Source organism: Hesperophylax consimilis, chromosome 25 (genome assembly GCF_061612785.1).
Source record: "Hesperophylax consimilis isolate HC1 chromosome 25, BYU_Hcon_1.0, whole genome shotgun sequence".
Lineage (NCBI taxonomy): Eukaryota > Metazoa > Arthropoda > Insecta > Trichoptera > Limnephilidae > Hesperophylax > Hesperophylax consimilis.
In genome coordinates, this window is record NC_142860.1 from 4778940 (window position 1) to 4839887 (window position 60948).

Here is a 60948-nt window from a genome sequence, read left to right on the forward strand (position 1 = left end):
AAAAAAAATGAAATTTTGGTCGTGGGTGAAATTTTTCGTGTTTTTTACAACTAATTTTAAAAAATGTAGGTATTGGACAGTTAGGTATGGGGTGTGGGGTTGGATGGTTACTCGGTTTTGTGACCAGTGATGAAAAATACATCAAAAAAGTCACCGGTTAGTAAAGTTCGTTCCTGAATACACTGTATATGATAGATTAGTATCTATACACTAGTGAAGAGTACAAAACAAACGATAACTTAACTAGAACAAGAACCAAATCACATTGAATATTACGGTACGAAATCAAAAGCATCAATATTCTTTATATTTAAAGGGAAACACAAAGATGACCAAAAGTCGCCTGTATTGGTGCAGGGACAAGGACTTAACCGCCCCCTTTAAGGGGTGACACAAAAAAAAACAGTTTTTTCAAGTGAACTGTCAAAATCCTAATAGATGAAAAACTTATATTGTTAACTAATTGAGTTAATAAAACAGAGTACAATATGAGGTATGCTTTTAAATGCAATAATTGTTGACGATATAAAGTACAAACCAATTACACGAACAACTCTTCGCGTCTTTTGAACCCGCGACCTCTGGGCACGGAGCCAAGAATTTTACTTATCCGCCAGGAAGGTCGTCAGAGATATAAATCTGTAATGCATTTTCGATTGGGATCAATATGGTCCGCTTGGCAGATAAAAGATAAATGCAATTAAATGGTAGTTAGTACTTTGAGCAGACAACAACAGTGTAGGTATTTATCGTCTATTTAATCGATCCCCATTTTACTGGTCAATACTTACAAAATCACGGGATGTTATTTGAGATGAAGATACTTGAGGTAGGTAATAACAGAGCAGCGCCAGGGCAAGGCTGACCTTGGTTAATTTCCTAGTTTTGACCGTATCTGATTTTTCTGTTTCAAAATTTAGTTTGAGAATCGCTAATATGTCTTCAATGGTCAAATAATAACAGTTATATTTTCCTAAACCAAAATACACACACATTCTATACATACACAAATGCTATCCAGACAATTCAACACACCTTTGAAAATTGATATAAAGTCATGAAAAGTTATTAAACAAAAACTCGGTTAAATAGGTTACTTAACCTATTTAATCACTTTTCATAACTACGAGTATATCACTTTTTAAAGATGAATTGAATAATCATTGTGTTGAGTCATCATTGGACCCATTTTAAGTCATTCAATGTATATTCTCATAGCTATTTATCTATATATAAACAGTGTCCGGAAACTCGGAGTACCTACAAAAGCAAAAATGGTGAATCGACATCTCATACATACACTAAAAAGTTGTTTGTATATATGTGTATTTAGATTATTTTTTTTATTTTTCCATTTTTAAGGCTAGTAAAGGATTCTCTTTAACTTTTGGAGCCGGGTATACCTACGCTTCGACACTAAACAGCTGGTATTAACCCCATAGCAACCGATTATTTAAATTGTACTTAAAATTGCGACTTCAATCGAAAAAAATTATACCACTCCAAATGTCATATAGATTCACGGAGTTCATTCAGTTTCCGGAGACCGTGTATAATCTATTAGCTGAAGCTCCGGCGTAGCCCGGGTTTTAAGTTATTTGCGTGTTTTTCGAAATCAAACGTAAATAATGACCTTCGTATTGTTTTGAAGGTCTCGTGTGCAAAATTTTATCAGTTTCGGAATAAAACTGTAGATTTGTGTACAAATCAAATCCACGCCGCCCGATGTCCGCCTGCCACAGACCCTATTCTATATAAATAGATAAAGAAGAGTATTCCGCGATGTGTTTCTTTATTTTTTATACAAATCTTCGATTTTACCATCGAGGTTGATGAAATTTCGCACACATGACCTTGAAACAAGAGGAACCATCACCAGGTCATTGTGTATATGAGCTTCCGAAAAACCACCACCATCTACTTTTCCCATCACTAAACCAGAATTTTGTTATTTCATGATGAAATTTTCAAAAAAAATTATGGTCACAGTTGGTTAAATTTGTTGTCAAGATATAAGTCAAACAATTATGTTTCTCCGCCAGAAAACAATGAAAATAATGTTGATTTTTATATTATGAAAGCTAATACCTGCTTAGAGATTGCCCTTGAATATGCTGATAACTAAAATATGAAAGAAAAACTTTTGGGTATTATTAAAAATAACTATAAATCTCGTACTTTGTCGAAAAGATTATTTTTACTTAAAATTTTCACAGCACGCATCACATACATCAACGCCAATTTTGGAAATGCAGTAACGTCTTGAATGGTGAGCTCTGGTATTATGAAAATTGCGCATCTTTTCCTGTCTGGAATTTCTACATATTATATGAATATCTCATAACGGAAGCTGAAGTTTCATTGATTATTGATATTCTAAATGGAAAAAAACGGTGCTAATTTTGCAATCATTCAGTCTTTTGCCGATTTACTGATGTCATTAATGTAGTAAGTTCAGAGATAATAAGCTTCAAAGCTTTATGGTATAATTCTTAAATCTACACTTGTTGAAAATAAATTGCTTTTATTTAACGAAGTAAATACTTTGTTAAATGTTTGAACTGGTTTTAAGTATTTAACGCGTTCAAATTTATTGACAACTATTAATTATACCACTAACTGCTAAACCACTAGCCCAGGGGTTGTTGGCTTGACCGGTTGGTAAGCTTAGATCGTGAACAGCGAAACGATGCCCGTAGACAGCGGTAGACAGTGTTAAAATACAAGTGGTCTAATTCCAGATTCTTGTGGAACACCATTTTATTCTGACAGACTGTTGTGAATACCAAACGCATTTCAGAATTCTGAGTTAGGAGTTGGGTTGATAGGTAAATTAATTAGAAGGTTAACTTTGCCTAAATATTTTGATTGTATTGTATTGTAACACGAACAATTATATTATATTATCTTTCTTGTAAATTTATCTATTATTTTAACATATTCTTAAATACCTTTGTTGAAGGTTTTACCAACTACTTAAACAATATATTATTTTATGCATTAATATGCACTTTGTTTGTAAATGATTAACTCGACCGTTTGGCATTTCACCTGTCTGCAAATTTGTACGTTCCATTTCCGGTTTCGAAAATATGTTGTGTTCACTTTATTATTCGAGCAAGCCTTACTTTATGGGATAATTTTGTTTATGGTTCAGTAAATATTATTTTTTTATATGTTGAATTTTAGTGTTTATTTTTTTACTTTCTTATACGCGTTTTCTGAGTACGTATTATGGCCTGCTGAAGAAAGTTTATTATTACCTGCCTGAAGAAAGTTTGAAAAAATAATAGTAATTGAGATAGTGTCGTATCTTTGAACAAATTCTAAAATTCCTTATATTATTTCATATGTTTGTAAATTTGTGTGTGTGTTCCTTAGCCTCAGCCCAAAGCCTTACTTTGGGTGACTGTGGTTCAGTAAAGGTTCTTTTTTCAAATGTAAAATTGTTATGTTTATTTTTTATTATATTTATTTATTTATTTATTTAATATCAACGGTATAAATATACCATAAACAATGATAACATGTCACAGTTAAAATCGTAAAAATATTTTTAAAAAAGAATTACAAATATATGTGGCATTTGATTGTAAAATGACATTAGAGAGTAAGTAAGTAAGTAAACAAGAGATACAAGTACATAAGTTTCTATAGTGCAAATAAGGTAGAATTAGATTAAATTAATATTGATTGAAAAGATTTGATAGCATAGCCCTCTTGTACCTACCTTGCGTGCAGTTAAATAGATCTGCCACATCTGCGTATCTATTACTAACTTCATGCAACCTAGGTACAAGCGAGTGTTTGGAATACTCAGTCCTGATATTGTTGCATTTAAACAAAATTTTAGATCGAGTAGCTCTCGTGGGTATATGAAATTCAATGAGGTTAATTAAATCTGGACTGTCTATACTACCATTTACAATTTTGAACATAAATATTAAGTCGGATATAATTCTTCGATCTGAGAGTTTTAATAAATTTAGATTTTTCATCAAGTAATTATAATTTATATTTTCAATGGGAATACCGAGTTTAAAATTAATGTGTCTTAGGAATTTATGTTGAATTTTTTCGATTGAATCTGAATGTAATTTGTAGTGGGGGGACCAGATCGAGGAGTTATATTCGACTTGACTACGAACCAGGGATGTATACAAAAATTTTAATGTTGAAATATTCTTGAAACCTCTGGAATTTCGAAGAATGAAGCCTAGCATTTTCATTCCTTTATTATTAATATTATTTATATGCGATATAAAGTTTAATTTAGAGTCGAAAGTTATCCCCAGGTCATTAATTTCTCCGACAGAGGTAAGGATTGAGTTATTGAGTTTATATGAATGAATAATTGGTTGATTTATTCTGTAAAATTTAATTGAATAACACTTATTTATGTTCAGATGAAGTTTGTTAAGAGAACACCAATTAATTAACATGTTCAAATTATTTTGTAGACAGATACAATCTTCAGCGCTTTTGATTATTTTAAATATTTTTAAATCATCTGCGAAAAGTAACGTATTAATATCTTCATCAAATATATTTACAATATCATTTATGAACAGTAAAAATAATATTGGGCCTAAATGAGACCCCTGTGGTACACCACTGGTAGCTATAAATTGATTGGAAATGAACAAATTGATTTTTACAAGTAAAACTCTATTAGTTAGATAGCTAGCAAACCATTCTAAAAGTTTTCCGTCAATACCGAGCTTACGTAGTTTGATCAGGAGAATTTTATGGCATACTTTGTCAAAGGCCTTGATAAAGTCCGTATATATGGAATCGACTTGAGTTCTGTTAGCTAATGCGTTTGATATATAGTTTTCATATAACGAGAGATTTGTCAGAGTTGATCTACCTGACAAAAATCCGTGTTGATTCGGAACAATGAGATGGTTAATACATGGTGAAATTTTATCAAGTAATAGTTTTTCAAAAAGTTTAGGAATTACAGATAGCTTACATATTGGTCTATAGTTAGTAACATCACTTTTATTACCCTTTTTAAATATAGGAGTTAGATAACAACGTTTCCAAATATCAGGGAAGCACCCTGTGTCAAGGGATTGATTAAACAATAGAAAAATCGGCTCAGCCAGTGAAGTAATGCAATTTATCAGGATATTGGGATGTACATTATCAGGTCCAGCCTTTTTGTTTTTGTCTAAGGATTTGATTTTACTTATAACGTCGTTTAAGTTGATGTGTATGGCAGGGATATGTATGCTCTCGTTAAGCGACGAAGGTGGTATATAATTGTCTGGGATATCTTCGTCATAGACTTTACTTTACTTTATTTACTTTATTCACGTTTTCTCAACACATATTATGGTACTTACCTGCCCGAAGAAAGTTTGAAAAAAGAATTATCATTGAGATAGTGACTCTTCTTTGAACACATTGTATAATTCCTTATTTGAAATGAAAAAAAATGTAACTTCAAATTTTCTATGGTTAATATTTTAATAGGTGGGAATTTAAGTACCTACTTACAAATCTTATGTTATTCGAGAAAATTTTGGTTTTGATTTGTCAAATAAGAAAAAATAGAAACATACTTTTTTAGACGTGAAGTCTATTGGTAACAGAACTACTAATAGATGGAACAACATTATGTATTTTCTGATTTGAGATATAGAAGTCAACTTTTTCATTTGTTCACATAATAAATTGGATGATGTTTTTGTATATGAACACAGTACAAGAGTTCCAACTGCTCCCGGCTGAGCCAGTGACACTATGTCATCGCTGATTGTGGACGGGGAAAAATAAGTACGGATTTTTTATCAATATACTGTTAAAAATGTGACTGCATGACCATTTCATAATAAAATAATAGAATATATCTGAGCACGTGCTCACGCAGGTGGCCTTGTTCGAACAAATATAATAAACGAGATGCGAAAATATAATTATTTTTAAGAATACGTGTTCCGACTTCCTCATAACATATGTTATGAAATATTATTTCATAAACTCAAGTAGGCTCAGGTAGGCTAATTTCGAAAGGGTAATAAATTAATTATGATTCTTGACAGGCAACACAGAGATGAGCGGTCAGGAGAAAGGGGGGGGGCCGTTTGCTGACTCTTGTTAGAGAGCCGGCGGGACCCCGGTTCGGTAACGACAGTCGCAGAGATTATGAATTTAAAAACCGGATTACGGAATGTAATACAGTCAATCGTGAATCGATAGATTTTTAGCCTGATGGGTTTGTTATTTTAAATATCCAACATGATATTGGAGTTATCGAGAAAGTGCGTGATTCACATTTTAAAACCATAGCGGCGACATTTTGATCAGCATGTCGGTAGATGGTAATCGACAATTAATCGGAGCCATCTCTGGGTTGACCGTGGTCGCGGATATAAATTCATCATCCTGGGCCTTGTGCAGGCAAGTTATTAATATTCTGGGCCGAGCCTTAATTAATCTCGCCGAGCAAATCTGTGGGCGAATGTCGATTGGTGCCTAACACACGAGAGGGCCAGCGCGCAGCAGCAGAATATTCCGGAGGAGGGATGAGAGGCATCCGACTTGCCTCGGATCGTACCGATGCATTCCTCACCGTCATGGATTTCCCATCATCAAGAATACCTAGCCAAGTTTAGATAGTCAGAGTAGCTCATAACACGGTCGATCTCGGGTGAGTGTCTTAATTTAAATATTGATATGATCAGACAGTTAAATATATAATCAGTGTGCAATTTAAACAATTAAACTGTTTTATTTAATCATCACATCACCCTGTGACATAATAGCATGACAGCAGTGCCCACCGCCCGAGAGGTAAGTCTTTCATGATCCGAAGGGAGCTGGCGACGCGTCGGACAGACATAGCATGATAGAAATATCATGCTTTGGCGCTCTATTCATTAGAAAAGTTTGTCCGACGTGTCTTTAACTTTAAACCCGCTTAATACATATTCGTGCTTTACTGATAGTTTGTTATGAAATTTGTCAATTCGTTCGTTATACACCTCCAGTCCCGTTTTTAACAGGAAAACGATTAATAAATATTTGTTTTCTCCGTTATGGTGTCTTGGGTTGAAGGGATTGGTAAGGGGATTATATGGAGAAGACGAAATTTGGAAGTAGGTACCTAAGTTTATTTTTCTGATTCTGATTATCAAGCTCAAAATATATAATTATAATATTTTCATTCATAATTATTGAAATGGGTAAACACAGGTAACTCCATTAATGGAGGACTGAACGCAATTGGCGCTAACAAAAAAAATTCCAAAGAAGCGAAGCTAGCAGTCCACTGAATGGTACCTACCCTGATGTATGGAAGTGACGCATGGAACTGGCAGAGAAAGGATGAAAGTAGACTGAATGCTGTAGAAATGCGATCCCTGAGGCGTATGTGTGGTAAAACCATGTATGATCGTGTGAGAAATGTGGAGATCCGCAAAGAGTGCAAGGCTGATTTAAGCGTAATGAGTAAGATTAAGAAAGGGACGCTTAGAAGGTTTGGGCATGTAGAGCTAATGAGAGAAGAAATTAGTGTAATAATAGAATATATGATGCAAATGTGAATGGTAGCAAAAGTCGGGGACGCCCGAGGAAGACATGGCACGACGGAAGTGTCTCAGATACTTGAGTCGGGCCATTTCAAAAGTCAGAATAATAGAAGAGTATATATGATACGAATTATGAATGTGAATGAGGCAATAAGTGTGAGCCAAGACCGAGTTGTTTGGCGGTCCATCCTCTCTGCCTACTCGATGGTTAGTTAGTTATTTATTTCAATAACAATCTAAAACTGCACATTCCGAAACGGTTCCAATTGGCTACAACGTCATTATGACATAGAAACCGTTAATGTTTGGTAAGACGGCTGTCACCAACGTCGCCGAATTAACGATCAAATCGAAAATGGGACATTTTAAATCGTTAAAAAATTTATCGTCAACTTTAAAAAAAATACCTTCATTATGTTTCGTTTTTTTTTTTCCTCTTCGAGAGTAAAAAAAAACAGTGAAAATACCCTATTCCATGAGGAGAAGTATGGCTGATTTATTAAAACACTGTTAAAACGCGATGGCAATTCATTACCTATTAAAATATAAGTTCCTTCAGAATATATCAGAACACGTGTTCATGCAGCTAGGCTTTTCCTGCAATGAATCCGCCGTCCTCATAACACATTCATGTTTTACTGATGCTTTGCTAGGAAAACTGTCAATTCATTCGTTAAAGGCCTGCAGTCCTGTTTTTAACAGGAATACTAATAAGTATCAGTATGATTTCTCCGTGCACCAAATTAACCCATTATTCATTGTTAATTAATGTTTTGCAAACATAATCACAATTCTATTACGTTGGAAAAATGGATTCATTGTTTCTTCGTTATTATGACAACATTTCGATAACGCCTTTCTGCCGGGAATTAAGTTTTTTCGTAGTTAATCCCATGATTGATCGTGTAGCCATTTCGCCCGTTCCCCTCCCTCCCCAATGTCACCCAGCCCGCCGCGGGAGGAAAATCCATTACGTTTTTTTTCAAATAACTCCATACAGCACCGACCGGAATAAATATACTTATAGTATATCCACACCAACAGGTGTTGAATACAGAGTGTGGTTTTTTAACGAGAAAATGAAATAAACTATATACTAACTAACCCTACTAACCATCACATCGTTTCCACGCAGCAGTAGACATAAAGGACGGACAGCCAAACAACTTGGTCTTGGCACACACTCCTTGCCTCATTCACATTCATACAGTCTCTTAAATTATTCTGACTCTTGACATGGTCCGACTCAAGGATCTGATTCAATCTTTTCATGTCTTCCTCAAGCGTCCCCAAGTTCTTTTACCAATCACATTTATGTCATATATTTTCGTTACGTTTCTTTCTTCGTTCATTCGCTATCTATGCTCGAACCATCACCATTTGAGACCAATGAGGGGGGACTTCAGAGTCCAGGTGGAGTTGGGAAACTCTTATCCATTTGGGGGCTCCCAGGGCTATGCGTATGGCTTTATTTTGAAATATTTGGAACTTTTTTAAATGAGACTCCGAAGCGTGGGCCCAGATGGGGCTAATGCCCATTGTCCACGTAACCGCACGTCATACGCACGCTTTCGTCAATTGACGATTGCAAGAAATGCTTGCATCTTGCGTAGAAACAATGAAATCTGTGTCCACAAAGCGGCAACGTCACGTCAGTCGCTCGTCATACGTTCGTAATGCGGTGCGCGCGGCAACATGTCACTACTCGACCGACCGCATTGCAGTATTTTGTCTTTGTATCAGTGGTCCAACAGTAGAGACTAAATTTTGGTACGTATGTTTAGTCATTCGGTTAAATGATTGAAATACAGAATCATCTTCTGATAACTCTCTGGCAGCAACAAACAATCTACAATTTATATTTATTTCGATGTATGGATGAATCCAGTATTTTCTTCGCCTGTTTCGTCGTCTTCTAATAAAATTGTATGCTATAATCACTTCATCGTCATCACTTGATATTTTCACAACAAAAGACGTGCTTTCTCGATGCTAGTTGAAAGAAAACTGAGCCTTTTTGTGACATAACAAATATGCAAAATACGCCTATCTTCATTTGTAGGTTACATGCATCCTACAAAAGACGACTGTGTGGACAATGGGCCTAACTCATCGCTAGCATAAAATACAAGTTAACTATCCCGCAGCCAAGTGGAGTAGGTAGTACCCAAAATTACTATCCTCCTTATATTAATAGCTTATATACTTTACATATCATGTTAGTATTTTACGTATTCTAAGTACGTTCCAAATAAGTTACCATTAATAATTGACTGAATAATTGCGATTTCTATAGTTTAAAATCCCATAAGACAGAAAAATGCACGGGGTCGTCGAAAGACCCACTTGGTTGCAGACGTTTTGTTTGGCATGAGTTAATTTGATTTAAAATGGGACGCACGAGGAGGGCTCATAGGATGTGGTTTGTGCGTCACTGTTTTAGATTTTAGTGATTAATAAGAAAAAATTGGAATTTTAACTGTTTATTTATAATTTTTTCAAGATGCGTACCTGAATCTTTTAGATTTTAGTAATGTGTGTGGTTCTTTAAATTGAAACAAATAGTAACTACTCGTACCAGGAAATAAATAATTTTAAATTTTCACAAAGTTTTTTTTAATCAACACACTGTACTATAAATCCAGCTAGGCTGATTTTTATCCGCCTGATGTATTCTCGCTGTAAATCATATTTTGCATGAAATAATACGAACAACACATTAATCACGGCATAGTTCATGGACGCAATGTGTCACGTGTTACGATAACTATATTAGGTTACGAAAACACGTTTTTTGTATTACAGGAAATAGTCATTTCTGATTTTGATGGAATTACTTTCTAAAGATCATTTTTCTCAGATTATTTAAAAAAAATTGCACTAACGTAAACCTAAACCAACTGCTTAAACTGAACCACAACACATTCCGAATTCCTACCGATTTATAATATATTTCCCTTGAACACTTTGAGTTATAAGCCAAAAATGTGTATATTCTTGGTATACCTTATAATGTAGGTAATAAGCATTAAAATCGCTTGACAAACGGAGTCTAGAAACGTTCTATTTCAAGCACAAAAATGGTTTTCATTTATTTTGTAAATAATTTTATAAGAAAGAAAAAAAGTTAATCAAGTGAAACTGTCACAGATAATCTTTGCTATAATATGGTATTTTTTAAAGTTTTTTTCTTTACGCATTCATAAAAATGTTTTTTTTTAGTAGTTTACATTTATATTTTTTATTGAATAATTTATTTTTTAATTTGTATTCTACTCAAGCGAAACGATAGGAAAAGCTTCAATTTATCTGAAGCATATTTTTTGGTATTCATAATGCACACCAATTCGTTAAAATATTAATCAAAATAGTGATTTAGCATTGAGCTTCGCCTAAAAAATATATATGTTATTTCTGAAGATAATATTTATATGTTTGCCGAGCCGAAACGGTAATTATATGAAATTCGTAAAAATATGAAAAAAATATGTTCCGAAAATTATTAAAAACACATTTCGTTATCTGATTTAACATGTTATATAGGTTTGACAAAACCACAGAGTATCTTTAAATGCTGCTATAGACATTTGTCGAGAGATATTTGCTCTATTTTAAACGAGTCTACTTTCATTAAATATTTTCATTATTTTCGCTTAACTACAATTTTTTTTTTTAAATATTAGTGCGCTCCCTCTAACATTCGTATTTACATATCTCCCTTTCAAAACTTCTTCTTTTTTAACGCTTACTACGGTCGAGATAATTGTTTTCTTTATGTGTCTCTGTGCCCAAAGTAAGCAAAATCTTTCATTACTTCTGCTGAAATTAATCAAATGTTTTCATTTATTGAAGTTCTTTAATTTAACCCATCAACGAAAATATTGGAAAAGAAGATATTGTCAACATTTAGAAAATAACGTCCTATATTTCAGAGATAAGAAAGTCTACGAAAATTGATAACCCTACGAAAGGGAAATACTCTTAACACTATGAGCACCGGCCGAATACACATACGCGTAAAACTTACCCTGTGCTGGCCCATTTTTGTGAAATTTCATGTTTTGTGAAAGGTTTCTTAAAAGTGTTATAATTATGAAAATACTGGGTAAAATCAATTGAAACTTCTCGTATATATTTAAATCACTTTAATATATCATTTTTGTATGGTAGTTTTGCCAACATTGGCCTTTATGCAGAGCCACATTGCAATGTTTGCACATATACCGGGTGTCACTCCTTTTCTTGTGCTTTGCACACACCTTGCAGGTTCGACAGGGTAACGTACATCAGATGACAGCTTTGGAATGGTTCGAGTAGTTGTTATTATAGAACTACGAAAAAGTTATAATAGAAGTCACTAGATGCCACTAAAATGCACATTTTTAGACGGCTGGTCAATCACGTGAAAACACAGGACCGGGTTACAATGTGTTAACTTTCAGAGATGTACTTTATTTCAAATAAATCCATTTCAAATGGAAATGCAAAATGCAAAATGGGTATTTTCCATTTTGCTTTTTAAATGCTTTTCTAAAAACCATTTTGCATTTTAAATGCTTTTCTCAATGCATTTCCATTTTAAATGCTTTTTTGCAACATTCTTCCTACTATCTCCACTCATCTTTTTTTCATAAGCCCCAAATATCAGTCGGTCGTCAACCTCGCTATGAGAGATAATTTACATTTGTCAAGTTGCTCCCTGGTAGAAGCCCTGGCAATTGAGTGATACCATTACAATGAAGCTGTAATATTAAATGTTAGATAGCAGTTTCTATGTTTTCACGGTGGCAACATTTGTCCCGCGCAAATTTTTTATGGTTCATAATCCGTAGTCGTGGCATTTTTTGATTTACCATCATGTTATATGTTTGTTCTACATTGAAGTCCATTATTGAATGACAAAACTGTTTGATTGACCTGAGAAACCATTTTGCATTTTCAATGCATTTTGAAAATAGGTATTTTGCATTTGAAATGCTTTTCTAAAAACCATTTTGCATTTTGCATTTTCAAATGGAAAAGTTTTGACCCATTTCCATTTTGCATTTCAAATGGTTTTGGGTACCCATTTTGCACATCTCTGTTAACTTTGCAGACGGCCAAAAGAGGAACCAACGAGGGTCTTACTGCATTTGCTTTATGTCGATTGCTTACCAACCCGTAGGACGACGGGCTTAGTTTTGTGTAGGACACGACTTCAGAATGAGTTTGTAAGAGGTACTCAAATACTGAAATGAGTTGTTGATTAATTTGGTATCCCACCTCAAATGAGGTGAGTTGTGAGGAGTGGAAAAGCCAAAAAAGATCTAAAATCTTGTACAGTCAAAGTATATTTTCCCAAGAATATTTTCATTTTCGTTTCCTGGGGTGGGTGGTACTTAAAACATTTACAACGACACAAAGATAAAGAGTTGGGACAAATATATTTTGTTAGATAACGGAATATTTTCCGTCTTTACCCGAATACCCTACTGAATATTTGAAATCCGCCTACTACCATCGTTATAGGCGTTTAATTAGTATATTATATCATGTGCCTATTTTGAAATTCATTTTCTTTAATATTTCAAATTAATAATCTAAACTTCTAAATATTTGTTTATACAGCGAGAAAAATAACAAAATGTCCAAAAAAGTTTAAAGTAATTTATCTCAAAACTTGCTTTGTGGAGATACAGCATAATGACATGTAATGTGACACACACATGGCACGGTTACCTGCCGATATGTGAGGCCAATATGCTGTAACTCAAACATCTTGTTACCGGCACGGCAACAGCGTTGTAATGGTAAAATAGCCTATTTGCAGGATTGTCCTGGCTGAATGTTATATTTTACATCACAGAAGTGTTCTTTTTTGTAGTTACACCATCGTGCCATCGTAAATTCCTTGGGAAGTAACCACAAGAAACAAATAAAAGTAATTATGGCGATTTGTTTTTGGGGAATTATGATGTGTTGGGCTACCTCCTTCTATAGCCAACATTTTGGACAACATTATAGTGTTCATCATCAGGGCAGATGTGTGATGATGGACACTGTCTTGCTGTCCGAAACGTTGGCTAAAGAAGGAGGTAGCCCAACACGGCATAATACCCCTAAAATTAATCACTATAATACTTTTTGGAATGAAAATCTCAAATCATATCCAAATAAAAGTGAGTTCATAAGATGTAACTCAACAAATGGAATTGATAGAGCGCTGTAAAGCCAAAATACTGTATCTATAGATATGGCATATTGCCATAATATGGGCGATAAGTGGATAAATAAGAATATAATTTCAGTGAACACATTCAGACATCAGTGATGAAAACAGTAAAACAAAAATTAAAATAATAATAAATTAATATCTGAAAGAATGGAAAAGATGGGGGGGGGAATGAAAGGAAAGAAATGTAGGTGGATGGAAATGAAACAATAAATTACAAGAGAATTTTTTTATGGTATACCTGGTAATTTGATCCTCATTTTTTCCACAATAATCGACAAAAAAGTGAATAATAAAATAATAAATATATCAATGGATAGTGTGTGGTTAATTTAAATTAAAAACAGTTGTACAAAACAATTTAAGTTTGTAGGTAAAACAAATAAAAGTATTAGAACAATTATTCCATCCAAATACTAAAAAACAAAAAATTAAGTAAGTCTATCGCAGAAATCAGAAGAAAAGCCAATATTTTTTTTATGGTTTAATTTTAAATTAAGAATTCGAAGCTGCATAGCTCATGATAGAAGATGTTGAGAACTGAATACAGTAGTGTTGACCAAGATTCTAGACACGAAATGCTGTTGATACAAATGAAAATTTCACCATTGATGTAGTTTGAAGGTAAGATATAATTTTTCTGCTAATGCAAATTTATTTTTCACAAAAAATAGAGATATTCGAGCGATTTTTGGAATATTATGGCAAGTTTGCAAAAACATTTGAGCGATCGCTGTGCCAATTTTATAGAACCTAAAAATATGGATAAATGATGAAATCTAGGTGGATTAAGCAGTTTTTTATGTTTCCATATTAATATTTTGAGGAATGGTATTATTTAAATAATATGGTAAATGTTCATATATATATTATACAAACACTCACTCAAGTGTATGAATTACACCTTTTAGCTAATTGTATTATATAATATCACCAAAAAAATCTTATCAAGTTAAAAAACATGAAAAGGTTGAAAAGCCAAATAAAAAATTATTAAGTTATTTTGAATGATAAAAGAGACAAGGTTTTTTATGCATAGCAAAAAATAATAAACAATAATTGTTGAATGAAAAATATCAGTACATATTGAATAATTTGGCGGGTTTTGAATAAGCCGATGTAGCGCAATTGACAGAGCACCTGACCAATAATCAGAAGGTTGCGGGTTCAATTCCCGTCAGCGGCATGTATTTTTTCACGAAAGATTTTTTCAATTTATATAGATGTGTCATGCTAATAATTATTGCTTAAAAATAATAAATTAATAAGTCATGAAAACATATGTATCAAATAATATTTTAACAAAACATTAAAACAAAAATGTATGTATTTGCCAATTGAACAAGAAGTGTAAAAATATTCTAGTTTTGACATCTTGGTGAGTATGAACAAATTGGACAAAAGTCTTCACTATTTTGATTAATCTTTATAACGAATTGGTGTACATTACGAATACCAAAAAATATGATTTAGATAAATTTAAGGTTTTACTATCGTTTTGCTTGACTAATAAAAATACAATGATTAATAGATTAAATGTGACAGTTTCACTTGATTAACTTTTTTGCTTTCTTATAAAATTATTTACAAAATGAATTAAAACCAGTTTTTTCATTGAATTCGAACGTTTCTAGACTCCGTTTGTCAAGCAATTTTAATGCCTATTACCTACAATATAAGGTATACCAAGAATATACACATTTTTGGCTTGTAGCTTCCTCTTAAGGAATAAAAGTCAAACGATAAGGTTCATTATCAACCTTTAGTCAATCGATTTTACATTTACAACATAAAATTTTACATGCAAATAATAAAAACATGTAAATAATACTGCAAACGTAATAAAAATTACAATAACATGGTTTTATGTAACTGCATAAAAATTAGTAGAATAAATAAAAAATCTCCGTGTGCAGTTTTTAACTCTTCTCGAAGTTTAAGGTCAAATTTTTTCAGATTTGTTAAAAATATTTCTTTCGTTTTAAAACTATATTTTCACTCACTTTAGTTTTTACTTCTTCGTCAACTGTTTTCAAATCTATTTTTAAATCCACTTTAACCGTTTTAGGTATTTCTTTTGAAGCAATTTTTTCTATAACAACCTTCTCCAGATGACACAGTTCTTTGTACAGATCAAAAGGTGTTATCTCGGCTATGGAGGCGCATTCTCTGAGCAACCAGCTGAAACAAGCCGGGAAATTAACATCCAATTCACTCTCAAAACTAGTTGACGTAAATTTATTCTTTATAAACGGATAATGGCGAATCCAGTATTTTTCAAAACATGTGTGTAGTTCTACTGCCATCTCTTCCAGTTTAATTTTCTTGGATTTCATCGCAACTTGGCCGTCAAATCGTTTCATATGGCTTACTGTAATGATACGAGACGACAAATCGTCGCTTTTAAATTCAGCCGTGTGCACAAAATTTGTGATTTTTTCCCCCCATATTTCTCGGTTCCACTGCGAAATATCGCAGTCGATTATTAGCGCCGTTTTATGTAGTTGGTTTGTCAACATTTTGGCTTTGTGTCGATTAAACTTTAAATAATCTCTCAAACCCAGGTCAACTTTCAAATTGCAATTTGCAGAATGCTTGTAAATGTAAAGTTGACATTTGTAAGAGCGTAACGTTTTTTTAAGTTTCTCGGGGTTTATAAGATACGATAAGTTGTACCGTGAAAAGCATTCTTCTAATATTTCTCGGTTTATTTGTATATCGGAGTAAGATGTATCTATATACTGCCAATTTAATAGTTCTTCAACGTACGAAGCCGACGGAGTTAAAGAAAATTGGAAATTTGGAAACTGTTTCTCAATGTTGCTGGTATTATCTTCAACCGTTTGTAAAAGTGATTTTATAATGGAGTTGGTATTATTTTTAACTAAGCCGTCGAGAGGAGTTTTCCTCGTCTTGGCTTTGTGGTGTAAAAATAACTCGGGATAGTCATCGTCCTTGGGATCTAACCGAATGCGTGTCGGATAATGACACTGCTTCAAACAAACCTTACGATATTCAATATACTTCGTCCAATCTTTCCATACAAACAACCGTTTAACTTTTACATCTTCTTTACTGTCGGCAGACTGCTTAAAATCCTTACTAACATTTAGAATCTCATTAATTTTTACTGCACTTGCTGATATACGGTTTTCCGATACACCGTCCAACCCAAAAAGCATTTTAAGAGCTATAATAATGTACGAAAGAGCGATAGCTTCGTAGTTAGGAAACTGTTTTTCTTCTAAACGATAATCTTGAGCGTTTTTACTTTGCGTAGCGTAAATAACAATCCGTAAAATCAAATCGTATAACTCGTTCGGCAATTCCAACTCTTCCGTATATCGTTTGATCAAGTTCGACAAGTTTGGGCTTTTGATGCCGTCTAAATGAAAAGTCTTAGCGAAGCTACGCGCCGTGTTCAAAATGGAACTATGAGAAAAGAAAGCCGCGGAGCTTAGTTTGAATCTGTCCTGTTTATTGAAGTGCATATCTTCGGGGAAGAGATGTTTGTATGTTCCGAATGTAAGATGGCCTTCTCGACACCAACGTAAGATATCACCGAGTTGGATGTCATCGTTGTTGATTCTTAGACCAAGGAACAGTAAAACATACAAATTAAAGATTGACGTTATACTTTTTCGATTAAAAAATTCGCCTTTGACTTTTCGCAGGCATTTGCAGGACGGTCCGCAGAATCCTTCCTTGATGTGTAGGTCCATAGCTTCCTTGTTCAAATTCTTTTTGTAGTGTTTCATTGTGAATGTGTTGAAGTCGATGGTTTTAAGTTCCTTTTCTTGTAGTTTCACTTGGTCCAGTGTCTGAGAGGCCAGGTGGGTTGTCTGCGTATTTTGCGTAAGAAATTCTTCGTGTTCTAACCTCACCAAAGCAGCCTAAGAAAATAAAAATAAATTATAGATTTTAAATATGAACTAGTAAGTTCAGTAATTAATTTTTGTTTTAAAAACATAGTAGAAATTTAGTGAAAGTAGCTGTACATTAACAAAAAAGTTATAAAGGGCCGCAAAAACTATTTGTTTATCAAATTGTACACATCACAGAAATATCAATCATATCGTATATTAACCACTGCGGGAATCCTGAACATGGCTTAAGATCAGAGATGTGCAAAATGGGTACCCAAAACCATTTGAAATGAAAAATGGAAATGGGTCAAAACTTTTCCATTTGAAAATGCAAAATGGTTTTTAGAAAAGCATTTGAAATGCAAAATGCAAAATACCTATTTTCAAAATGCATTGAAAATGCAAAATGGTTTCTCAGGTCAAACAATCAAAATAATTATAGAATTTTTAAACAATTTTGTCATTTAATAATTGACATCAATGTAGAACAAACATATTACATGATGGTAAATCCAAAAACACCACGACTACAGATTATGAAACCACAAAAAATTTGCGCGGGACTAATGTTGCCAACGTAAAAACATAGAAACTGCTATCTAACATTGAATAATACAGCGTCATGGCCCCATGTTCAGTATTTGAATCAGTATTTTTTGTAATGGTATCACTCAATTGCCAGGGCTCCTACCAGGGAGCAACTTGACAAATGTAAATTATCTCTCATAGCCAGGTTGAGGACCGACTGATATTTGGGGCTTATGAAAAAAAGATGAGTGGAGATAGTAGGAAGAATGTTGCAAAAAGCATTTAAAATGGAAAATGCATTGAGAAAAGCATTTAAAATGCAAAATGCAAAATGGTTTTTAGAAAAGCATTTAAAATGCAAAATGGAAAATATCCATTTTGCATTTTGCATTTCCATTTCCATTTGAAATGGATTTATTTGAAATAAAGCACATCTCTGCTTAAGATAACTGCGCCGCTCGCACAGGTTCAAGATTTGATGCTGATGACAATATTCCAAATTCCCTAATTAAAATCCCAAAATTATACTGGAAAGTCCTATAAATACAAAACACAAAAAATAACAACTAACACATATACATATTAGAAACACTAGATCTCAAGGTCAAAAACATACCCACGAGCTACTATGAACACAACATTTGCAACAAGCAAAAATTTTATTTTTAAAGGGCGGGGACAGTTTACACATAGTTCCCGTGAGCACTTAGGCCAAAGGCCCATTATGCTTTCTCCCATTTTACCTTAATCCTTTAAAAACAACCCAGTCCCTTTAATAAAGTTCACCAGGGTTGTTATTGGGTATGTGGCAATGTCTTCTGGTTCTACTGTATGTCTCCCCAGGTATCGGAGCCTAGTTCCCACCAGGGCAGGACAAAAAGCTACTTTAATGCTAAATTTCACTCTCATTAAAAAATCACAACAAAATTATAACATTTAAAATTCAAATAAAAAACGTGGATACAAAACATAGGAAGTCTTATTATAAAGATTCCCTAATGCGCCGCTGCGGAGCTGGTATAGCTATACGGTGAGAGGAGCCGTATACTGCTCGGGTTAAAATAATTACTCATAATAATATTAATTATTGACTGGTACCACTTTGTTCCAATCCTCACAAACACAGTCATTTTCGCATTTCGCGTTTAGTTGCCAACTTCAAGTTTCTTCAGATGACATTTGCGATGTCATTAACACGGTGTGCTTTGAATTGCTTCGAAATTTGGCCAATTTGATAATGCGTTCCGTATTTGCTTTGGTAAATCGATATTTCCATTTAAAATATTCCTCTGATAATGCTGCCAATAGGTATTATTGTTTTTTTACATTTTCATTACGAAATCTATTGATATTTGACAAATCAACAAGATTTTAACAAAGTCCGCGATCTCCGTCTTAATACCTTAGTAATATGTCCCTAATTCTGGGGGTCGGGCAGTTTAAAAATCCGTCAGCCACTAATACTGCGGTATTACGGCCGGTATACGCAGTACAATTATGTCTAACATTTTCTACTAACCTGTTCTTATCCCTCTGTATTATCTATTATGAGTAAGACGGTAAGAGATCAGAAGTAGAAAATAAACTAACACCAAATACAGACTGAAACAAAACCACTCAACCATACTAAAAAACGCTACATAATATTATATTTGTAATTATTTCAGTAACTTCATATTATTCACCACAGGAGATCAGTGAGGATATTATTATCTCGACTTGTAACAAAAAAAGAAGATGATTATAACTATGTAGTGGCTGGTAATGTTGTTTAGGATTATGAGGTGAACTGGAAGGACCTTAATCCCCTTCACACTGCCTTAAGATTACAAGGTATCATTTCCCGGTAATGAATCTAGTTTGATTTGAGATTTTGTCACTTTAAAACGTGTCCAAATACGACACACAAATTTGGATTTGAAGAAGTTACCTTATTTCTGCTGGCTTGCATCTTCCGCCCCATCTGGTCTTCTCTGCCCAAAGTTGTCATGGCCACGCGCGCAGCTCGCTTTCGCTTCTTCTTTATGTTGTACAGGAGTCGCAAATCCCTACAAACAATACAACATCACATTATTATTGATACTATTGTTAACATAATGACTATACAGTTTAGGATTGCTGCAAACGGAAGTGGCGCCCTCTGTTATTTTCAAAAATAACTGTTGAAGTTTTCAAACCGCGGCAGCGGGGTTTTTATTTGCTAGTGTTGACTATAGTCTTATATATACAGGCAAAACTAAAGCAGGCAAAACTAATACAATTCATATTAACACTTCATACCGCACAAGAGCCCCAACTGCTCCAACTGCAAGGAGCCAGTGGGACTATTGCATCCCCACTCGGGTATGTTGTGGGGAACGGAAGGAGATGGAAAGAGAAATGTTGGGAAGTACCTACTACACAAATCTGGTCAAGAAACACAGCTGAAGCGATTTCAAGTAGCGTTGCCATTCTGAATGGTGATCTTTCACCAGGGTGATACTGAGATTATCTACTATTTCTGACATGTTATCATATCAATGAAACACGAAAAATTGGACAACTATTATATCTGCCGTTCATTCTTTCTCGACATCCACATTTTTAAGCAGGTCATTCACAGTTAACTAATTGTTTGATTTTGGGAACAAACATATATTACACGTATATTCAATTAAGCATTACCTGGGATTGAATCCGAGAGTGATCTTGGGCGGAAGCTGGGCCTTGGAGAAGAAAGCCACTCGGTTGTGTCGGAGCCAGCGTGCCCACAGCCTCAGGACGGTGGAGCCGAGACCGGCTTGCGCCCCGCAGCCGCACAACTCCTCCACCAGACCCAGCAGGATCATGTTGTGGGCGTGCCAAGTGCTCCACATATTGGATACTGGAAATAATGAAGTCAATTTCAATTAAATCATTTTAAAACTTCAGGCCTCAAACATATTGACCTTCGTATTTCTTAACCTTTCCCTTACTGTGCTAAAAAAATCCACGCGTTCCGGTGCTGTATAGTCAATACACATCTCAAAATAAGCGATTTGGTATCGGAAAAATATGAATATTCATAACTAATCGCCTATGTTTATTATATTTTATATCAAAAGTGATAATAATTGTAATTTAATTGCTGAAAATATGAAAAAACCATCGGCAGATGCTAAAAAAACGTGCGAGGGGTCCACATCTATCAACGGCCCGCTTCCGACTGGCTGGCGGTTGGCACACACAGCTGTGCGGTCGTAGATATCGATGGTCTAAATCAAAATAAAACTGCGGACGTGTGGATTTCTCATGTTCCCGCGTGGCGAACTAAAGCGGGACATCAATAACGTGTCATTTCCTCGCACGGTGCATTTGTTTCCGATTTTTAACAAAAATCTCTGATTTTTAATTGAATTTGAAAACTATGTGAAATATTATTTTTTAATTCAGTGCATAAATGTATAACGGAGGAATACCTAAACTCTGAACCAAGAATTTATTATATTTATAGAGTTATTAAAGTTATTAGAAGCAATGTGTAGTAAATACACACCACAGATAAGGAAAGGTTAAGGAAGTTGTCAGAAAGTCGGAAAGAATTGAGGATTTTTCCGCTTCTAAATAAAAGTCATAAATGTGATATTTCTAAAACTAAAAAGAGATGAAATGCACTTTTAAATTTTATTGTTAGAAATAAACATATAATTTTTTAAATATGAAAATTTTTAATGTAAACATAAAAAAAGTTTAAAAAATTGCTTGCCTTATGTTTTTTCATCTAAACACTGAACCAAAATTACTGACAACAACAACAAAAAACACATATTTTAATACACAATTGTATTCTAAACATTACTGCCACTTCACTTTTTTGTCGTTTCATACAAAAATAATTAATAAAAAATTAAAAAATTTAATTAATTTTTTTCAAATGGCGGTCGGAACCTTTGGTTTGGATAGAGGTGTACATTTGAATTATTCTATGTTTAACTTCTATATTTGAATTATTCTATGATTAACTTCTTTATATGAATTATTCTATGGTTAACTTCTATATTTGAATTATTCTATTTATTTATTTATTAACGGACATCGTCCAAATTACAAAATAATAACACGAATAAAGTAAAATGAAAAATACAGGAGTAGACAAAGGTACATGAAAGCAAAGACATATGGTAGATATAATATAAAAAAATAAAGTGACAAGTCGAATCAAGTCAAGAATACGCCGTGGGTCAGGACCAAAGGACACTTATAATATTCCGTCACTTGTTTAGCGACTGGCAAAAATCATTTAGACTTATCCCAAAAAAGTTAAGGTTTTGACTTGAGTTGACCAGTCTACACATTCTGGACAATGGTGAATAATATCCATAATTTGTCGAATGATGGTTGAGGAAGAGCAGTTCATTATTTCTGAGTCTTTGCGAGGGGATATTGAAGGAATGAGTTGCAGTAGAGTAGGTGAATCAATAATACCATTTATAATTTTGAAGAAGCAAATGAGGTCATTTCTTTCCCGACGGACTTCCAAAGGAGAGAGGTTTAGAGTTAGTTCAATTTCATCAAATGAGTATTTGCCTTTTTCTAAACCTAGCCTCCTAGCAATCCCTCTTAAGAACCGATGTTGAACAGATTCAATGCGTTGAATGTGGACAGAATAAAAAGGAGACCAAATAACACAAGCATATTCAAGATGGGGGCGAACCAAGGAGCAGTAAAGAGTTCTAAGGATATTTACGTTTTTGAAGTCCAAAGTGATTCTAGTGATGAAACCAAGTAGTTTGAGGGATTTATTAACGATTGCAGTTATGTGATCTCGAAAAGAAAGCTTGCTATCAAGAGAGACACCAAGGTCTTTAATAGATGTAACAGTTGTTAAGCAAATATTATTAAGTTTGTATTCGAAGACAATCGGTTTTTTTGATCTATAGAAGGACATAATTTTGCATTTATCGACATTTAGTTTCAAACAATTAATTTTACACCAATCATTGAAAGAGTCGATATTCGATTGGAAAAGAAGGCAGTCATTGTGATTTTTTATTATCTTTAGAATCTTATTGTCGTCCGCAAAAAGCCAAAAGCGTGTATGAGAAAAAATACTAATAATGTCGTTTATAAACAAGTTAAAAAGAAGCGGTGCTAGATGGATGGATGTATGGATGTATGCAAGAACTGGTACTATGGTTAACTTCTATATTTGAATATTATAAAGCTTGATGTTTTCTCTTTTGAACACCGTTAAGTTCATATTTGTAACTATGACTATAAGGGAGACAACGATTTCTTTGAGACCACAAGAGTTGTTCAAAAAAACAAACAAATTGACTCTACAGGTTGGTTAGCTGACTAGCTATTTGTTCCCAAGACCGAACAAATTAGGCAGCGTAGTTAAACACATATAAATTTTAATTCGTTTTCAACCCATAGAGAAATTTTGGGAGAAAGTCAGATTTTAAACACCCGTACAGTTCTTTTGGGAGATATTTCTCCCAGTCTGATAAGAGAAAATTAGAAACATATATGTTTTTATTATACTTCTTTGGATGCGAGGACTACTGTTCACAGAACTACTAGTTAGTTATTACAACTTACAAGTCTCCGTATCATTCTTCTTCTTGCGTATGGTGTGTCTGCCTGTCAGCCGCAGTCCCGCGAAGTTGTCCCGGCTGAAGTCTATGACAGGCTGTGAGTGCGGAGCGCCGATCCCGCACTCGGCGCAGTACATGAACCCCGCGCGAAGTACCGCGCGACGGGTGCCGCACTCCCGACAGCTCTCCGACGTCTCCATGAACTCGCCCTCCTCCATTGTAAGCTGGAATTAAGATAAAATGTTTATTTTAAATACAATACAATTGAAGTATATTTATTTATTTATTTTTATTTATTGCAGAAACAAACAGTACATAATTACATAGATGACAATAGTTACAAAATTATAAAAGTTAGTACAATAATTGGTACCAATGACATGTCGCTGACATATATGATTGAGTTGATATAAAAAAGCTATGGAAGGTGTACAAATCCCTACAGGCAATCACGCCTCTATTTGGGGGAAGCGTTGCACGTGTAAAATGGTCTGACAACAATAAGGTGTTAAGCAAGGCTGCGAAGTGTCCCCGTGGTTATTCAATCTGTAGATGGATGTATGCAAGAACTGGTATCCAGAATTGCTGGACAAGGTTAACATCCACAAACTATTTTAAAAATGCTTGTATCAGTTTAGTAACAATGAGAAACAACTATTTCAGTCATCAAAAATGGAAAATAATACATTTTAATAGTTATTTTGTTCAAAATATGGTAAATTTTACGCCTTTTGTTCACAACGTGTGTTGACATAATAATATGAAATAGTATTTTTTGTTAGTTTTTTCCTTCTCTTTTAGTTAAATCCAAACTAAGAACCTATTGTAGGGTGGGTTAAATAAAGGAAGACAAAACTGTCACTTCAAAAATAATGACCGCCAAGTGAACAATTTAAGTATAACGAAATAACTATTAAAATGCGGTATTTCTATATCTCTAAACGTAAATAGTCGAATCAAAAAAACCGAAATAAGCACGGCATCATGAGATTTCAACAGGCAACATACTTTCAGATTGTTCATTTCAGCGCCCAAGCCCACACTTTTCAATTCTTCAACATCCATCTTCAGATTGAATAAACACGGTAACACTGCGCAACCTTGCTTAACACCTTTTGTGATATCAAACCAACCCGCAAACCCTAGCACATGTAACACATCCCTCGTACAGACGTGATTGTCTTATTTCTAAAAGTATGGAAGATCTACAGTCTCTCGTCTAGGATGAACAAAGCATACTTACAGAATGATTTAATTATGAATGTAAGCTAGTCCAGTCATGGTGTTTGAGACTACAAAAACGCTGCGTAATAATTTGTGAATAATTTAGTCGCTAATAACAATTTGTTCAAAAAAACAAGTCCAGCAGTCCACAATGGCGTGCTGATACACAGTGACCATAACCTCAACATGAGAACGTCGGTTTTTTCATAGCAAGTACTAAAAACAAGGCTTTTTTTAGTTTAAATTACGAATAGAGATTTGTTTTTAAACGTGCAGTTCCCAAAAATTATTTGTACCTACTTAGTTTTTATTGCGTTATTGGAAAGGCGGCAAAAAATAATGCATTACTTTGGCAAATTTATAATAAGTAAGTGATACTTACGTGTCGGATTAAGGTAAGTCAGTATAAAATTTAGTATTCTTGATTTTTAGTTATAAATAAAGGAATATCACAGTAAGTTTCTATATCTATTTTTATTAACCCGCATGTCTGAACGCGTTGAAAGTTGAAACGTCAAACGTCAAAGTCATGTCAAAGTGGTAAAAGCATGGTAAAAGGTAAAAGCGGTAAAGGTAAAAGTAAAAACATAGAACATCTGATAATTTGAAATACTATATACTGCCCACGTTTGACGTACTTTCTTCGAGCTAAAATAGTCTTTCGAGAAAGTGACGGAAGGCTGTTTTAGCTTAAACTTAATAAAGGGCGCTATTTTATCATAAACAATATTTTTTTTATTTAACCGTCGATCTATCTATGTACTCCCATTTGCTGTATTTTTTTATAAGTTTGTGTTTTTCATGGTTCTGTTTTAAAAAGGCTACTAATTTTGGAAAAAACTGTTTTGTGAATTAAAGAAAATCGTCCACTGTTATTGTAGAAGGGTTCTTATTTTTATAATTTTGTAATTATAATACCTATTGTAACCAGCTCTGTACCCATTATTTATGTCTGTACCGTATATTATTTTATGTTTATGTTAGGTCTATTTATGTTATGTTGTATAATAATCTGTATATTTACATACTCTCATTTGTTTATAAGAAGAAAATGTTAATTGTGTATGGCCAAAATCACCCTTAATGGGTTAAAAAAATCATCTTCACTAGGGTGATTATTATTAATAATAATAATAACAATATGAAAGTTTACACATTACAACTACATATGCATATTACGGTGTACATTGATTTGTAACTATTATATTTAAGGTTATAAAATTACCAGAAAAATAAAAAAACATAACCGATACAGGCTCAGTCCTAGTGAGGTTGATTTTTATGAGAAAAAATGTGTTTTATGTATAGAGAGATGCAATAAATAAATAAATAATATTGTGAAGGTAAAAAGAAAATAAAAGTAGCGTTGAGGTTTCTCAAATACCGCCTCACTAGGCTAGCCTGTGTTGAGGCAGAATTTTTCATGTTAATTCCTAATACCTTTGAACATACCTATACTTGTATTGAGATGTATTCGCTCAATAATGTGGTGACTTCAATAACTGCGAATATGGGTGAATGCACCGGTGAAGGCCCTTTTTTATTTTTGATACAAATTTTTACATTACCTTTGAAATTTTTTTGTGAATCACATTGTTTTATGCTGTCTGGGAGAATGTTGTAGAGTCTTGTCGCAAAGTATTTAAAGTTTCGTTGAGTATCCAATAATATTGATATTAGTGATTATCCAATAACAAATTGACACCATTTTTTTCCAAACAATATTGCCTTTCCTGGCAACAGAATAAAAATTAGTTAAATTAATGGATTTAAAAATTGAAAATTTTGACAAGCATCATCATGATTTCAAACAACATTATCTTTAGCGGTTTAAGGAGGCGATTTATTATTTATAATGAAAAGAAGACGCATTCGACAGCCTAATACCCTTTCACACAAAACGATTTTAGTTGATCAAGTTGGAGTTGAATGACACTTGAAAGCTAATTCACAAGTGTGATCAGAAGCAAGAAGTTTACAAAAATAGGAATGCCCGTGACACTCCAATTAATAATATTATTTTTGAAATATTACTGTTACTTAGTAGTTATTATTATTAAATAACAGGTCTCTGAATGTTTCAAAAAATATTTTTTTACCTTCATAACAAATTTTAGGGCATCAACTATTGCAACGGACAATTCTTTTATAAACAATCATATCGTATTTTTGGAACTATGTTCATACGTCAGACTTGAAGAAGAATCTCCCGTTGCCATGCATCTTAACCTTCCAGCGGGCGCGCTGTCGTAAAATTTACGACAAACGCGCCTTATCGCTTCCCCCACTCTTGCGACTTAGTTGTAAGCATCGAGCTTCGAGCTATGCTAGAGTCAAATCAAATGTCGAACATTTACCGCAAGATATAAATGCTTTTCTCAAAGTGAATTACGGTAGGGCAGTTGAACCGATAACAGAAGAAGAAAACAGAAGCTTTCCAAAATGCGGTGTTTGTCGGTTATGTGCACTGGATAAGAAAAGATCCTCAGCATCAATGAAGTGTTGCCGTTGCCGGTCCTTTACATGCAAGAACCATTCTTCAGTTGAGGTGGTTTGTAACAATTATAAGGATGAGAATATTGATTCTGACTAAATAGGTCGATAAAATATTTTGTTTTGAAATATTAACATGTTTAGAGTGTTGCTTCGTTTTTTTTAAGAAAGTCAAATATTTTTTTTAAGTACTGCCTAATATGATTTTTCATATCCTTAAAGAAATTCCCTAACGTTTGTATAAAGAAAACACCACTTACATAGAGAAAACTTGATGACGTAAAATTTACGACAAGCGCCCGCTCAAGGGAAATTTCTCAACGCGCCCGCTGGAAGGTTAACGTAATTTGTAACTTAGATTTTGCTGGGACAGACGCGCGCATAACTTTGTCCTGTTTTTGGATTTTTTTTTAAATTTTGACAACATCACATCAAATTGTTCCTCCAAAATTCGTAAATGATTGCGATAGCCTTCGGTATCTTCTAACGCCATCTCTCAAGATAGTGTTAGAAGCACCCAATTCGTTTATCCTTATAATCCATTATCTGGCCCACATACAACGTTTTTTACGCTTTTTCATATTCTAAAGTTCGTTCCATAAAAGGTCCAAAATCAAAGGGACGCACGCAGCGATAACTTCACTTGAGGCCATCTTGATTAACAAAATCGGCTCGAGTTTAATTGAAACGTCTGAATGATATCTTGTTCAATTTTTGTTGTTCAATAAAAGTCGTTCAACTAAAATCGCTCTGTCAGAACGGGGCATACCGTGGGTTCTGGGGGGTAGCCCATAACATCCCCCCATTGCTGGATGAAGCCAGAGCGTGTCATGTAATAAATGTTATCAAGAAATATACGAGATATTACTAAATTTTTGAAAATTTTATTAACCATTATACCATATATACCTGTTAAACGGACCAAGAGACTTGCTAAAGGCGTAGCAAGGCAAACAAAATTTCATGTCTTCTAAACAAGGCACTTAACTAAATGCGCCGCAGGCTTAAATATTTCCACATTGAGGTCAAATGACAAAATCCTGAAATATTAAAGAACATGTTCTGGTCATACGAATTATCATTTTATGAATACCTACACTGAAAATGCGCCGCAGGTGAAAATTGATCGTCTTCTTTTTATTTTCTCCTATTTATACTCTCCTGATTATTTTTATTCAGTTTTTTTTTCAGTCGGTGCTCGGGGCCTCTAGAGCTGCGGGGAACTGAGCATTTGCCACTTCTGCCACTTGGCTAATCTGGCACGGATAGAAATGTATTGATAAAAAATTATAGTAATTACATTACTTATATTGGAAATAGCTTTGTGGCTATTTTTTTGCGCCTACATTTCATACTGATGAAGCTACTCATAATTTTTAATTTATTTACAACTTAACTTTTAATAATTTGTGGTGCAAGCCCCTTTTGTAGTGCAGGTCTATATGCTGCATCCTTGATAGCCTGCGGGTAAATACGGCCCTGGGTCGCTTCAACGACCCATGATTGTGCTCAACAACAATGTTGTGGATTGATTTGCCATCGCCCTCAGTGTTTTCTTTCTCCTACAAAGTTGGTTTCCACTAGACCCAGGTTCAATCCTTCCTTTCTTCAAAAAGACCCCCTCACAGCACCTTCAAAAATGACAATGTTGTGGAGATAATCTAAAAATATATTTTTTTAAAGTACCTAACTAACAACCATAGATTATTTTATTTGGATTGAACCGTTGAACAGCTAAAAATCTGCGTCACGTTTCGCGCCAAATCCGGTCCGTTGTCAAGTTTATTCGTTTCTTGACTTTTTGTTCCTGTTGAGTTTGTTGTTTTCGTTGTTGTTCGTGTTATAATAATTATCAAAAATGGATGTGGCCGATGCTCATATTGGACAGATCCGCGTCAAAGATGAAGTTGGTGTGCGGTGTCAAAAACTTTTCCAGGATTTTCTCGAAGAGTGAGTACCAAACGCATTGTTTAATGTTTGACACATTCCCTAATACAATGTGCTCGAACTGATTTTTAAAAATTTGTTAAATAATAATGTATTTCGACAGAATTAGCATTGTGACAATCACATTATAAATTATAAACGGCTGATAAAAATACAATTAAAGTTTATAAAGTAGAATTTTTTTGCGGTTATTATTTTGTTTGTGTCATCATTTGCTCAAAATCAAGGACCATAAGAAGTTCATTTATACAACGATGGCTCCACATAGTACTCGTGTTTATAGATTGTTTGAAGCATAAAAACTAACTTCCCCAGTTTAAATTATAAAGTTTTGTAAGCCTAAGATGGTTTCATTGTAAACATAACATCTTTAACTTCTGCTTGTGATTATTGTTTTTAAAATCTTTAGTTAAGAAGTCAAATAACCTTAGCTAGTCTCACACTTACGCTATACTCTCCTATATATTGGCTTTGTCTTTTTCACCATATCGCTCGCCATACATTCCCATTATGGATTGCACGCACAGAGTCGAGGCTGTCTAGGGGCTCCAGGCCAAATGTTTCTCCCATGGCCTTTTGCATAATTTTTTTATTGTAATTATTTCCCCAACCTCTGTACTTTTAGGCGCAGATATGGATATTACACTATTTACTATAAGAAACAAGTATTTAAATGCACAAAATAGGTTATTAGGTTTTAGTTTGGGTTAATAAAGTAATTTTTGCATTTTTGATTGAAATGCAACTTTCGCAAGTGTCAGTCCATACAAAAAAATGTCCAAAATGGCAGCAAGTTTTATAAGGTAATTTTTGAATTTTATCTGTGCCTATATATTAAAAGTTCGGCGTTTAGGGAAATATTTACCCTAACTAACAATCATGCCATTTCTCCGCTGGGATAGGCGGAGAGGATGGTCTCTGTCTTGGCACACACTCCTTGCTTCATTCACTTTCATACATCGTCTCATGTACCCTTCTGTTATTCTGACTCTTGACAAGGCCTGACTCAAGTATCTGGTTCACTTTATTGTGCCATGTCTTCCTCGGGTGTCATGACTTCTTCTGCCGTACATATATTCTCCTTACTTCCTTTCTTCTTTCATTCGCTCTACATGCCCAAACCATCTTGTCCCTTTCTTAATCTTACTCATTACACTTACATCAGCCTTTCATTCTTTGCTAACCTCCACATTCCTCACACGATCATACACGGTTTTACCGCACACATGTCTCAGGGATCTCATTTCTAAAGCTCTCTGTCTTACCACCATGACTGATTAATATAATTCATAAACATCTGATTCTGCATACATCCTTTGTTCATTTTAAACACGAGAGACTTAAACTGCTCTATTGTTAGAAATAGACATATGTAGTAAGACCACTATTCAGAATTGATACATTGCTTGAAATGGCTTTAGCCGTGTTTATTGACCAGATTTGAATAGTCAGGTATTTCCCCATCTTCCTCTTCCCAATCTCCTTCCCATCCCCACTACTTCAACATATCGAATTGGGGTTGCCATAGTCTCCACATAAAATAAAGATAACTAGAAGTGCCTTCCATACAAATTTGAATGGGAACAACCATTCATTTACCTGACATCGTAGATCTCCATTTGAATTTCGCAATCTCAGATTTGTACTGGAAATTTAAGCCTCAATTAGCCAAATATTTGGATCACGAAACACCCACAAGGCACCTCTTATATTATTCTTTCTCTCTCTCTGGTTTCAATCCTGGGATTGGTTTGCAGCAATTTCATCTAATCTCCTCTTCCATTCTTCCCTGTCTTGTGCGGCTCTTTTGACTTGTGCATATGATGAGCAGCGCACGTCCACCAGCAGGTCCTCCAGGTACTCTCGGCGTGGGCGTCCCCTAGAGTTGGTCCCCTCGGTCATACCCTCCATTATGACATGCAAGAGGCCTTCTTGTCGTATAACATGGCCGATCCATCTTGCACGCCTTTCGGACAAGGTCCTGAGCAGGTGCCTTCCTCCTTCGATTCTTTGGAGAACCTCCTCATTTGTAATATGGTCTCTCCAGGAAATTCCATGGATATTCACATTAAAATAAACTAAAAAATGTCGATATAATACGATTTTGCACTAATTAAAAGCATCTATAAATTCCAGATTCAAAGAAGACCACGTTGTAAAATACCACGGCCCAGCCCAGGAGCTGGCCAAGGCGGAGCTGAGTACCCTGGAGGTGAGCTTCGACGACGTGGAGCGCTACAACCAGCATCTCAGCACCACCGTCATCGAGGAATACTTCCGAGTGTTCCCGTTCCTCTGCCAGGCGGTGGCCAACTACGTGCTGGGCATCACAGAGCAGAGCAAGGATGCGCAGAAGAAGGAGTTCTACGTGTCTTTTACGGACGTGCCCACCAGACACAAGGTGATTTTATGTTTAATTCTTATAAATATTTTTTGTTGTGAGGCTGAAGGTAGTGGGTAGGGGAAGGAGATGGGAACGAGGTACCGCCTGTTTTTCCTCCTTAATACAATCTGGACCTCTTTAATCGCTTTAGTGCTGGCAAATCCATTTAGATACTGCGGTATCTAAATATATGGTAGACGATATACTGTTTTTATCAATATTTAATCACATTATAATTTTGCAAAAAACATTTAAGTTGTTACGAAAATAGAATCAACTGGTGGACAGTAAAGATTTTGCACTGACACATTAAGAGTTAAGACCCACATTAATAAATCCCTTCCTACATCCCCTATCTTAACCCATCTCACAATGCTGTCCAACTGAGTGGTGATATAATTTAATATTTTTTCAAACGTCTTTGGCTTTCACCCTTCAGGCGTGTTCTAGGCCATTATTTTAAATTAAGGAGAAATGGCAGGTTAATTTATATATTAATTTTGTTTAAATCGGCAAATATCAAAATTATCTTGAAGATTGGAGTCAAATTCAGTCTTGAAAAGTCAAGCATGTGAATTTTAAAAAGATGTGAAGGAACGGAACAATGTAATAAGCGAGGAAATTTCTTTTTTGGGGAAATGGGGGAGTCGTTGAAACCACGGTTTTGATGGGATAGTCCTTTGTATTGAGGCAAAGCAGGCTCCCTTGGATTGACTAGCAATATGCCAATACTCCGACCAAACATTTCTGGATCTATCTTTGAGGATGGAAAAAGCGTCAGATAGGGGAATGTGGTTTACGAGGGTAACAATAGGGTTGGATGCTCCTTGTTTTGCCAAGGAATCTGCAATATCATTCCACGATGCCAACATGTCCAGGAATCCAAATCAGAGTTACGGTTTTACTAAAGCTTCGAATGGAGGCTATCAGCACTGGAATATGGCATACAGAATGATCATCAGAATGAAGAAGAGGACTGGACTTAAGTTTTTTTTGAGGAAACTGATAGAATTAAAGATATAGTTCCCCTGTCTCTACACTGTACAGACTACTCTTGTGAGATGTAACATTAAAAATAAAAAGCATGTCTACTGGGGCTCTATTCCTGAATCGAGGGCGCTCGTAATCGCCGTTGAAAGTACGTACGTTGGTCATCGTTGCTATTCCCGAAATTGGTCGAAGGTACATACTTCGACGCCAAACGTCAAAAGTCATTCCACACGACAACTACTGGGTATAACCAGTAGAAACAGGGCAGCGAGTGGTAGGTTGTTGGCGTTTCTATGGAATTGGCTGTCAAAATCTAGTCTAGCTGTCAATTTTTGTTTTACCGCGCGGATTCCGCAAATGTAAAAGTGGGTGAAAATTTCCCACTTACTAAGTCTTTATCGGAGCTTACAAGCTCAATTAAGAGTTGCTTTTGGCAATTTGTAATATGTCCCGCAGCCATTTCTGTTTTGAATAACGAATAACTGTTGTCTGTTTGACAGTCACACCATAGAAATCCCAAAAACATCAGGAACATAGAAAATATTCACAGGGGTGCCAATATAATCATCTCTTCTACCAACTTCGACCGTTCGACGCTCAAGAATACGTAAAATTGAAACATTCGAAAAAGTTAGTCGCGACGACTAGTAGTTTTTTTCACTCGAAGACGGCGCATACGAAAACGATTGATCGTTTAACTCCAGAATCGCAGGCCTGATCTGTCGCCATTATATGTAGTAGTGCCAATATCTTTCTCTAACATGCGTCGATGTTAGAATATTGAAGTCTTGAAGGAATTCCATGATGAGGACATTTCCCTTGTTCTTATAAGGGCTGCAAAGCCAGGAACTCACCCCACGGTAAACATAGAAAAGGCACTGCAGTTGCTGGGAAGTCTGAACATAATGCGGTATGCGTTGTACTGCACCCAAAGCCATGCAATAATAAAATTGTATTTTTTAAATCAGGTCCGAGAGCTGACCACTGCGCGCATTGGCACTCTGATCAGGATATCAGGTCAGGTGGTGCGCACCCACCCAGTACACCCTGAGCTGGTCTCCGGGACCTTCACCTGCATGGACTGCCAGACTGTTGTGAAGGATGTTGAACAGCAGTTCAAGGTTGGTCTGTTTTACTGCTATTTTTACATAGTCTGCTGAGAAATAAATGTATAGGATTCAACAAAAATAAAATTGACAATTAAAAAAAAGTCTTCTTAGCTCAATTGGGAGAGACGTTAAGTGCCCATGAGACGATCAATGTCAATTGTCAATATTATCGTCAATACTCCGTCCAGGCATGATGAAAGATAAGTATCGAGCGATAGTTGCACGCCGATAAAAATGTATGAAAACAGTCACAAATTATTTACAACATTATAACAGTCGCAAATGATTTCATACACTTTATTATTTATTTATTGTAAGAAACAAACAGCCCTTTTGACGGCTTAGTTATTTATTGGTTAGTTGGGAATGTCTATACAAAATATTAACGATAATATTGATGCTTTTTATTTTCTCTTCTGTTTCATATTTTCATTGAGAATAAATTGTTAGTACATATTATTTTTAACTAGCTGACATGTACTCAGCGTTGCTCGGGGCTAAGAATGATTTGGACTAAAGTTTTGAATTCAATAAAGAAAATCTCTAAATGATGGTGAAAAACCTATCAAAATCTGTTGCGTAGTTTAGAAGTACTAAGCGCACAAACAGACAGTTTTTATTTTATACTATTTAGAGATCAGAGATATGTACCGAATTAATTAAACTTTTTTTTTTAACTAATAAACTTAATTACCCACCTGACTTGACAAAAGTGGCCTGTGATATCTGCGCACATGCTAGAACTACCACCTTACAATTGTGTAAATTTTACACAACTGTTAAACTACCATTTACGATACATTAATGGTTATTTATCAGCTGTGTAAAATTTAAAACATGTTTATTAGTAAGGGCCCTAGAAGTCTTCCTAGGACTTCAGGATCAAATCCAAAGTAATGGCCGGTTTCAATTAAATGCTCTGCAATTGCCGATTTGTCAGGATGGCTGAGTTTACCCCAGGATGTCGGGATGGCATAATACCCCAAAAATAAATCAATATTTACAAGGGTTTTTTGTGTGGAGTGACTTCACAAAAAGATCTCTTTAGGAATGGGAATTCTTTATACAAAATGAAGCAGTCATCAAAAGTACGGTGTTATAATAATTCCAGTACACCATCCCCACAATCTGCCGGAATCCTGTTTGCTCCAACCGTCGCCGCTTCTTGCTGGACACGGACCGGAGTGTTTTTGTGGACTTTCAGAAGGCCAGGATCCAAGAGACGCAAGCTGAACTTCCCCGAGGATGCATCCCTCGCTCTGTGGAAGTCATCCTGAGAGCGGAGACTGTGGAAACTGTTCAGGTATGATTTACACAATGTTTTTCTGGCAAAAATGTTGATTTACGCGTTTTCTTTAATTATCGGTGGTCTACTGTGTCTAGTGTTTAAATATGTAATTATTAACATTGTTTTAAATTCTACCCGCAGTGGACGTGGCAGCTAACGTATTAATTATTTTCAGGCCGGCGATCGCTACGACTTCACGGGTACCTTGATCGTGGTGCCCAATACTGGCGCCCTGGCGATGCCCGGCACCAAGGCGGAGATCACGTCTCGCAGGGCAGGCGGCGAGGGACAGGCAGAGGGCGTGCGAGGACTTAAGGCGCTCGGCGTTCGGGAGCTGCATTACAAGTGAGTCCAGAGTTTTGGTTGCCTTCGGCCCCACGTCATGTGGCATTGTATTAACTAATTCTAGGCTGGCAGTCGATATGACTTCACAGACACCCCCTGTTCGTATAATAATACTTTCTTGAACATATAAACAATTTCATTGACTTGTCTGTGGCCAACGTCTTGCGAGAGAGAGAGCCCTGGCAGTTACTTTGGTTCTGTTTTTCTCATCCTAGTTCTAACACCAAGTTTATCACGACTCTTCAGGAGCGGTATGCCTTTACTCTTGATCATGATGTTGACTGCGTATTTACTATTTCAGAACTGCCTTCTTAGCCTGCAGTGTCCAGTCTACTTCTGGCAGATTCGGAGCCTCAGACCTTCCAGCAGATGACTTGACCTCCGAGGACATGAAGAAGCAGATGACTGACCAGGAATGGGACAAGGTAACTAAACAGACCCGCTTATATAAACTCTAATATATGTGTGTGATAAATTATCATAAATGCTTTTAATCTTTATTTATTCAATTTGCACAATTTTTTCAATAACTTTACAAATTTAGGGTCTAAGTCGTTTAATTGTACTATTTAAACAATTTATTTGCAGTGCGATAAACCTTATACAGTAGAACCCCGTTAATTCGAACCCCGATAATTCGAAAAAACGCGTAATTCGAAATTTTCGCAAAAAAAATTTCCGCTGAAAAATTTTTTCATACAAATTTTTTTTTAATTCGAAATTCGTTAATTCGTAATTCGAAATTTATTTTTGTCCGCACACGAAAATTTGTTCGTGTAATTTGAAAAAATCTGCTTTTTGCGAAAATAAATCATAATATTTCATAAATCTGATTCCAAAAGTCAGCGTTGCGGTAAAACGCCGAAAAATGTATTTTTACGTGGTTATACATCGTCCTAATTAGTATTATTATTTTGTAAATCTGAATCGATTTACACTGGAATGTTGTATTTTTTCAAATTTATTTCGAATATCAGAGTTTAAAGGGCCGAGAAAATACATTTTACGTGGATATATGTCGTAGTTTTACGAGTTTACGCCAAATATCTGCATTTAAAGGGTCGGCCGCGACGAAACTCGGCCGCGTAATTTCGATTTACGCGTAAATATATCGTATTTTTACTAACTTTACTTCGAATATCCGCGTTGAAAAAATACGGCGCGACGGAAATCGGCCGAAAAATTTCGATCCATGCCGAAATATGACATATTTTTACGAATTTACTTCAAATATCTGAACATAAAAGGCCGGCCGCGACGAAAAACTGCCGACAAAATTCGATTTACGCGGAAATATATCATATTTTTACGAATTTATTTTGAATATCTGAATTTGAAGAGCCGGCCGCGACGGAATACGGCCGCGAATTCTCGTTTTACGCGGAAATATATCATATTTTTACGAATTCAAATTCAGATATTTGAAATAAAGGGCCGGCCGCGACAGAAAATTACCACGAAATCTCGATTTACGCGGAAATATATCGTATTTTTACGAATATCTCAATTTAAAGGGTAGGCCGCGACCGAAATCGGCAGCGAAATCTCGATTTACGCGTAAATATATAGCATTTTTATGATTTTTTTTCGAATATCTGAATTTGAAGAGCCGGCCGCGACAGAATACGGCCGCGAATCCTCGTTTTACGCGGAAATATATCGTATTTTTACGAATTCAAATTCAGATATTTGAAATAAAGGGCCGGCCGCGACAGAAAAATACCGCGAAATCTCGATTTATGCGGAAATATATCGTATTTTTACGAATATCTCAATTTAAAGGATAGGCCGCGACCGAAATCGGCAGCGAAATCTCGATTTACGCGTAAATATATAGCATTTTTACGAATTTATTGCGAATATCTGAATTTACAGGGCCGGCCGCTACGGTAATCGACCGCGAAAATAAAGAAATAATTGGTATTAATACGAATTTACAACTAAAAACCACCCGGATTTGAAGAGGCGGCCGAGAAAATCGATTTTCGGCCTATTTTTTTTTTTTTTTTTTCATAAAATTTCGAATTACGTGGGAATTCGTTAATTCGAAATTTGATTTTTGATGTCCGCTGGATTTCGAATTAACGAGGTTCTACTGTAAGTACATTATAGGAAATGAAAAACATACAGATTATTTTTGACATACTAAACATTTTCAAATGCTGATTACTTGGTAGCTGAATATTTATTGTTGGAGCAGTGTTTAATACGCAATATAATGTTTTCCAGGTTTACGAGATGTCCAGAGACAGAAATCTGTACCAGAACCTCATCACCAGCCTGTTCCCCAGTATCCATGGCAACAACGAAGTTAAGCGTGGCATTCTACTGATGCTGTTTGGTGGTGTTGCTAAGACAACCATGGAAGGTATGATTAAATTAATTAATTTTTTTTTCTATTGCATTTATTTAATTACTGTATAATTTTTACATTTTAAAAAGATATGTGAAATACAAAGCGATATGGATTGTTTTCTCAGTCCTCCTCACTAGGAGACACTGTGCTCAATTGAATTTTATATTTTACAAACAGAATTTTTAGAGTTAAATAGTAACTAGGATTTTTATTTATTTTTAATTTTAATAAACTGCGGAGTAACAAATAGGACTATGGCGCCATAACGCCAGTTGTAAAATTAATTTTACGAGCCTTATATATATTATATATATAGGTGTAGTTTTATGAACTATTTCTTCTGGCAGAAAAATCTGTGTAAATTTCATTTGGCCAGAGTTTTTTTTAGCTTTAGATTGATATCTGAAAACAGATTTTTTTACACACAAGTTACAAGAACGTACCTGACTGTACAGCGTACAAACGGGGTAACTTTATCACCACCAAGTTGCACGGCGTGGTGAGGCACTTAAAGGTAAGGGCTGTAGGTAGGGATTTATTAATGCGGGTCTTGAAGAAGACCATATATAAGGTGACAATATAGATGACGGTAGCTCGTCCCACATATGAGTTGACTTACACAAAAATGACTCGAAGAAACGTCCCTTTCTCATGAAGCCAAGATAAACCGTGAAACCGTGCATTAACAAACCGTGCGTGATAAAATATGGGATGTACAAGGTGCTTTTATGAGCGGAAGGGGGTGCATGGACCAGATCTTCTCATTGCGTATGCTCACTGAGAAGTTTCTGGAAAAAAACCAGAAACTTTTCTGTGCCTTTGTAGATCTACAAAAAGCATACGACCGAGTCGACAGGAAAAAGCTATGGAAGGTGTTGTCCAAGTATGGAGTGAATACAAATCTGACTCAGGCAATTGCGTCTCTGTATGAGGGAAGCGTTGCATGTGTTAGGGTAAACGGTGGTTTTACGGGGTGTTTTGATATCACAAAAGGTGTTAAACAAGGCTGCGTAATGTCACCGTGGTTATTCAATCTATACATGGATAATTGTATGCAAGAATTCAAAGAGGTGGGATTGGGCGCGAATTTGAATAATTTGAAAGTATGTTGCCTGTTGTATGCTGATAATGCGGTGCTGATTGCTAATAGTATAGATCAAGGCTGCCTAACCCCAGGCCCGTGGGCCACAATGTGGCCCGCGAACGAATTATAAGTGGCCCGCGTGAACCATTTTCAAAAAACCCGCCAATTTGAAAAAGAACGAGAATCAGCGACGAAAAAATCTAACCTGTTGAACTCATTTTTTAAACAAAAATACACCGGTTTTTGATATAATATCTTTTGCGTCCGAAATGGAATCTTGTAGCCACCCCCTCCCCCCCCCCCCCCCCCCCCCCCTCGAAAAAATAAGAAATCGAAAAATTGTTGTGGGGAATCACATATGATGTTATTGGGTACGCGCAATTTTTTCTCAGCGAAGTTCCGTAACAACCCCCCCCCCCCCCCATGGATTTCAAATATTTTGTGGGGAGCACTCATTTTGATTTTTTTTTGTGGGGAATTATGTTGTATAGAAATTCTCTAACAACCCCCCCCCCCCCCATGGAAATAGGAACCGTCAGGTATTCAGTGGCCCGCCAGTGATTCAAAATCGTCAATTTCGCCCAACTGTTAAAAAGGTTGGGCAGCCTTGGTATAGATGATCTACAGTCTCTCGTGTCTAGGATGAACGAAGTATGCATGAAGAATGAGTTTATGATGAATGTAAGTAAGTCTAAAGTAATGGTGTTTGAAAGAGAGAGTATGAAAACAGTGTATAATAATAGAAGAGTATGTATGAGACGATGTATGGATGTGAATGAGGCAAGAAGTGTGTGCCAAGACCGAGTTGTTTGGCGGTCCGTCCTCTCTGCCTACCCCTGCGGGGAAACAGAGTAATGGTTAGTTAGTTAGAGTGCTTTATTTCCATTGAAATACTAGTAAAACAAACAGCCTTTCCAATTGACAGCGATTTTCTAATTATGACATATATTAGTAGTGAAAAACTTTGTGGAAGAAGTATGCATTAAATAAATTAAATTAATAAATATTTCTAGGCACAACCCTGCGCGGTGACCTCAACTGCTGCATAGTGGGAGACCCCAGTACGGCCAAGTCTCAGTTCCTGAAGCAAGTCAGTGAGATCACCCCCAGGGCTATCTACACCAGTGGAAAGGCTTCCTCAGCCGCTGGTCTCACAGCTGCCGTAGTAAAGGTAATTACAGTAGAACCCTGTTAATTCTAACCCCGATAACTAGGCACAACCCTGCGCGGTGATCTCAACTGCTGCATAGTGGGAGACCCCAGTACGGCCAAGTCTCAGTTCCTGAAGCAAGTCAGTGAGATCACCCCCAGGGCTATCTACACCAGTGGAAAGGCTTCCTCAGCCGCTGGTCTCACAGCTGCCGTAGTAAAGGTAATTACAGTAGAACCCTGTTAATTCTAACCCCGATAACTAGGCACAACCCTGCGCGGTGATCTCAACTGCTGCATAGTGGGAGACCCCAGTACGGCCAAGTCTCAGTTCCTGAAGCAAGTCAGTGAGATCACCCCCAGGGCTATCTACACCAGTGGAAAGGCTTCCTCAGCCGCTGGTCTCACAGCTGCCGTAGTAAAGGTAATTACAGTAGAACCCTGTTAATTCTAACTCCGATAACTAGGCACAACCCTGCGCGGTGATCTCAACTGCTGCATAGTGGGAGACCCCAGTACGGCCAAGTCTCAGTTCCTGAAGCAAGTCAGTGAGATCACCCCCAGGGCTATCTACACCAGTGGAAAGGCTTCCTCAGCCGCTGGTCTCACAGCTGCCGTAGTAAAGGTAATTACAGTAGAACCCTGTTAATTCTAACCCCGATAACTAGGCACAACCCTGCGCGGTGATCTCAACTGCTGCATAGTGGGAGACCCCAGTACGGCCAAGTCTCAGTTCCTGAAGCAAGTCAGTGAGATCACCCCCAGGGCTATCTACACCAGTGGAAAGGCTTCCTCAGCCGCTGGTCTCACAGCTGCCGTAGTAAAGGTAATTACAGTAGAACCCTGTTAATTCTAACTCCGATAACTAGGCACAACCCTGCGCGGTGATCTCAACTGCTGCATAGTGGGAGACCCCAGTACGGCTAAGTCTCAGTTCCTGAAGCAAGTCAGTGAGATCACCCCCAGGGCTATCTACACCAGTGGAAAGGCTTCCTCAGCCGCTGGTCTCACAGCTGCCGTAGTAAAGGTAATTACAGTAGAACCCTGTTAATTCTAACTCCGATAACTAGGCACAACCCTGCGCGGTGATCTCAACTGCTGCATAGTGGGAGACCCCAGTACGGCCAAGTCTCAGTTCCTGAAGCAAGTCAGTGAGATCACCCCCAGGGCTATCTACACCAGTGGAAAGGCTTCCTCAGCCGCTGGTCTCACAGCTGCCGTAGTAAAGGTAATTACAGTAGAACCCTGTTAATTCTAACTCCGATAACTAGGCACAACCCTGCGCGGTGATCTCAACTGCTGCATAGTGGGAGACCCCAGTACGGCCAAGTCTCAGTTCCTGAAGCAAGTCAGTGAGATCACCCCCAGGGCTATCTACACCAGTGGAAAGGCTTCCTCAGCCGCTGGTCTCACAGCTGCCGTAGTAAAGGTAATTACAGTAGAACCCTGTTAATTCTAACCCCGATAACTAGGCACAACCCTGCGCGGTGATCTCAACTGCTGCATAGTGGGAGACCCCAGTACGGCCAAGTCTCAGTTCCTGAAGCAAGTCAGTGAGATCACCCCCAGGGCTATCTACACCAGTGGAAAGGCTTCCTCAGCCGCTGGTCTCACAGCTGCCGTAGTAAAGGTAATTACAGTAGAACCCTGTTAATTCTAACCCCGATAACTAGGCACAACCCTGCGCGGTGATCTCAACTGCTGCATAGTGGGAGACCCCAGTACGGCCAAGTCTCAGTTCCTGAAGCAAGTCAGTGAGATCACCCCCAGGGCTATCTACACCAGTGGAAAGGCTTCCTCAGCCGCTGGTCTCACAGCTGCCGTAGTAAAGGTAATTACAGTAGAACCCTGTTAATTCTAACCCCGATAACTAGGCACAACCCTGCGCGGTGATCTCAACTGCTGCATAGTGGGAGACCCCAGTACGGCCAAGTCTCAGTTCCTGAAGCAAGTCAGTGAGATCACCCCCAGGGCTATCTACACCAGTGGAAAGGCTTCCTCAGCCGCTGGTCTCACAGCTGCCGTAGTAAAGGTAATTACAGTAGAACCCTGTTAATTCTAACTCCGATAACTAGGCACAACCCTGCGCGGTGATCTCAACTGCTGCATAGTGGGAGACCCCAGTACGGCCAAGTCTCAGTTCCTGAAGCAAGTCAGTGAGATCACCCCCAGGGCTATCTACACCAGTGGAAAGGCTTCCTCAGCCGCTGGTCTCACAGCTGCCGTAGTAAAGGTAATTACAGTAGAACCCTGTTAATTCTAACCCCGATAACTAGGCACAACCCTGCGCGGTGATCTCAACTGCTGCATAGTGGGAGACCCCAGTACGGCCAAGTCTCAGTTCCTGAAGCAAGTCAGTGAGATCACCCCCAGGGCTATCTACACCAGTGGAAAGGCTTCCTCAGCCGCTGGTCTCACAGCTGCCGTAGTAAAGGTAATTACAGTAGAACCCTGTTAATTCTAACCCCGATAACTAGGCACAACCCTGCGCGGTGATCTCAACTGCTGCATAGTGGGAGACCCCAGTACGGCCAAGTCTCAGTTCCTGAAGCAAGTCAGTGAGATCACCCCCAGGGCTATCTACACCAGTGGAAAGGCTTCCTCAGCCGCTGGTCTCACAGCTGCCGTAGTAAAGGTAATTACAGTAGAACCCTGTTAATTCTAACCCCGATAACTAGGCACAACCCTGCGCGGTGATCTCAACTGCTGCATAGTGGGAGACCCCAGTACGGCCAAGTCTCAGTTCCTGAAGCAAGTCAGTGAGATCACCCCCAGGGCTATCTACACCAGTGGAAAGGCTTCCTCAGCCGCTGGTCTCACAGCTGCCGTAGTAAAGGTAATTACGTACATTCAACCATTCGACAACATGGCGATCCCAGGGTGGGATCTGGTATCCTCCACAAATGAATATAGGAAATAAAAATTTCCATTTTTTATTCTATAAATATCGGGAGGCCCCGAGAAAAATAATTTCCTTCAGGGCCTGTGTCATCTTGGGGATGCTGTGTCGAGGAGAAGGAAAATGTGTGATAATTTAAAATATATAGAGGATTTCTTGAGGAATCTTCATAAAAACACCTTCTTTTTTTAGTTTCTTCGTGGATTTATCTCACAATATTTCTACGACATTTTTCCTTAACAGAACAAGATACCACACTTCCGCTGTCCCATTTACATACAAATGGCAGTTGAAATGAATGGTGCCTATTTTAACTATCCCGCAGCCAAGTGGGGGAGTAGGTAGTACCCAAAATTACTATCCTCCTTATATTAGCTTAAATACTTCTAACTTAAAGATGTAACATTTTAGTATTTTACGTATTTCTGTGCAAATACAAAAGTTACCACTAACAATTGACTGAATAATTGGGATTTCTATAGTTTAAAGCCCATAAGACAGAAAAATCATGGGGTCATCGGAAGACGTTTTGTTTGGCATCTTGGCCTGTCAAGAGTTAAAAGAAAACATTCCGGCTCTTGTGCACAGAGTTATCTTTCGGCGTGCATAGAAGATGTAATAATTTTTTTGCCACAAGAAACACGTATATTAGCACAACATGTTTTTTAGCCACAACAAAAATTTTTTTGGAATCCGTATAAGTGATGTAAAAAGCAACTTAGATATCTTATAAAGCTCTCGTTTGGGGGATTTGTATTACCCCCCTCTTGTGTGGGAGGGTTACATGAAAGACAAAATTGAACGGGTTACAAATAACCGGAAAATATTTGATAACTCTTTAACTAACCATCACGCTGTTTCCCTGTAGGGGTAGGCAGAGAGGACGGACCGCCAAACAACTCACTTCTTGCCTCATTCACATTCATATATCATCTCATAACATACTCTTCTATTATTCTGACTCTTAACATGGCCCGCCTCAAGTATCTGATTCACTTGATCGTGCCATGTCTATATTTGATAAACTCTTAATATCATCATTTCATGAGTAAAGTGTTGTTTGTGCAATGATGGAGGATTTATCAGAGGTATTGAAACTGCAACACTACTCCGCTTAGCTTCTCAGCAGTTCCATGATATCTCATCAAAATGACAATTCAACGCACCTTTAAAAAGTGATATAGAGTCATTAAAAGTGATCAAACAAAAACTAGATTAAATAGGTAACTATGTTCTTCAACACTTTCATGACTATATTACTTTTTGTAGGTGTTTTGAATTGTCACTTTGACGAGATATCCAGTCACCCTTCTCATCTGCTAACCGTTCATTAATTACCCATGTTAATTTTGTCATTATTTCAGGATGAAGAGTCATTTGACTTTGTCATAGAAGCAGGGGCGCTCATGTTGGCAGATAACGGAGTGTGCTGTATCGACGAGTTCGACAAGATGGACCCTCAGGACCAGGTGGCCATCCACGAGGCCATGGAACAGCAGACCATCTCATTGGCTAAGGTGAGTTGACCACCCCTGGTTTTAAAGTTTGTTGTTCATACTGTTTGCAGAAGTTTCTAATGGTGTACTAGCCATGATTTTGTGCATACATTTTAGAATTTAACAACATTTTATATTTGTTTAAACATAAATTGAAGATGTCCACTGACTTGGTATAATTCGTCGCTGTTAAATCAAACCGGCATATATGCAAAAATGGAGCTTTTGAGTTATTGGTGTCAAAAAATTTCTTTTTTTCCCTTCTATTTTTATTTCGAACCGGCGTGTCGTATAGTTGAATAAAAATCTGTCAGATGGCGTTGGGCCGGTATGCATTTACGCGTGAATCGCCATTTTTTTTAGCAGAAGACAGACCTATTACGCAATACGCCAGTTGCTTCAAAACTTTCAAGGGGGAAATGCGTCCATCATGTAAGTAAAACTGGATTATCTCACAAAAGTACATTTTTATTACCACCCAGATATGACTTATTGTATGACTTATTGGCAAATAATCCGGTTTGCACTTAACAAAAGCGTTTATAGCAGCCTCAACTAAAACAAACCGGCATATATGCCAAAATGTCTGACCCGGGTAAAATTTCTCCCGGTTAAAAAAATAAATTAAAATAGGCAAATTTAATAAAAAAACTTTAGCAAACTGAAAGATGCGAAACTGCGGTGAGGAGTACGAGTCTAAAACCCGTGGAAGAGTGAACCAACGAAGCATGAAGCCTCCTTGCCACAACTGTAAACTCAAGTGTTCCTAGTCATTACTACAGATCTCAAAGTTCTCGGGAGTATATCGATGGTGGAAAATCTATCGCCGATCACAGAGATTATCTAAAAGAAAGAAAGGAGTCAAACCTTGCAGGAATCAGCTACTACCAGTACAGAGGTTTTTTCAAGTCATACAAACTTTCACACCGAAGAAAGATCAGGGTGATGTTTGTCTCATTTACGACGGCAACTTTTACTTCAAAACCTCCTACGGATCACATGCCTGGGAGGAGGCGAAGAAAAGGAATAAACGGGGCAATGGGAGCGTGAATCCTGTTCTGATGCAAGCTTATTCCATGAGACCATTGATGAGAAGAAGAAAAATGGTATCCTAAAGTTAGTTACCGCCGGGATAATACCATCAATTTATTCAGATTTCCATAAACGATTGGGAAACTTTGAAGTTACCAGCAAAGGAAAAAGCAGTATTATGTTAATTGTTTGTAAAAAAAATTGTGAAGCAATAAATTATTTTTTCATTGACAACAGTGTCTTTTTTTATACCTTAAACAGGTTCCAAAAGAAGAAGCCACTGTGACACAAATGCAAATATTACACTGATTTTAAAGCCATACTGGCATATCTGCATTTTACTCTTAATTTAAGCAATTTTCGATTTATTTGCAACTACTACTTCAATAAGCAGTATTCGTCTAAATTTTATTCATTCATAAGGTGGCTTTGAGGTGCACCAAACGGACGTTAAAAGGAAAGTATCATATGCGAAATCTTTAAAGCGCTCTGGTGAAAAACAAGCATTTTGCAGATATGCCGGTTTGATTTCACAGCGACGAATTGTTTCCCTCCATTAGTATTCTGGGCAAAGATGAATACATATGGTAGTTAGTCTCAGAATTTCTGCACTGAAATAAATCCTGACTTCTAGTATTACGTTGTGGATTCCGAAAGCTTATCAATTCTATCAACTAAATCATTTAGAATTTTATATAGAAATACCAAGTCAGTGAAAATTCTTCTGTCTGACAATTTGAGAATATTCATATAATTTAACTGAGAGTTGTAGTTCAACATAATTCCTGGAATACCCATTTTAAAATTTATAAAACATAAGAATTTGTTTTTTACTCTTTGAACAGCTGTATTATGTATTATCTTACAATAATAAATTGTGAAATAACACAAATTAATCAAATAAAACAAACTTGCGCACGTCGGGATTTGAAATTGCGACCTCCGAAATGCTAGTCGAGACCGTCAACCATGGAGGCTGTCAAATTTATTGAATGTTGTGAGATTGAGGGGAAGAGGAAGGTTGAGATGTACTTGGCTGTTCAGATCTTGTCATCAAACTTGGTTGAAGCCATTCCAAGCAACATTTCGATTCTGTACTGTGCTTGGTCTCTTGACAGTGTAACACACTACTTCTTGGTATGGTGGAGGTCAAAGTGGTTTGCTGAGGGTATTCAGCCAGAGGACGGCATCAGGAGTCACCGAGTTCAGCATAGGAAACTGATGAAGGGGACATTCTACTACGATCTGTTGTTTGAATATTTCTACAATCACATAAGAAAATAATATGTACATGCATTTGAAATAGTTGACATTACAAAATTCAATTTATTAATTTTTCCAATTTTTCAGGCTGGAGTTAGGGCAACGTTGAATGCGCGAACGTCCATTCTGGCGGCCGCCAACCCCATCGGCGGAAGGTACGACCGTGCAAAGTCATTGCAACAGAACGTCAACCTCAGCGCACCTATCATGTCGCGTTTCGATCTGTTCTTCATCCTTATCGATGAAAGTTCTGAGGTAAATTATCTTATTTTTTTATTATTATCACTGTCCATTTTATTGATAATTTAAAACACTTATCTTGTTCTGAAACCTTGAATTTTTTATTACAATAACATAAACATGTAAGTTATGAACCTGTCCCATACTAAAAGTATCGTTATAATTTATGATACAGACAAAATATAATATTAAAACCTTGGAAAAGTTTCAGGCCTGAAAAAATGTCCGTAATATACAACGGAATTCACTCAACTGAGAACTCACAGCACTTCCCGTCCCGCACTCGATTTCCGCATAGTATGTACATACTTAGTAATAAGTACATGCAAGGAATGTAGCACCGTGTTACTTCGAAAACCGTGTAAAAAGAGATTTCAGTATATATCTTTGGCCGCATCTTTTATGACAATGTTTGCACAAACATTGAAATATATTTGCACAAACATTGAACAAAATGTTTGCATAAACATTGAACAACACCAAATGTTTGTACAAACATTGAACCAAATGTTTGTACAAACATTGAACCAAATGTTTGCACAAACATTGAACCAAATGTTTGCCCAACATTATTTGTTTTCGTACATATTCCGTCTCCTCCGTTCGTTAAAATATTGGGGCATGGTGGACATAGCCACACACAAAATCAACCCAGCTCTACTCTATGCACTTTGGATAATTGAACTCTGTTTTTCCATTTTTGGTTTAGACCATAGACTACGCCATTGCCAGGAAGATAGTGGATCTCCATTGCAACAAAGAGGACACCTACGACTGCTTCTATACCCGTGAGGACCTTCTGCGTTACATTGCCTTCGCTCGATCCTTCAAGCCTATTCTTACAGAGGTACGTCCATTCATCTATTATTTAACTCGTGGATTCTACAGTCTTGTGATGTATATCATCGCTGCTCAGGTAAAAATCACCAAACCACAACACACATTTTTTAGATGCTGCAAATATTAATGTTAAAATATGTTACGTAAACTTTAAAATACCATATAATGGAAATTTCCACCTGCAAAATAAACGAAAAAAATTCTTTTAAATAAGATTGTTTCTCTAACAAAAGTTATGCATATATGCAGGGCTGGTGCTGTGCAGGCACAATTGGATTGCGTTGAGGCGCTGATAACCTAACACAAGGCCCTTGAGGTTTTTACTAGCATCAAACGCTGTTTGACTTAGGGCCAGCCCTGCAAGTGAGTTGGGGAATTTAGCCTGAACCATGACGATACATTATCTCGGAACATAACTAGCATAGTTGGGGATATCATAGTCCCACTTGCATTTGGGACTCTTGTGTGGTATTCACATAAAAACCTTTCACAAGCATGTGTGAGGTTTGCCATTTACAATTGATTATTGCTGATGCCATCGGGTGCATTTAATCTCAACCAGCATTTGAAGTTTTCTGTCCTTCAGATTATGCGAAACTCCTCATAGACCACTACGGGCAGCTCCGCCATTAACACCCTGTGCAATTGATGGTTTGGTATCAATCGGAAAGATGTGGGAGGTTTGCCATGTGAAATTTCTTAGTTCCTTGCAGCGTGCATTTAACCTCAAATATCTGAAATTTTCTCTCCGGCAGGATTCGGCCAAACTCCTGGTGGACCTGTACGGGCAGCTCCGGCAGAGGGACAACACGGGGGGCAGCACCAAGTCCACGTGGCGCATCACGGTGCGCCAGCTCGAGTCCATGATCCGGCTCTCCGAGGCCATGGCCAAGATGCACTGCAGCTCACATGTCACGCCGGTCTACGTGCAGGAGGCTTACAGGTGAATATCCGACAGATTAGGAAGGAGAACAAAAATTAAAATCATCCTTCAATTGATATTTCTGTACCTTGAATTAAATTGGACCCACCAAACTAGTCGAACAATCATATTAAGGTTATCGCACTCATATCTGCTCGGCATGGGATTGGCACTGCCTCGCCTCATTTCACTAGCTTGTCCCGAAATGAGGTGATGCCGTTACGGTGCTGATTAATGTGCATTGGAATATGGAGTTTCAAGCAAATAATTCTGAATGGCTCGAGCTGAGGCTATGCTGATCTGGTGCCATGGTGATAAGTGTGCGATAACATTTATGGTGGTAACAAAAATAAAATAATATTATAACTGTAATAGCAACTCTAATAATAGGTAATAACAGCAGCAACAAAATTCATATATCTATCTATATAAATAAAAATGTTAATGTTCGTTTGTTCAAAATCTTAAATCTCCGAAAGTTCTTCACCAATATCCATAGACATATGAATATTAGTAGACCTGCCCTAAGTGATTAAAAGCGTATTATTCCCACTCCCCATACCGGTTCCATTGGAACCGGCTGGGCTGGCGTATGGCCTCAAGTGAAATTTGAAAACGTGACGTCATCATTCTTGTGCAAACTATGGTCGAGGCATCATCGGTTCATTTTACGAAATAACACGGCAAAATGTTGACTTGTACTATGAAAACTTGTAAAAATAGATGTGAAAAAGAGAATAAACCCAATTGTCGTATTACATTCCATATATAAGCATTATTTTACTTTATTTTAAGCATATTCACATCGTATAATATAGATCAGTTTTAGAAACATATTATACTATCATATCGAGAAACGTCTGGACGCGAAACACAAAGCTGGTTGGTTGCTGGGAAGTAAATTATGAACATTTATAAAAGTGTCTTAACTAAATACTTAAACGAAATATTCGACTCTGAAAATACAACCGAATTTGAACTTCGCAAATTTGTTCATAACGTGGCGAGTAATTTGCGCTCCCATGTAAAAATGTCTATTCATTCCAAAGCAGATTTTACTTTTAAGAAGTAAATGGTGATATTATAATGCGAGATGCCTATTTACTGTCAGATTGATTTATTGACGAATCACAGTCAGCTTAACCCCCTTCGTTCTTTAACAGTTGATTTTACCCCTCGCTATTATCTTCTCGTCTATTAATTCCTATGTCTGTGCCAATATCGCTGAAAATTTCAATGTTTGATTTTATTAATGCCAGGAGTATTTAGAGAGTGGTTTGAGAATGGTAGAAAAAGTCGGTGACATCTGAGGAATACTTAACGCAATATCTCTGCATCGGGTTGAGATACGGAATCCAATTAAAGTCAATGTGTAGGGAACCAACGGGGAGTACACTCTTCCCCCATGGGGCCTTCGGGGAACCAAGAAGGAGTGGAGAGATGAGATCCTCTTCCCTCGTGGGACCTTTAGGGAACCAAGCAGGAGTGGAGAGGAGAAATGAGGCCACCTCCGTGACCTCTTCCCTTGTGGGGCCTTCACGGAACCAAAGGGAAATGGAGAGGAGAGATGAGGCCCTCCTCCCTTGTGGGGCTTCATGGAATCAAGGGGGATTGGAGAGGAGAAATGAGACCTGGGAACACACATTGTGGAACCAGAAGACAAAGCCACATATCTAATGACAAACCTGGTGAACTTTATAAAAGGGACCTGGTGACTGTTAAAGGATTGAGGTAAAAAGGGAGAGAGCACAATGGGCCTATGGCAAGTGCTCACGGGAACTATATGTAAACCATCTCCGCTCTATAAAAAAAAAATCGATGTAATGTAGTTTTTTAACAGTAACATTGTGGTATACAGTAGTGAATGGTGTAAGAAGTCAGAGACGCCCAAGAAAGACATTAGCAATAGCAAAGCATTGTGAGGTCTGCTAGTACTTAATAATAATATAAAAATAATTACTATTCTTCATCTCCATTCCGTTATTTGAGCAGCTATCCAGTTATTGACATCATTCCCACCTAACAATAGTGAAATGTATCAAATGTACGTTTCTGCAGAGTCGAGGTTTTTCTTTAGTACATTTATATCATCATTAGCCACTACTAAATAAAACTGATTAACTCTTTTTTACTGCATCATCAGTTCTCTAACAAACAGTTTTCTGCCAAATTCCAGATTGCTAAACAAGTCCATCATCCGCGTGGAACAGCCTGACATACATCTGGATGAAGATGAGCCCCAGTTTGAACCTTCCATGGATGTTGACACTGATCACCCCGCCACCAATGGACAAGGAGGTAATGATATCACCTTGTTTTTACGTTATCTATTACTACGTTACCACCCTTGATCAATAGCTAGCCAAATTTGGGTAACACCGCTAATTCCCATAAGCGATAGCTACCCACATTTGGGTATTAAAATGAATTTATTTTGAATTTCCCACGTTCATCTGCTATGTTTAGTTTCTAGCTTGATTAAACTTCTATCGAATACCAAAAGATGTCGCTAATGTTCATAGAATATTCTAGATAATGTTTTGTATCGTGTAGTCTGCATGTAGACGCCATTTTAAATTGTTTTCTACAAATTGAACATCTATTTACATATTAAAAATGCATTTTTTATACTGAGTTTTGTTCAAATATCGGCATTAAAACTATGTTATATCGCTTGAGTGGTTATTCTTACAGTGACTCATAAAGCATTATTTATTCCTGTCAATATTTTTTAGATACCAACGGAACACCAAATGGTACAGACGGAGACGCAGTCAGTGGTGACTCAGTCCCCAAGAAAAAGCTCACATTGTCCTTTGAGGAATACAAATCTCTCAGTAATATGCTCATCATCTACATGAGGAATGCTGAATTGACCATGGAAGAAAGCGGTAAGAGAAAATCTTATATTCAATCTACCAATGGCCATTGTTGAGATGCCCATTTCTAATCGATCAATTACAATAACATGAATTTTTTATGTCATTCAATGACATAATGAATGAATATTTTATTGGAATATGTATTCTGTTTCCAGAAGATGAATCTGACAGCTCAGGCATTAGAAGAAGTAATGTCATCAACTGGTACTTGGAACAGATAGCGGAACAAATAGAGGATGAGGAAGAGTTAATAGAGAAGAAGGCTCTGGTGGAGAAGGTGCTAGATCGGCTCATGTACCACGTAAGTTGTTCTCCATTCTATCTGTTATACGTTTGGCATTCCATCTGTCTGTAAATTTGTTTGTGTTTAGTTTTAGAAAATTATTCAAGCAAGCCTTACTTTGACTATGTGGCTAACTTCTATGGTTCAGTAAAGATTCTTTTTTCAAATATGAAATTGTTGTTTATTTTTTACTTTCTTATTCACATTTTCTCAGTACATATTATGGTACTTACCTGCCTGAAGAAAGTTTGAAAAAAGAATTATCATTGAGGTAGTGACTTTTCTTTAAACACATTGTTGATTCCTTATTTGAAATGAAAAAAATGTTCCATCAAATTATCTATGGTTTATAATTAAGTAGGGTGGTATTTAAGTACCTACTTGCAAATCTTTTTTGAGGAAATTTTGGTATCGATTTATTAAATAAGAGAAAATTAAAATATTTTTTGGTGGACTCTGTTCAGAACTACATAGTTATGTACTTTTACTAAAATTATAACATAATATTATTAGTTTGACTTAGGTGTTTTTTTTAAATCTATTTCAGGACCAAGTAATCATCCCCCTCTCCACCACCGGTCTCAGAACTGCCAAATCCCAGACAGAAGAGACGGAAGATGACCCCTTATTGGTTGTCCACCCCAACTACGTTGTGGACGTTTAACTATCGGGTTCCACTTCATATTCTTGAGAGTTCAAATATTTAAGACAATCCTCCGCAGGTTTCAGAAGTGAGACACACAGTTCCTGAAGAAAATCTTTGTAAAAAAATAATTTTCAAATTTATTTCTCTAATTATCCCGTCTGCTTTTGAGTGAAGATTGAAGTTGTTTGCACTCTGCTCATTCTCTGACTGCTGTTTATCAATTATGATAATATTATGTAGTCTTTAACCAAAAACGTTGGTGATTAGTCAACATTCGCAAGAATAACAATTACACTCGACAGTTGACTGCAATATCATTAGTTTACCGAGTCCGTTAATTCCCTAGATAAGCTTGTCTACATGTCAAAAACATTGCGGAAAAAAATTGGTAACTACGAGTAGATGAGTTCAGTAACTTTAATCGTAGGATTAGCATGGCGGTAAAAACAGACATTTTCTCGATGGAAAGTGTAACTCAACGATGGCGAAACAGTTATACAGAGCGGTACTCAACGAGTACCGCTAATCAACAGTTTACTCGGAGATGGTAAAATACCCCCTAAGGATGCCAGAATCAGCCATAATAATTAGTACAGTAATCAAAACCATTAAAAATCTCTTTTGTATATTATAATTCTGTCTATGGATAAGTGTTATGTTGTAGAAATTGCAGCCAGTATTAACTGAATTATTTCCAAAAATCAATTTAAAAAAAATTCAATCTCCCCTCTTGAAATCAGGACCATCAAATGATTGTTATCTTTACCCACTATGATTTATGTACAAAAAAATATGTAAGAGACAAACTATGTAATAATAATTTTAGTTTCGTGATATTCCTATTGTGTATTTGTTTTTTTTTTTTATCGAAAGATCTGAGAAGTATAAGTAAAGTTTATTAAGTGCCGGTATATCAGTTGATCTTTATCCTCGCTTAGTTGTTATCAAGAGCTTAGCACGCAATCTATATATATTACGTTTTGTCTATGGTTTAAATAGAGTGTAGTGTTTCTTTGCCAAACTGTCATCAAAGTTGCCATATTTTTTATTTATTTTGGGCTTTTACATGTTTATTTTTTTCACCCTTCAGGTTTTTAAATATTTTTACCAACAAGTCCCAACGACATGGTGAATTTTCTTGGAATTTGTTTTGCTGGAGTCAGTACAGTAATCATTAAATTATGACAATTAATTCTCACATTGGAACTTTTAAAATCCCTCTTATGTTCACCAGACTATTATCATCCCTTATTCGTTTAATAACATCGACTTTCCTAATCGCTCGATGAATGCAAATTTCGGCCAGACGAAAGTGCGCTATAATTTACATTATGTAAAATTTGTTGTGTGTCATTACCAGCACCGCAGCGTCTAAAAAGTGAACTAGTCCCAAGACTAGCAAGGATTAAGCGGCTAAATTAGCAGGCTTAAATTTGAGCTTTAGGATTCACATACTTAGCGAACATAAAGAACAACTGATCTACTGGCCCTATGCATAACTTATATGTTTATGTATTCAATAAATCTGTTTTTTTGTACCAAAATTATTGGTTTTTTTGTCATTAACATGAATGACTGACCCCGAGTTGTGTTAACCACTGGCCAACCACGCTAGCACGCAGACCTCAAGTGTCAGCTTAAAAATGAAAGACTGACAAATAAGTGACATCTGTGATTCAAATCTTAAATGCCAATCTCTCCATAGATAAAGAAGCATTCATTTTGTAGAGTTGGCAATAATTTTTCCCCGATATTTACGAATGAAGTTTTGTTATCGATCGGCGTCAGTAATTTTTCAAAATAGCGAGGTACTGGACTTGATGGCCTGCTCAAAAAACGCATGGTGGGTGCTTAGACGACTAGCAGATTTAAAGTTTTTGGTACAAAATAAATTCGGAGTTGATTTTTAGGTTAACAATTCCGAGGTCAATGGGTTAAGAGATGTATGAATGAAGTCAGGAGTTTGCTAAGACAGAGCTGGGTGATGGCACATCCTCTGCCTGGCGTGATGGCTAGTCAGGCAAGCTAAAGAAAATATAATGCAAATAAAAACAATCTTTAAAATAATTATATGTGATTTAATTTCACTCAATCTCTCACTTTCATCAGCAAATGTAAGGGATTATTGCTTTTGGGAGTGGGAGGGGGTGGGGGGCTAGCAGCAGCGCAAGCAATTTTACTCAATCCAGCAAATTTATCCCTTTGCCTCTTCTTTGTAACAACTGGGGTGCCCTCCAGATTATTTTTCCCCTTTGTCCCCAATAATTTTGGGGTACCTACTTGGCCGACATCTGAAGTTCTTACTTGCGGAGTTAAATTTGGGGACTGGTAACACTGGTTTTGTAAATTCAAATTTGTGATGAATTTGGATGGACCTGTTCGGAATGCTTTTGAATTGTTCTTTTTTGTTATTGTTGATTTTGCTTTTTTTGCCGAATCAATGGGGAATTTTGTATGATTTTTCGGGGTTATGTTTAAGTCTTCCTTTTTCATTTTGATCGTATCTTTCAACAAGTTTGATTTTGTGGTCTTCTTGCAATGGAGGCACTTTATGAGCTGCAATAAGAAAAAAAATCTGCATAAATATGTTAATTTTAAACGTAGAGGTACTATCAATGACGTTACAATACATCTAGACTTGTTATTGTCTCTCAAACTCGATAAAATGTGGCAAGTAAGAAACACTCTCACTAAAATCTTAATTCAAACACTGTTTATGTACCACAAAGATAGACATTAAAAAAATATGTGCGTATGAACGAAATAAACAATACCAGGTGGTGTTTTCGTATTTAGCGTTGAATACTACATTCTACATCATGGGTGTGACTGAGATAACAAGATATTATGCCTACTCGCTTACAATATAATAAAAATAATAGTTTATACCAGAATGAAACGTTTATAAGACAAACACGGAATACTGTATGAGATGACCTGCTGCCATTAGGTTGTTCTTATACTTATCTGCTGCTACGTTTGCTATCTCACTTTCTCTTTTTTTTAAATATTAAATAATTTGTGTGTATTTATGAATTAAATCTTATTTCTTGGCTTTTACTAGTGTTTGCTGAGCAATGAATACACTTTCCCATTACACATAAGGGCATTTTGGCACTTTTTAAAGGCAATTTACTTAAAGTTACCACATGACCTTACGCAATATGTGACAGTTTAGTACTAAAACTACCAAATCGAAAGTACTACAATTGACATACTTTTCGCTTGCCATTTTGACAATTTTACAGTGTATTTATTTATATTGTAATTTCATCTATTATTATATGTTGTTTGGCCAACATTAAATTTGAAGCAAAAATAAACATTTCTTGTTCAATAAGCAGTTATTTTAATGAAATAGAACACACTAGGTTGGTTGGCTTTTCCAAAATTGATGGGAATGTTTTTGTTCGGGTTTTAGAAGTAAATCAGCATTTTGGGGCAATCATTCAGTTAGTAATAAGTGATTTGTATGCATCCGTTTGTAAGCAACTGTTTGGCTCGGCTGAGTTGTGACTTCCACGGACTCCAGTTCAATAGAGCCACTTCGAGCACCTAATCTCATAACTAATTATGATTTTAAATGGTCCTTTCGATGTAGGAAGACTGTCATTTTGAAAATATACAGGAACTTCTTACCAAGGTATTGCCGTTGATTTTGTTTTTAGCATCTTGAATTTCTTTATCAGTTCGATTTCCATTCCTGTTTTCAGCGACCATCTTGTGCTTGCGTTTGCTTCTTTTGTTTAATTTCGTTCTTTTAGCAATCTGGAAAATAAAATATTAATCATCAGAACAATAATAATAAGATATAATGGTAAATATCCAGATATGCTAGACTTCATTAATATGCAACTAATTATTTTAAGAACGCTTCTTGTCAGTTTGACAATGAGAAGCATTTACTTCAGTCTCAGGAAAGGAAAATAACGCATTTGGAGTGTTGAGGAATTGTGCCCACACATAGTACGAAGCTCTGCAATTGGAGTGTCGACCTTATACATTATTTTTGCCTTTGGATATTATGTACTTCTATTGGGTTAGTTAAAGACAAAAACAATAATCACTTTATCAAATATGGTATTATCTTCATGTTGGCATTAATAAATATGTTTTTTTTTTGTTTTATTGAAGTTTCTAAGAAGAATATATGGATAATTTAACATCTTTTGTTTACTCAATGTTTTTACCTATGAAAAAGGTTTTAGGCTAGTTTTTTCTTTTTTTTAAATTAAAATAACAGAAAAAAACCAACCTATTTTCATATTTTACATCAACAGTGAATATTAAAAATGGCAGTCAAGAGAACACAACAAATATGTGTTTTTAAAATAATTTGTGCGTGTTAAGAATTTTTATTTTTTTTATTTCTTCTAAAAAGAAAGACAAACATTCCCGGGTTACGAATAACCTGACAATATTTGAAAATCTCCTACTACCACCTCAGTAAGCGGAAAATGTTGCTTGTGATGGAGGACTTATGTACAACCTTTAAAAGGGACACGTGTGTAAACCTTCAATCTTTTAAAAAGTACATCAAATCTTGGCTAAAAAACACTGAACTAGATATTTTTTTCTTATAAGTTTTAGCAAAGCTATCTGTAACATTTATATCCATGTATACATTATTTTTTATTATTTCACATACATACAAAACAGCGGATATATTTTATTGTTTGTAATGCTTTGTCTGCTAATTCACTTTTTAAGATGTCTTCAAAAACTAGTATTTACCTTATTTTTTGTGTTATTTTAAAACTTTTACATGTTACATGATTTAGTTTCTTGTATTGCATCTCTACAGTAACTCTTTTAAAATAACTTAAATTTATATTTAATATTGTATCTTCACTTAAACCATAGAAATAAGATAAAAATACTTATAATACCCACACTCAGGCTTCGCCTTCGTGGGATTTTTTTAATTATGTACATTTATTTCAATATTTTTTATACATTTTTCAATATTTTATGTAACCATGTATGTATAAAAAAAAAAATTCAATAAAAAAAAAAAAAAAAAACTTAGCCAGCCGAGGAATTGAACACACTACGCCTGGGGGGGATCCAAATGCGATGTCAACTCAACCACCTCAGGTCTGGCATTTTTGGATATTTATCGATAAAACATATAGTATTTATTTTATTTTAGTGTATTTGGTTTACAAACAGTTTTACAATTTTATATAAATAATTACATGTTGCATTAACTATTGAAGTTTCCATATAAAATTCATGTTACATACAGAAAAAAACAAAACTCCTTTATCTGGTAATATGATCGTACAGGTACGGCGAGACAAAAATAGTTCGTAAGGAATATGACCGTACCCGTACGATAGCGCCTAAAATTAATTAATTATTGAATTTCTTCCGGAGAACCGAAAGTTACTGCCATCTAGGGACAATTTGTCATAACTTTCAAAAGTTATTAGCGATTTACGTATGTTACCGACGGAGTTATTCACGATTAAAATATTCCGTGACTACACCGTCTGGCAGTTGGTAGTAAACAACATTTTTATTTAGAGCGATGTCTTGTGTGATGTGAAATTTGTGGTTTTTGTTCGTTTTTACACTGAATAACTTATTGCATTAAAAATTACCGCACATGTTTGGATGTGAATATTTATTACATATATTGTAACGATAGTGTTTGTTTTCAGTTTGAATACAGTTTTTGACAGTTTGAACAAAATTCAATAGTTTTAATCTTAGTGCTGTGAACTATTTGAAATATTATTCGTTATACTGTTATTATCATTGACATTTTATTATTTTACGCTATTCATAATTTGGACACCCGTTTTACGGTGATTTGACTTTGTGTTTCGTATTGATAACTTGTTCAATTTATATATTTTATGTTTATTTTATTTTCATAAAAAATGGTTTAACCCTTTGAATGAACAAGACATTGCTGATATTTTAATCGAAAGTGAAGATGAAGATGTCTACGTGGATCTTCATGATTTGCCAATACATTCGGACAGCTCATCTGACGAATCTGATACATCTGATGAGGATGAAACTCTCCCTAGTTGTAAATGGGATCAGGGTAAGTTTACGCCCATTATTCATGAATTCGATTCAACTAACTCAGGTATAAGAGCAAATATTCCCGTTACTGAAAATTCATTGGAAATAGACTTTTTTGAGTTATTCTTCACATTTGATATAGTAAAAATAATTGTCAGTAATAAGTGTTGAATTTTTATAGTCAAAATACAATAGTGTTAGTATATATAATAATATGTATATGTAAGTGTGTGAAAAAAGTTGTACTTCTCATTCCCTTTGGCATCATTCAAATTGTGGCAAGTGAAAATGATTATTAATAAGCAAAAAAAAAAAAAACTGCTCCGATTTTGATGGTTGGCGATTTCTGCAAAGCCATTTTTTTCCCTTCTTAATAGCTTAGTACCTACATATTTGTTTTTTTGTGCTAGTTTATAAGTAAAAAATATATTGTTTTTTTATACTCTACGAAGTTGCATTAAAATTTTTCTATATTTGGATTATTGAAAAAACTCCCTCCAGCTGTACTGTTTTCTTTCCAGAAACTCACTACCTGGCAGGCTAATGAAAATAACTATCTTAGAAATCTTACACACCTTAATGAAATTAATTGAGATATCTTAGACACCTTAATGAAACCTTTTGGAGCACAGACGTCAAGAATGCTGTCCTTGCTTCAACAGTATTTTAATGGAAGATGCTCCGAGGGAACAGCGTCATAGATCTCTTCAGCATAGGTGCACAGCCGTGAACATGCACCCAGCATTTGTACACAGTTGACATTCGCCACATAAGAGTGGGTCGCTTCCCCAAGTCGTTCTTATGTTCAACAATTCAGTTGTGGAATCATTAGAAATGAACTGCAACATGAACCTCTTCAAAACTCAGGTTCACTCTTTACTTTCCTCAAGAAGACCCTCCTGCGCAGAGTTAATATAAAAAAATACATACCTTTATTGAATAATTGTCTTTCCATTCCGAGCAACAGTTGCTGCATCTTACATTTGGTCCAAAAGATTTAGCAGGAAGTTTGAAGTTGAATTGACATTTTGAGACGCATTTAACTCTGAAATAAAAACACATAAGCATTTTATTCAGTTGATAGTGCCCACGCATTGTTTCTCTTGAACATACTTATATTTATATACAATTTGGGAGGCGGGTATGGATACGGCCACTCCGGGAAACATTTATTGGATAACTAACACCTCTGCCATAGGTCACCCCAAGTAATTCGCTACATTTGGTGACTTAGCACGAGTGTCCGAGTTCATGAGCCCATCAGTTGCGTGGGGCGCAGGATCGGGAGAGGCCGGTCGAAGGAGACCCTTTCACCTCTCTAGCTAGACTCTCCTGACCCATCGCCTTGCACCACAGCAGCTCCAGTTCGTATGAATCTAACCTGGACATAATGACACCCTTTTATTTTAGTTCTCTACTCCATTTATCTGCTTGAAAAGACTCCACACAGCATCCCCAAAGATGACAGGCCCTAAGGGTAATTTTTTTTTTCAGGGCATCGTATATGGAAATGTAAAAAATATTGTTTCGCTTGACCTTTTCTACCAATCTTGACATTTTGTCACGGGTTAAGTTTGAAGGTTAGAAAATACGCACAAATTATTAAAATAGCCTAATCTAAAAACCTAGTTATCTATTTTGCACATGTTTTTTCATCTCCCCCGATGTAAATAGTTGATTCTAACAGTAATTAAGTAGAAACCAAGTGTTATTTTTTTTAAATAGTGTAAAACGTGCAGCGGAATTCTGCAAGTTTATCAAATAATGAAATACATAGTATAAAGAACCACCATAGTATTGCTTTGAGCAGGGCCGGCTCTGAACCCAATGGCGCCTGGATCTAGTAAATATCTCAAAGGCGCTGTATTAGGTGTTGGGTTGTATTTACTTATATTATAAATATTGTATTTACTTACAATAGGTTATTCCTCACTAGGTTGGAGATATGGTCAGTTTTAGTGATTGTAGACGCAGCATTCCACAAATGTTTAGCCAGTGACTCGGTATCTTCCATTTTAAAACAGCACAACCAGGTTTTACGTAAATAAAATAGACCAAATATCAAAATAAAACAATGCTCATAAATAAACCACTCTCGCAATGCTCGACTGTGCTCGACTACAAAAATAATCAACTGTCAAATTGACAGTGGTGAAAACCATAGACAAACCATTCACGCATAAATAAACCACTCATGTCTATGCCAACAATGTCATGAATTAGAGATGATCGATATTTCGGTTCCTTTGCTGTCACTGGAACCGCCGTGATTATTTCCCTGAGGAACCGGTTATTTTCGGAACCGACTGCCTTAGGAATATTTATCTATTATTTATT

General features: G+C 36.2%; 3 protein-coding genes across 3 annotated transcripts; 1 reads left to right on the forward strand and 2 right to left on the reverse strand.

The window, feature by feature from the left end:
* Positions 1-13996: 13996 nt before the first annotated feature.
* Positions 13997-25446, reverse strand: TAF1B (TATA box-binding protein-associated factor RNA polymerase I subunit B). Its single transcript, XM_089646745.1, has 5 exons — positions 25308-25446; positions 23706-23925; positions 20808-21006; positions 20074-20191; positions 13997-17642 (listed from the first exon to the last, which is right to left on the reverse strand). The coding sequence occupies exons 2-5, from the start codon at positions 23917-23919 to the stop codon at positions 15711-15713; spliced, it is 2463 nt and encodes an 820-aa protein (XP_089502871.1). The 5' UTR covers positions 23920-23925; positions 25308-25446; the 3' UTR covers positions 13997-15710.
* A 3715-nt stretch (positions 25447-29161) lies between these two features.
* Mcm6 (minichromosome maintenance 6) lies at positions 29162-54470 on the forward strand. The gene is made up of 16 exons (XM_089646924.1): positions 29162-29368; positions 31502-31766; positions 33707-33859; positions 34959-35150; positions 35311-35480; positions 35782-35905; positions 37710-37848; positions 39934-40091; positions 44333-44485; positions 46847-47014; positions 47709-47846; positions 48595-48782; positions 50938-51059; positions 51497-51652; positions 51799-51944; positions 52474-54470. Exons 1-16 carry the CDS (start codon positions 29277-29279, stop codon positions 52588-52590), a joined length of 2481 nt encoding a protein of 826 aa, XP_089503050.1. The 5' UTR covers positions 29162-29276; the 3' UTR covers positions 52591-54470.
* A 159-nt stretch (positions 54471-54629) lies between these two features.
* On the reverse strand, positions 54630-60737 carry LOC149411457 (uncharacterized). Its single transcript, XM_089646923.1, has 4 exons — positions 60528-60737; positions 59542-59656; positions 56212-56340; positions 54630-55128 (listed from the first exon to the last, which is right to left on the reverse strand). Exons 1-4 carry the CDS (start codon positions 60623-60625, stop codon positions 54661-54663), a joined length of 810 nt encoding a protein of 269 aa, XP_089503049.1. The 5' UTR covers positions 60626-60737; the 3' UTR covers positions 54630-54660.
* Positions 60738-60948: the final 211 nt, after the last annotated feature.

Bases quoted from the DNA above. Each gene is read 5' to 3' on its own strand.
- Mcm6 (XM_089646924.1), top strand. From the start codon at position 29,277: ATGGATGTGGCCGATGCTCATATTGGACAGATCCGCGTCAAAGATGAA. The intron at 31,767-33,706 runs GTGATTTTATGT...TTTTTAAATCAG, and splicing joins ACGTGCCCACCAGACACAAG to GTCCGAGAGCTGACCACTGC. The intron at 51,945-52,473 runs GTAAGTTGTTCT...AATCTATTTCAG, and splicing joins TAGATCGGCTCATGTACCAC to GACCAAGTAATCATCCCCCT.
- TAF1B (XM_089646745.1), bottom strand. From the start codon at position 23,919: ATGGAGGAGGGCGAGTTCATGGAGACGTCGGAGAGCTGTCGGGAGTGC. The intron at 21,007-23,705 runs GTAAGTTGTAAT...CATTATTTCCAG, and splicing joins GAAGAATGATACGGAGACTT to TATCCAATATGTGGAGCACT. The intron at 17,643-20,073 runs GTAACTTCTTCA...TTATTTTCTTAG, and splicing joins TGCAAGCCAGCAGAAATAAG to GCTGCTTTGGTGAGGTTAGA.
- LOC149411457 (XM_089646923.1), bottom strand. From the start codon at position 60,625: ATGGAAGATACCGAGTCACTGGCTAAACATTTGTGGAATGCTGCGTCT. The intron at 59,657-60,527 runs GTAAGTAAATAC...TTTTTATTTCAG, and splicing joins CTAGTGAGGAATAACCTATT to AGTTAAATGCGTCTCAAAAT. The intron at 55,129-56,211 runs GTAAGAAGTTCC...TTCTTATTGCAG, and splicing joins AAATCAACGGCAATACCTTG to CTCATAAAGTGCCTCCATTG.